Source organism: Saccostrea echinata, unplaced genomic scaffold, assembly GCF_033153115.1.
Source record: "Saccostrea echinata isolate AGI-Se365-2 ecotype Australia unplaced genomic scaffold, CSIRO_AGI_Sech_v1 ptg000003l, whole genome shotgun sequence".
Taxonomy (NCBI): Eukaryota; Metazoa; Mollusca; class Bivalvia; order Ostreida; family Ostreidae; genus Saccostrea; species Saccostrea echinata.
Window position 1 is genome coordinate 2554242 of NW_026889752.1, and position 56808 is coordinate 2611049.

The window sequence follows — 56808 nt, forward strand, 5'->3', positions numbered from 1 at the left end:
ACGCAGAATTTTTCTTTTCTTTTTGATATTTCTCCCTCTCCCCTACATGGAAAAACATTGCTACAGGCCTTTATCAAAATATATTTGGTTTGCTGTCTATCAAATTCTTTTGCGAACCTTGATGCACAAAACTAATGCCGGTAAATATGGTAAAGACCATCCTTTAAAACCTAGTATTTTTAATTCAACATGTTTAAGCTGTTAAGCTATCTCTATAAGTTCTTCCTACTTATTTAAAATGCTTGTACCATAGAATGTAATTTGTATATAAGGATATGTGTATTAAAGAGAAATGCAGGTCTTGGTACCGCCAAAGAATACATAAATACTATGCGCAGATTTTAGAGCGAGGTTTCCCAATGATTGGCATTCGAAAAGGGCGAAGTTGTCTTAGAGGCGAACTCTCGCGCATGCGTAGCCTGACGTAATCCCATGGCATCCGGTTTAACCCCACTTATATATTTTCTGCGTGGACCTCAGGGTCCACGCAATTAGTGCGTTGAAAAGAGCGTGATGAGCGAGGGAGATTTAACATAGTTCAACTCCCAAAAAACATTGTATTTCACCTAGATAATGCCCCAAGCTTTCGATCGGAACGTATGGAATTTGAGCTGGACATGTTAATTTTTCAAAGAGTAGCGCATCCTCCATACTCACCGGTTCTGGCCCCTTTGGAATTCGCATGCTTTCAAAGCTTAAGGACCATTTGAGATGTCATCGATGTGAAAGTCATGATGAATTATAATATGAAAACAAAGAAAAAATGACGGTTTATTATTTAGATTTATATTTGTTTTTAATATGAAGGATTCAAGTATATGAAAAATGTATAATCTATTTCTTATGTTGTAAGTTTCAAGGATTTCTTCTCTCAATGCTCCAGTCTAATTAAAGGACAAGATATTTTATAAATGGTGCCTGTTTTGGAGGGTAACAGTCGAAATTGACACCCCAAGGAAAACCATTGTCAACTGACGAATCAGCGGAGGTTGACAATGGTTTTTCGAGGGATGTCAATTTCGACTGTTACCATCCAAAACAGGCACCATTTATTTTATCATACTGAATGTCTTATTGATTTAGGATGTAAGCAAAAAATCTGTTGATCGTCGTTAAGTTCACATTTAGAAAGCTTTCAAACTCCTCGCTTCTGTTTTTCTCAATAAGAAAGCTTCAAAAAATATTTTCCGACCTCTTTATTGTTTGTTTGATACTCAAAGAGTCCTTTATCATCTAAAGTTTCGTTATTTCTGCACACTCCAATCATTATTAGTCTGTCGTTTGTTGTTTACAATTAAGTCAAATCGGACGCAAGTTTGATTGACGTCAAGTTAATTCGGCTTCTTTCAAACGCACAACTGACGTTTTGAGATTCTACGGCGAACCGTACGCGCATGATTTACACGCATGTGACAGTTTTCGTTGTGTTACCCGTTGTCAGGTGTGTTGCTAACGCTGAGGGTAACAGAACGGCTTGTTAAATGCGTCTTGACCAATCAGATTTTAGTATTTAACATGAACGTAGAATAAACTATAATGTATCGATAAGTATTACTTTTAATTCTATACAATAACCTATATTCTTGACAGATACATTTACATAATATATTCATTTCACACGTGAATGCTATTATGGTATATTGGTGAACACATTCTTTTATAAAGAGGCGAGGAACAAGTTCAATCCCAGTTGTTGGCATTTTTTAAAAATAATTAGAAAGGAATAGTAATGACAGCTTTCCATATAATTTTAGGCTATGCCTTATTTCTCTTATTTTATGATACACATTTTTAAGAGTTAACAATTTTTTATGCCCCCGTATCGAAGATTCGGGGGTATATAGTTTTTGCCCGGTCCGTCCGTCTGTCGTTTGTCCGCAAAAACTTTAACATTGCTCATAACTTTTGATTGGTTGAAGCGATGGCTTTCATATTTCACATGTGTATTCCTTGTGACAAGACCTTTCTTTGGGTACCATCATATTTGACCTTTTGACCTTGACCTTGGAGTCTGACCCAGTTTTACAAAATTTTTTCCCAACTTTAACCTTGGCCATAACTTTTGAAGGGTTGATGCTAGGGCTCTCAAATTTCACATGTGTAATTCTTAGGACAAGACCTTCCATGGGATACCAACAACTTTGATTTTGACCTTGATATTGGAGTTTGACCTACTTTTGAAAAAACTTTAACATTGGCTATATCTTTTGAATGGTTGGTGCTAGGGCTCTCATATTTCACATGTGTAATCCTCGTGACAAGACCTTCCTCTGGATACCAACAACTTTGACCCTTTGACCTTGACCTTGGAGTTTGACCTACTTTTGAAAAACTTTAACATTGGCCATTTCTTTTGAACAGTTGGTGCTAAGGCTTTCATTCTTCACAAATGTTATCCTTGTTACAAGATCTTCCTTTTGATACCAACAATTATAGCCCATTGACCTTGACCTTGGAGTTTGACCTACTTTTGAAAAACTTGAACCTTGGCCATATCTTTTAAATGGTTGGTGCTAGGGTCTTCACATATCACATAAGTATTTCTTGTGAAAAGGCCTTTCCTTGGACACCATTAATTTTGACCTTGACCTTGATGTTTGACTTACTTTTGAAAAATTTTAACCTTTTCCATATCTTTCCAATGGTTGCTGCTAGGGCTTTCATATTTTACAAGTGTATTCCTCGGTACAAGACCTTACTTTGGGTATCAGCATATTTGATTTGCATTTGAGAAAGTTTAACCTTCGCTATAAGTTGCTATACGGGGGCATCAGTGTTTCACAAACACTTCTTGTTTTAAATTAATATTGTAGTTAGCAGTATATATCTTATCATTTACCTTGAAACATTTTACACACCGACTGGTGTTTTTGAAAGGGAATTCAGGTGTCTCGGGATTAGGAAGGTCAGGGAAAGCAGGTATAGAAAGGTTTTCTGGCATATGTTTAAGTTTACTACTACCGAATACATCTAGATGTTCAAATTCGATTGTCTTTAAATCGAAATTGTCTTCATCCTTAAAAAGGAAATCATCAAACTCCATTTCTAATATTAAATCAAAGTGACCAGACTGATGCTGGCTCTGGCTCTGAGGACTTGCCATTGTATTGAAATACTTAGTATACATCACATTTTTAGACGATTGTGTATATGGTTATGCTAGAAACAAAAAAAATGAACATATAGTTTTCATCATTCATTAAGATTTCTAATTACATGTCAATAAGCACTGTTAAAACAAGTTTGTTTACATTTATAATATATTTAAGAAGTAGTTCAAGGAATATGTATGTTCATACGCGAGCAGATGGCTTTGAGAAAAGCCCGGATGTAAGTAGTTCAGAAATAAACAGGTTAATATAATTTTTAAGAGCAGTGGTTTTTATAATAAAGGAAGAAATCTTCGGTGGAGTAAATATTGTGTTATGAAAAGTAAATATAGTTAAAAAATAGAAATCAATGAACCACTGACATGTCAAATGAAAAAAAAAAAAGAGAGTTTACTACCCCCCCTTTTTTTTTTGTTTATCTCAACCCCTCTTAAGGTATGTAACTCCTTACATGAGTTATAGCAAAGATTTTTTGAGGAGTTTATTTTAGACAAATATACTTATATAGCAGCATAAAATCGCAAAAATAACTGGGGGTCAGTGTGTATCTAACTGAGCATAGGTACAATTAACTTGACCTTTTTGCACTTAAATTGTTTTTTCAAGGTTAATCATTATTATAATAACTTTCATCATATTTTACCAGATGTAATCATGGTAATAAATACAATCTTATTTTAAGTAAAATAGTTTGAATAATATTTATTACTGAAGAAATCTTGCAAATTCAACTATTGTGTGACCTTTATTGCTTTTGTCCTTTTCCCTTTTTTTCTTTTTACACTCAAATATCATATTTGGGGTATTAAAAATCTAATCAGCAGTAAAACATTTTCTTGTATCAAGCTTTTTTAGAATAAAGTGCTAATCGGTTGAGATTATCATTTTAAAAAACGAAAGAAAAAGTTGGGTTCAGTGATTTTGAGATCAAAATATGCAATTTCCAAGCAAAAACAATGTTAATTTTATCTTGACTTCTTCAATATATCTTCTTTTTTGGAAATGTCTGTTGATTGAATGTGTAACTTTTGTTCTAAAAATATTACATGTAAGGTATATTAGTATTCCTAGCATATAATAACGAAAACTATTCTCTGAGGAAAAATTTGTAGGGCTAAAGTTCCAACAAATTAAATGAAACCAATGTGTTGATTTGAAGATGTTTCTTCTAGATATCCTTCCACCACAAGAAATGTTCCCTCATAAATCCTGTTTCTTTACAATTTTATCAGCAGTTCTTAAATAATATTGTATAATTTAAATATTTTAATTCAAGTATGTTATAAACACTGAACTGTAATAAATAATTTTAAAGTTAAAGGTTCTGACCAATTTTTTTTTCAAAAGCTGTCGAGTGACATACTTTAAAAAATAAGAAACACTAATTTGCAGTAACAGTTTTTCTGGAATAACTTTAATGTTACACATTCATACACTCATTAAAAGGAATGCTGTTGGAACAGATTCTGAAAACAAACAACTACATGTATATACAATAATTCGTGCACCTTACTTTCTTGAAATTGATAACATGTTTCTTTTTGCAAACGTACTGATCCCAAAATTGTAAACAGCAAAAAAAATTTTTTTTGCTCTACCATCTTCAGTAGAAAATCAGAACAATATAAGACGAACAGTGACTATATTGTTATGAATCATTCTCTGTAAGCATCAAAGAATTTAGAAAAAAGTTGGAAATGGTACATCACAGATTTGGCTGATATTTTGCATGTAATGTAGAAACACATATATAAGGCATATTTGGGATCAATCGACAAATTTGAGTACCGGTACCACCATTTTCAGACCAAAAAATATGGAGCGGTCTACTGAAATTATACCAATTTCATCTTAAATTTCTATTTTCTACACATATTTCACAGGATTGATTGTTTCCTACTCCGACGGATTATTTGTTGGAGTAACTACCAAAACTAGTGAATTGATTTGGACAGTAGTAGGTTATGAAAGAGTGATCTTTCAATGAAAAGTGTAAAGAACAAGGTACGGTTTCAATACAAATCTTGCCCTATGTTTTTCTAAAAATGAAAGTGATGTAAGAAATTAAAACTCATGCTTTCTGAATCATTGAAATTCCATGTGGAAAGATCATACAAATCATTTTTCTCACATGTCCTTCTAAATGCTAATTGTGACGTCATAAACTTGTGCATTTTCCCGTATTTTCTTAAAAAGTTGCAGAAGACACCAATATTCAATGAAATTTTCTTTCAGATTATATTGTCCACAGGCATCGCCCACAAAGATTTTGAAGTATGTGATTTTTCAAAGAATTTTACACAACATATCCGAAAATGAAAGTGGGCGACGGCTGTGGACATCATTTTCTTAAGGAAAATAACCCTTGAAATGGGTCATTTTGAGGCTTTTTCTATTTAAAATAGAGAAATGCATCAAATTTATGACGTCATATTTCCAAAATGGTACTCCTTCATGCCATATTCTTTCTTGATATATCACAGTAATATACTCAACTAATATTTAAGCCTGTTTCAAAACTTTTTGAAAACATTAAATTTTTAGGGCACAATAAAGCTAAAACCGTACCTTCTTCTTTTCAAAAATTTAACAAATTTGAAAAAAAATGCAAATTTTGGGCATTTTGTAAACATAATAGCAAGAAAATGCAGGCAATCCATAACAAACAACTGTGAGTATATAATTTAAAAGTTCATTTTAAACTCAACAAAATATAAAATTTCTAGAGTGGTAATATTTCTTAAAGTGAAAGAAAACGAAAACAAAAATGATTGCTATGGAGAATTTGGATTTATTTGTAGATTCAACATTTGACTCATTTTTTGTACATTATTGCTTTTAAAAAAAAGTAATAAGCAAACTAAAATCACACTAATAAACCTTGACATATAACTTTCATTATAAAAAAAAATACAAATTCATAAATTTAAAAAAATGTGTTGCTATGGCAACCAAATAGTTCAGGAACAATCACTATAATTATTGATGTTATCTGTAGGTAAAAATTATGGCTTCAGTACATTATTAAATTTCTACTTCCATAAAATAGATCACATTTATTACATCTGTCATTTCATTTGCATCCAAAAAAAAAAAAAAAAAAAAATCATTACTTAAAAATAAAAATGTTGCTACAGCAACCAATAAGTTCTGAAGCAATCCTTAAAGGGGCTTGGACACAGTTTTGAAGTTAATATTTTCTAAAGTTTTCAGTATTATATCCCGACTTATATGATGCAAGAGCATTTCACGCCGAAATATAATAAAACGTGTTTAGAATGGAAATTATTAAAACTACGAATTTCGGGACGTGTTTGATTGAAACATATCCTCGCACTGTCACGAAGTAAACTTTATCCTTAATACTTAAGAAAAGTAGAGATTTTGTTGTGTATTAATGACAAATATCAAAACTATAATCCAGAAAATTCAGAGTACGTATGTGAGAAAGCAAAATCAACTCACCAGTATTGTCAGTCCGTGCTCAGTGATGTGTGCAGAGTAACGAAATTGAACACACCTGGTAAAGCGTTAACATTTACAATAACAGAGCTCGTGCCCTGTTTACCAACACAGATGTTTGAAATGACGTAAAGAAGAATGTCGTTGTCAATGAATTCTAAAAATAGTCATGTAAGTTCAATTCATTAAACTGAAGTTATATTTTGAATAAACACAGAAATTTAAAATGTAAACAGTGCAACTGTGTTCCGCCCCTTTGAAACTGTAAATATAATCAATATACAACAACTCTTGTAATAGTTCAAGCATAATTATTTTTCTTTTTCAATAAAATAAATCACATTAATTTAATTTGTCTTTTGACTTAGACTTAAATAGAAATTCATAATTTAAATAAAAGTTGCTATGGCAACCAAATAGTTCAGGAACAATTCCTATAATTATTGATCTATCAATATACAAAAAACTTTAGCCTAAATGCATGATTATACTTCTAATTCATATACTTACCTGCACATAAACAGATGAATACTTAAATTGATTAAATTTTGGAATTACTGCAGCATAGGTTTTCTGGTACTGTGCTGTTTCCATGGAAACAAGCAATAAATAGATGTATAAGCAATAACTATCTATATAAAATCATAAATAATTTGCTTATTGAAGCAACACGCTTTTATCATTGAACCATAGATACACGTTTATACATGTACTTCTAATAGTACAGCACAAAGTCATAAGTGGTATCCCCCCTACATCCACTTCTTTTTTTGAAAAATAATCTTGTTGTTCATGTAGTATGGGAATTTTTTTTATTAAATGGCTGGTTGTAGGGGGCAAATGGCCTTTCGATGACCAACCTCCCTCCTGCTTCCTTTATGTTGCGGTAGCATATATATGCTGTAGAACTCTGCCACATGTATCCAAAAATGTTTTTGTTGAGAAGATGAAGTTGGAACCACCCCCCACTCCCCAACAATTATACCCCCCTGAAAGACAATACTATGTCCCTCAAATTTTGCCATAAACAGTACACTAGGGGAATATATTACTTGTCATGTGCATCTTTCTTTATACCAATCTCCTTTCTGCATGCCTTCCATCGATCAGTTTCCATTTCAGCTCAAGTACAAAGAAAATGTTGAATATACATTTTGAATTCAGGGAATAATTTTCTCTTTTTTATCATAATTATAAACTGGTAGAGCTACAGTCTTCTTATATATGTACATCTTGTATTTTGACTTAAGTTAAAATCATAACTAAAGTTATATTAATGAATACTGAAAAAATCTTGCAGCCATGCAATGAAACAAGAAACCCAATGAACCATTTGAAATTCTGACTATTGAAAAATTACTGTCATGAACAAGAGGGTACTCTACCTACCCATACTTTCTGCTTATGAATTTCTTAAACTTGTCAGCTAGGCTAAATAAGATTTAAAAAAGTGCATTAACATTGAATAAATCTGACAAACTTATAAATTCATCTTGCTTTTGGTAACAAATTATGAAATTTTAATGAGTAAAGGTTTTGTTTAGTTGTCCACATGAAGTATCAACATATATTTACTTATACAACTATATCATCCATCACTTCTATCAAGCAGCATCCCTTATTACATGTATGCTTACAGGTTGTATTTAGGGATGTCAATTTTGTCAATAATTCCTATTCGAATATTCAATGAAAGTATTCGAATATATTAGAATATTCGAAAAAATAAATAAAATCTGGTTTATTTTAAATGTGCATTCATCATTCATTAGACTCTCCTAACAGGTTTTGCGTCGGTATTTGAAAGTAAAATTACATGTAGATGTAGACTTTTAATGGTGTACAATAAGGATTTCTACGTTTGATATTTATCAATGTTTGAAATAAATAATTGATTTCAGTGTATACAACCGAAATAGACACATGTAACAAATGGTGTCTATACAAGCTCAAACTGACGAACCAGCCGTCTAACCGGGGACATGATTATCGTTTACTCTTCAGATTCAAATACAGGTGATTAATTACAATTATTTGCCTAATAAGAAATTTAATTACAATCTTTGATATAATGTTTTAAAAATATAAATAATCACTTCCATAGACAATTTTCCTAGATCAATAATACCCAGATAATGATTTTAAAATTTAGGAATATATTCTTCCGAGATAATCAAGTAAGTGCTGTATTATTCTGAAATTGAGTCCTTTACAATATTACAGGCTGCTTCTACCAAAGATTAACTCAATGAATAATAAAGTTTTTCAAAAGTACACTCCTCACGTCTCTAAGACATTCAAAGAACGTTGTCTTCGATTCTAGATCCGATCATATTAAACCATTGAAAGTACTTTTTTTTATTATACATTAATAATTCTTGTTTATTTCTTTTATACCTTATTCAAAGCGAAATAATTTAGAAGATCTATAAGAAAAGAAAAAAGTGAAAGAAATCAGGTGATCAAAATTGATCGCTAGTAAATAAAATGGGGATAATTCCAGCAGTGTTCTAATTAAAATTTATTATCTCTTTTTTGTGAAATCTGAAAAAACACCAAATATTCGAATCTTAAATTTATATTCGAATATTAACTCATCGAATGACTATTCGAATGTTTGAATATTCGTTGACATCCCTAGTTGTATTACATCAGTAAGAGGAAGCTTTCCTTTTTCAAATCTTTGATATCAGACAAAATCTGTTCCCGCCCTGATTCAACATTTTTCAAGGGTTTCACTTGTGCCATCATCACATCAGGATACCAGTGCAAATTTATCTGGGTTTGAATATTTCTTTGTAAAATCACCATAAGCATATTTCTCTCACTTCCAAACAGTATTCCAGCAACCTTGTTCACTAGTGCCTACGATCAAAACATATAGATTAATTATTATTCACCCCCTCCCCCCCCCCCCCAAAAAAAAAGGCCATATGGCCATAATGCTCGCATAAAATTTAATGTAATTCCACATCATATAAAAGTCACATGCAGTGAGATCCCTTATGTGTTATCCCCAAATCATAAAAAACAAATTCATCTGATATGAAAAACCAAGTTTCATTCAGAGGGGAGTTTTAAAATTGAGAAAAATGAGACCCCCTCCAAAATATTAAAATACATGTAAATAAGTAAATAATAAATTTTAAAAAAAGGTAATTGTTGATATTGTTTCAGTAAGGTATATAGATTTTAATTTGGATTAAATTCAAACATCCCCAAATTAGTAATATATTAGAAATACTTCTTTATAATAACAAATTTCTTAATGTATAAAATATATATATATATATATTTTTTTTTTTTTTACTTTTTTGCAATTAAATAATGTAATAAGAGATTATAAAACAAATTTCAAAGTTCTTACAATTTAATGTAAATATATATGAGTTCCTAAATAAAAGGACATATGACCCCCCCCCCCTTTAAAAAAAAATAAGCCCTGAGCGAACTGAAATCAATATACAGTATACATGTACACATGGCAGTCAAAGTTTTCAAAAATTTACGGTACAGAAAAAAAATTATCCAAAAAAAAAAAAAAAAAAAAAAAAAAATTCCACTGTCTCTTTTTATCTTTACAAAACTTTTTAAATCTTTATACTGTTTACTGAGGTTAACATGCATGTGAATCCAAAAAAAAAATAATAATAATAATAAATAAATGAAATGCCTCGCATTAGCTTGTTACCCACCACCACTCCCCGAAGCACACACACACAAAGCTAATACTATGCTTTAAAATCATTGTAGTTTTTGTCATCTACACTGGTAGTTTAACATAATTTTCATCAACAGATAGTTTTTACTTTTAAAATATGCCTGTAGACACATTAAATTATTTAAATAATTGCATGGATTCATGTCATTAATATGTTTTGGATACTTTAATGTTTCTTTCTTATCAATATTCATACCCTGTTATAATTTTACTTACTACATTATGTGCGTGTGTTTGGGCCCATAGTAACAAAAGTAAACAATTTCAACACACAGAATTCACTGGTACTTGCCTAGTGATCTTGTTATTGCCAGGTATATCTTTCTATACATCACACCCTTATCATTCCACTCAACTTGTAGCTCTGAAGTCCATGTCACTGACGTTGCTTTCTTTTTAAAAAAGTTTTTTGTAATGATATTGATGCAGTATGTGTCACATTGTTTGGAATTTCAATAGAAGCAATCCATTTTCAGGCTTATCACATTCACACACATATGTAAATATGTTTATATCTATTTCTCAGGCACAGCAGGCATTTAACTATGGATAATACAAAATACTATACAAAGGGGGTTTAAAATAACTGAAAATATCCAAAACAGATAGAATTATCTCATCTGAGTCAGGTTTTACACTCTACTTTCACTTTCATTTTCTTGTTTTTGGCTGAAGATTTCCGAAAGGGGGAAATAACTCTTGAAAAAAAAGTGTGTAAATTTAGAGATTTTTCCAAACTTTACAATCAATTTATTTTCTTAAATTAAATATTACTATTCCATTTTTTTTTAATTTGTTCTTAATAATTGTTTAGGGTAGAATTTAAAACATCAAAATATTTAACCAGTTCCTGCATTTTTGTGCACACTGTTATGTTTTCCCGCCTTTTTAAAAGCAGTTTTTGATATTATTTGACCATTTATTGGCAGGTATAGGATTTTGTTTTCAGTTTTCTTGTATAGAAAATACAATTTACAAATTATTTTAAAGGAAACAAGATGTGTTCGTGAAACACTGATGCCCCCGTATGGCAGCTTATGGTGAAGGTTAAAGTTTCTCAAATGCAAGTCAAAATCCAGGCCAAAAGATAAAAAAATGTTAAATTTGAAAGCCCTAGCTGCAACTGTTCAGAAGTTATGGCCAAGGTTAATGTTTTTTAAAAGTAAGTAAAACATCAAGGTCAAGGTCAAAGTTGTTGGTATCCAAAGGAAGGTCTTGTCACAAGAATTACATATGTGAAGTATGAGAGCCCTAGCACCAACCATTCAAAAGTTATGGCCAAGGTTAAAGTTTTTCGAAAGTAGGTCAAACTCCTATGTCAATCTCAAAGGTCCAAAGTGGTTGGTATCCAAAAGAAGGTCTTGTCACAAGGATTACATATGTGAAGTATGAAAGCCCTAGCACCAACCATTCAAAATTTATGGCCAAGGTTAAAGTTTTTCAGAAGTAGGTCAAACTCCTAGGTCAAGGTCAAAGGGTCAAAGAGGTTGATATCCAGAGGAAGGTCTTGTCACAAGGAATACACATGTGAAGTTTGAAACCCCAATCACCAACTGTTCAAACGTTATGGCCAAGGTTAAAGTTTTTCAGAAGTAGGTCAAACTCCAAGGTCAAGGTCAAAAGGTCAAAGTTGTTGGTATCCAAAGGAAGGCCTTGTCACAGAGAATACACAAGTGAAGTTTGTAACCCCAAGCACCAACTGTTCAGAAGTTATGGCCAAGGTTAAAGTCTCATAAAATTTTGCAAAAGTGGGTCAAACTCCAAGGTCAAGGTCAAAAGGTCAAATACGATGGTACCCAAAGAAAGGTCTTGTCACAAGAAATACACATGTGAAATATGAAAGTCATAGCTCCAACCAATCAAAAGTTATGGGCAAGGTTAAAGTTGACAACAGACAGACAGACAAACAGATAAACAGACAAACAGATAAACAGACAAACAGATAAACAGATAAACAGACAGACAGGACAAAAACAATATACCCCCCGGGATCTTTCGATCCGGGGGCATAAAAATTCATAATAGTATTCTATATCAATTATATATATATTAATGGGGTGAAATGAGTGGTATTTTCCACCAATGTATGAGAAAAGGTGACCTGTTGTCATGGAAGCAAGACCAATTGATCATTTCCAACAATATTTTTGTAAAATGGGCTTATAATGTAATTTTTTCACCACGTTTCAACAAAATTGTTGAGGGTCAATTTCCAACCCATTTTGATGCCTACAGAGAATGACTTTTATAATACTTATGATACTGTTAACAACCAACTAGAATAGTCAAACAGTGACTGCAGTATAAAATACTTATAATACTGTAAACAACCGTTTATAGAAGTCTAACAATGACTACGGTAGAAAAACAGTGAATAAAGTAGACAACAGTGTATTCCATAGACAATCAGTGACAGCAATAGAGAAACAGTAACTACAATAGACAAACATTGACTTAAATAGACAAACATAGTGAATACACCAGACAAACAGTGACTATATTAAACAAACAGTGACAACAGTAGACAAACAATGACAATAGTTAACAAACTATGAATACAAACTCTGAAGACAAATAGTGACTACAATTGATAAACAGTAAGAGCAATGGAAAAAAGTGGCAACAATAGACAAACAGTGACTACAATACACAAACAGTAACAACAATAGAAAGTAACTATAGCAGAGAAACGGTGACAACGGTAAACAAACATTACTAAAGAAAACAGACAGAGACTAAAGAAGACAGTGACTACAGTGTTGCCGTTCAGGAGTTTTCTCCCTTATGCAACTTGTGGGTCTCCCAAGTCTGTATATTGGACAAAAGAACTCGAAGACAGGATTAAAGAGTATAAAAATTTATTATTGCTTGTTGTAATTAATTGGCCTAATCTCTTTGATTATCCCTATTTCTTGCTCCCGTAGAAATATTATTTCTCTTCCAATTAGAAATGGGAATAAAATATTCTCAAATGGGAGAATTAAGTTTTAGGGAATTATAAATAAATTTACAAAAGTATAAAAGTATTTCCTCAAAATACTGGGAGTCCCTTCACAATACAATCGATAGTTATGGGAGAGTTATTGCACCTCCCACTAATTTTCTCCCACAGAACAATTCAATATAATTATTAAAAGTAAAAATAAAATATTATCCCATAATTCATCAGCTCCCACTAATTAATTAATGTTCAATAGTAATTACCCAGCGGCTCTCGCTCCCAGACATGCTGGCGATACGAGTTGTAACAGCCGAAGTGACAAACTTACAAACTGACTAGTCGATCGATCTGCGCTGGCTTATATAGATATCGGGTTCGATTGTCGTGACGTCACGACAAAGTGAAAATACCCACCATCTTTGTCATATCAAAGAAGGTTTGATATGCTGCCATGCCGATCGAATCGACGAATGGAAACACGCACCCTAGGGCGCGGATAATTACTGTTTGGTACATTTGGGACTTGTGCTGATGTTTATGTTCGTAAACATAAACAAAAGCAATCGTAAACAGTTAAAGGGTGACTTGGGAATGTAAGATGTTGAGGAATTTCGGGGTAACGCTAATTACCGACCTCGTCCCAATAGGGTCTGTAAGTCTCGTCACGTGACTCGCGAGATTTTTCGATAATATTAACTTCCGGGTACCTCACACATGGAGATGTGTATTGGGTTACACATGTTTATGGTTTACACAAAGCGTACAAGGAAAGATTAAGCAGTTGTACAAAGCCGAAGGGTTCTCCGACGTACGATGGATGAATTGAGTGTCATAAAAGCTTGGATGCGAGCATCCAAGAGGAGAATTTCGATCGAAGTACAGGTAAACAAGTCGGAGAATGTCACCTGTTTCTTGTGTATTCTTGGGGGGAATCGAAGTGTCTTGAATCATACCTGGATGGAATAGTTTTGTAATCACAATTCCAATTAATTTATCAACAGATTTTTCTTGAATTCGAGAACAATGATGTTAATACCAGCTGATAAAAGAGGAATAGTGTAAGTGCCCGATGGGTACGAACGTCATCATCTTTGTTTGGGTAAATAATTTGTTCAGAATACGCTTCATTTATCAACAGAATTTTAGCTGTTGCGTGCCAGTGAGTCTAGTCTTAAACATTCAATGTTTGATAGAACATATTTCCCAAGGATAGATTTTCTTTATAAATTCTGCCAATTCTCTCTGTATTTATCATTGAACAAAATTCACATGACTGCAACAATATGACCATATTCTTCAGTTTAGAGAGCATGTTGCAGAGGAGATTTTGGTTAAAGTTTCAGTCTGTTAAGGTTTCAGTCTGTTTCAGTGTTTGAAATATTCTTTCATCTTACACAATTGTATACATTAAGATTCATTTTATAGCTAAAGTACAAGAGAACTGCAGCACCGAAGACTACATGTACATCGATTTGAATAATCTGTATCGTTAAAAGGCAAATCAAATACAGGTATGAAATAATGTCACAAAATAAGTTCTTGGACTTACATTTACTCTGATAATACACATAAAGCATATCAAAAATTGTAAAGAATTATAGGTACATCAGGTGACAACTCAATCAAGTAGGGAATATTATTAACGCTGAGTTTCCAATTGTCAAAAGGGTATTCAATATATTCAATACAAGTTGTCAATCATTTATAAGTGATTTGTCCAGTGGTGCTTAACTTTTCTCCCACAGGTTTTTACACATTCAACCATCATTTATCTATACTGTATTTCTGGACTTTTTTTGTTGGAAGATGTAAGATTTTTGAAGTTCTTTATGATTTGGACACTTTTTCTTGATCCAGTAGATGCTTTTTTTTTCTTAATTAACATGACACTGACAAATATTGGACCCCCATAACTTGAATGAATTGTCATTTCTTGTGAGGGTGATGTAGTTGTAATTAGTATAGATCTATGCTGAGAAGAAAGAAATCTATGAAACCATGCAGTTTTTTGTACTTGTTTGTACTTGTTTTTTTTTATAACTTGTATTTTTTCAAGTAAAAAAAAGGCACAGTAGCATAGTGGTTTTCTACTGAGAAACCAAGGTTCATTACACAGTATTGGTGTAATGTTGTTACACCTGAATATGTTATAACCTGATGCATTTGGCTCAGGCAAAAGGGTACTTGTGCATCTAAGGAGTTGATCAATGATGGGTCTAATCAATATTCACAAATGTCACATATGCATATAACCAACATGTCAGCGATGTATATGATATATCTCTCAAGAAACATCAAAGTGTAAAAAAAAACACCATTGGACAAATTTTTCTATGCATCTGAATCATTTACAGTGTATAACACTAAAATTGAATTTAAAAATTAGGCTAACAATAATGTCAAAGAACAATATAGTCTTTAACACATAAGTACAATTTTGCATTCATTCGTCTATTCACTCTATTGTATTAAATGAGGTTCATTAACATATAAATGCTGTTTACATTGTTTTACTGTCTTTAATAACTTGTAATACTAAATTTTATAACTTGACAAATTCTTCTTTTTAGAAAATGCATATAATTTGGAAAAGAGACCACCAATCCACTGGGGGGTATCGGATGAAAGCATTTGTATTACAGAATATTGTAAAGCTGGACGAGTTATAGTGAAACAGGTAGGCAAGTACTTTGTTCTTGGAATTTTTCGCCCCAGTTAAGTTTTATTTTTCTCATTCGGCCCTCATTACAAGTAGGTGAATTTAAAGTGGGGCAAATTCAAAGAAGGCAGCATATATCTTTTAAACACAAATGTACTTCGTCAAATTTTAAAAGGGCAAAATTGTTTTCAAGAGTGAAAGAGTGAATATATTAAAAATTAAAATGGGGTGAAAATACCCAATAATACAGGTTATATGTATTTATGTATTAACACAGTATATTCTTTATAATGAAAATAATTTGTTCTGTAAAAGGACAAATTTTGTTCTGATTTGTATTTAATAAAAAAATAAATGCCAGATTTATAACATATTTTGCAGGCACCTAAATTACCCTCAGTTGTGTGTCAAGCTGTGCAAAAATTCTATGTCATATTACAGAATCTTTTAAATACAGGTATATGTCTGCTCATCTGGCAATCTTTGGACATCACTGGATGGTACTTCCAGCATGAAGACCAGCTAGTTGCCTCACCTGTCTTGACATTGTTAAAGGTAAGTGACCCTTTCAGAAAAGGATCTGACAATGCAAAGGCTTGCTCATCAATTAAAGATTTCTATTTACCAATAGCTAATTAATTTGAATTTCTGTAGCTTAAAAATTTAATGATATGAATTAAAAAAAAATATTTTAATCAAAATTATTTTTATTTCAGTACTTTGAGACAGTGAAAAGACATGGCTCTAAATTACTGCATCAGAGATCTATCCAGTTAGTAAATCTGAGGAAAACAATAAAGCATCATTTGGAGCTACTTATATCACTGTCTTAACGAGTTGTCTGCAGACGGGGCATCCTTAAAAACTTCAGTCGCACTCGTCACTTAGAATAGAAAACTTCATAATTTTATTACTTTTGTATCAATCCTTTTGCACTTCATCTGACTTGGAATTTCAGTAGCCTTTACATGTAACATCCTTCAAGCATTTCATGAAGTACCAATTTGTAGGTGTAAAATGTTTGTCCCAAATGAAACAAAAAAAAAATTCTCTGGCAGTTAGCAGTGTCATGAGCAGTTGATTGATGTCACAGTTCCACTGGCATAGTATTTGTAGTTGAATGGTGCCATTTTTAAGAAAACTTTTCACAAAAACCTGGAAAACATCAGATGGAAAGGAGCATCTACAAGAAAACAGTGAACACTTTCTTGAATATTAACAATGATATATCATGCCCCATATACATCCTTTATATAAACTAATTAACCAAATCATCGAGAATTATATACAAATTTGTCCTTTTGTGTATTTATAGTGTATTAAATTGATTTTACTAATTTATAAATATTTATGTTTTTCGCAGTCATTAATATTTACAAATTGAAGTACATATAACATAAAAATATTACATGTTTATTAGGATAACATGAAATTGTTATTCCTCAAAAACCATCGCTGACCGAGGCGAACAATGGTTTTCAAGGGGTAACAATTTCACATTACCCAAAATAAACAAATAATATTTTTCTTGTTTTAGAATGCATTTGAAAGAAAACATCAAGGTGAAACGAATGTGCAAACATTCTGCACAGCCAACAATCTTTATTACTATATATTTACATTTCCAATATCTTTGTCCGAGATAAAATTTCAAAGAGTAAAAATACTTTATTTCTACATCAATCTACTGGTTCATCCATAGGCGTGGTGAAAAAAAAAATATCACGTGCGGAGCGGGACAAATAGAGACAGAAGCGGGGCTTGAAGCACGTGAATTTGCAGGATCAAGAGCATGTATATATATGGAATAACTGTCAGATTTTTTGGTTTCATGACGATGATCAATCAATTGGCTTGCGTCATAATTTTATGTATAAACGCCTTCGGCGTTTATGAAAATTATCACGCAAGCCACTCGATTGATCACATCATGATACCAAAAAATTAGACAGTTATTCCTTAAATATACTGTTACCCTTAGTCATGCATTTTCAACCATTGGGATGTAATGTTTGGCATGCAGTAGGGTAATAGTACTTGTTAACAAATGTTTTTAAACCAAATTTGACTATTTAACAGGAAAGTATATGAAAAATTTAACTAGCATTATGGTGATGAGAATAACCATGGTATGTGAGCTTGTGTGAACTTGATCCTGAATTATTATGTTTTGAATATTGTAAAAGAAATGTGCAGCCAAAACTTTGACCTGTACCTGATTTAGATGGAGCCTTCTTGGAAGTTGTCACACTGTTTACGAGTGTAATAACTGGGATCTGCTTCATTTGCAGATACATGGATAACACATTCACTCAAAGCACTGTCCCTTTTTCAGTACCTTGTGCAGCCCTGTAATATATAATGACATATGGAGAAAAATTCTATTTCAAGAAAAATATCTGTCATAATTGTAGGAGTATTGGAAAGGGGGGAAGGGTGTCATGAAGCTTGGCAGTTAATATGTGTACATGAAAAAAATACCTTCATTTTTGTAGAATAAAAAAAGATATTTTTTTTAGTGTGTGTGACTATTTTTATTTCTGGATAGACCATGTAGAAAGGGTAGACTACAGAATGAGCTGTCCATTTTTATTCATTGTAGTAATCAAATTAAAAAAAAATAGAATGTGTTCTCTACAAGAATCATGTGTTATCGACGTGGTAATCAACTTTGTATTCCCATGGTCGATGCATTCCCGATCCATCTCATGCACACCTATCCAATACTCCAAAATAGACCCTTGTAAGCTAAATCAATGCAGTAAATTTCTGAAACCAATCTGTAGATAAGCTTACCTTTTGAATACAGACTATTTTAGCATTAAAACGATTTAATTTTCCCTTTATGCTTAAGTATGTTGGCTAATCTTGGTCCGCTCAGAATGGCTTGTGTTTACGTCATGTAATGAAAAAATAAAGCAATTAAACGCTATTTACCTGCATCTATCAATCCATTTTCTCCTCTTCTTTGCAACAATCGGGAACCAAAACAAACTACAAGTTTTATAATTCCACTGCGATGCTTACAACTTAAAGCGAAACAGTAATCCATTGTCTCCAAGAACGCTCAGGTACCCGGAAGTTTAAAAACGAAAGTGAAAGTAAACGAGACTTACAGGCCCTATGATGAACATGGTAAATATACAATCGATGAAAAAATAAAACATACAATTAATAAAACATCATTTGTCGTTTTATAGTCCAATATGTTACAGGGAGTATTGTTCAACTTGTACTGTGTTTTTTGTAAGCCAATGAAACCAAAATGTTTGCAAAGAGTTTATTTACTGAAAGTTGTGATTCGTACAGATGATCGTATAGTGGCTCTCCCGAAGAGCGCCGTAGATCGTATTTTATAATGTACAATACATAATACTCATTTACGTATGAAATAGACAAATCAGATTCAAGTAAACAAGTTATTCAATAAATTTGTACAAAATCCTGGAATTTTATAAAATAAATTGTAATTGAAACATAAACTTTAATAAGCTTCAGTCCAACGTCCTAGTATTGTGCAAAAGTTAATATAATGTTAATATAATTTTTAGCAATTTTCCGTTACTGTTCTTGCATCGTCGTCCCAAGATAGATAAACATCCTGGTAGATTACATTGTCCTTAATCCGATTACCAGGTTTGTTTATTCTTACGGAAAAGTCTTACACTTTCATATCCCGATTGAATTATAGGTCAATGCACTCTATCCTAAGTACATTGTAAATAGTTTAATATGTTTATTTTCTGATTAAAATAATTGTCTCAAACCCTATAGGTTTACATTTTCCACAGTAAGTGTTTCCCATAGTAGTGGGAATAAATAGGGAACCGTAACACGGCCCCCTCCCATGTGAAGAACATTCGTCCTCGAATGGTTTTATACTTCAGTTCAGGGAGTTAAAAGGTGGTTACAAGTTGTCTATTGATCCCTTGGTTTTTGGCACAAAACGACTTGCATTAAAAGTGCATACTTTATAAATGGACAATAAATTGATATGTACATCATTTATAACATTCAATAGTTAACAAAGATATATGATCAAACAAATAAGTTGTCGATATATGAAACATGCAAAACAACATTCACTATATATATATATATATATATATATATATATATATATATATATATATATATATATATATATATATATATATATATATATATATATATATATATATATATAATGCGTAATCTTTCCCCAGGTAATGCTTATCAAATGCTTTTGCTTTAATCAACATGGAAGGTAAATGCACTGGATGATTAACGTGGAAAAGCTGTAAAAATGGTGGACATAGGAGTCTCAAAAATTGTGGATGGTGCAAATGCCCCGATGGCTGGATTGGGCGGTATTGCCAGAATCCAAAAAACCCTAGTAAGACTGAATTGCCACTTCTGGCAAAACCTAGTCAATGAAAATAGTATTTTTAAAATAAAAAAAAGTCTTTTATATTAATTTACTTTCTCTTTACTAAAACAATTTTTGACACAAATGGAACAAAAAAAAATGTACGCAAAGTAAATGTTTTGTCGAAACAATAAGGATGATAACAATTTTATTCGACAATCTTTTCTCACGAAAAAATAAGTTTTGGAAATAAACTCTCACTTCTCTAATACTACCCAACATATAGGATGAAGTCCGTAAACTATTTTTTGATTTCATTCGGGTAGTAATTATCCTTAATTTAATTAAAAGTCTATTTTCGTTTGCTATAAACAGCCGTGAAAAAGCGAAAGAAGATTGTACGGTGCTGGTAAGGGTTGCAAGATTTTTAGTTACGGGCAATCTTTAATGAAGCTGAAAACAAGTATTCTTTTAAGTAATTGATTAAACGTCATTGCTGATTTTTTCAATCAAATTTTGATTTAAGTGATATAGAAGAAATAAGCTGTGATAACTGATGAAAAAAAGCAGAATATACCAATCGTTCTCGTCAGCCCACGATCTCAGTTTTGATGAAGATTTCTGGAATGTCATATGACATCAAACCTGTGTTTTAAGAGATACATGAATATAGAAAACAGTTTTATGTGAATAGGCATGGAAATAATGGTGAAGCAATTGTCAACGCTATAAAAAGTGAATATATATTTTTTTTTTATGTAGAATTACTATCAGTAAATTCTGCTAATAAATTATCAGAAAAATGTGCATATTTGGCACTGAGAGCATCATGGCAACAAACCCAAAGTACAGTGTTTATACTAAATTTGCTTACATGTAAAGAAAAAATGTTAATTAATGAATGTGATATTGTTCAAATAAATGAAGTAAAAGTGGTGAATTGAAAGATTTCAAAGTTTCTTAATGCATTAGGGCGCAAAAGCTTAAGAATCCAGTATAGGTAGGGTAGATCGAACTCACCTTGCTTGACAAGAATGTTAAAAGTGTTAAACACTGATATGTGAAAGTGAACTCTAGGTACAAGTTTAATTTATCTACATGTAACGAGATGAGGTCAATTGATGAAATTGGTATTTTTCAATTTTTTTAAACAAAAAAGGGGGTGATGGTGTTTGTCAGGGGCGGGGGGTTGGGGTTGGGTTGTACGAGTATATATGTACTCCTCTTCCTTTAATTGACTACGGAATTTTTAATAAAATTCTTCCTTCTATAAGACTATTTTTAGCTGTCGGTAGAAAGATATGTTAAGATATATTATTGGAATTGTTCCGTTAGCAGTGGTAAATTCAATTCCACGCTCTTGCGCTGGATTTCATCAAGTGGTTTAAAAATGTACAATGAATGATTTTAAATATGTTATCTAAATATTGACACAATTTCCAGTCAACACTTTCAAAGAAATCAGTATTATGACAAACATGCTCTATTCAAACTTTGTCTAAGTTAAGTCAATTCAATTTTAACATTTCCTCCCAACAATAATAGTATACAACCAATGCAGAATGTACCTGGAGGATTACGGTAAGTTGTCCTCACTTGCTGAAAGAAAACGTCATTCCGTTTATTGTGATTCGATATGGTTACATTTTAAATTCATTTTTAAGTCAACATTAGTGAAATACAGAAAATAAAATACCTGTTGCGAAATTATGGTCCATTTTCTACAGTTATTCATATAAATGAGAGTATTTTTAGGCCCTTTCCTAATTCTATATGCCATATTGAATTGATATATATATATATATATATATATATATATATATATATATATATATATATATATATATATATATATTCACAGCTTATTAAAACATATTTGCATGGGTTTTTTGATTTATGAAAATTATATGCTTCATCTCAATATTATCACACAACGCTTGGGCCAAACAAAAAAATATGTGTGGTTCCGGTTACACATCCAAAACAATTAGGGTAGGTAGGTAGGGAACTTTTTTTTTTTTTTTTTTTTTTTTTTTTTTTTTTTTTTTAGCAAAATGATTTTCTTAATTTTTTCTTTAGAAATAATACCTATCACTGCTTTGCAAATGGCATTTAGATGTGGTGTGATAATATACTAGTCAATATTGGTAGGGGACACCTACATGCTAGTTTGCTTTGGATTTAACACATTAAACTATGTTTTGCAAGGAGGCCGTCATTGCTGAAACTAAAACTTAAACTGGAGTCACTGATGGAAATCGGGGAAAATTCTGGAAAAAATATGAAAATTGCCCAAAAAAAAAGTTTAGGGTCGGAGGTATAAAATAGGGAAGGTCGGGTAACCGGAACCACACATATTTTTTTATTTGGCCTTAATTAAATGGTAGTTAATTAGATATAGTCCATGGGTGTCATTGTAAACAAGGACAATGTAAGAATATATTAAAAATATGAAATGATGTATTCAAAAATGAACATTAATACTTTCCAGGCACCACCGGGAAAACGCCTTCCGAAGACTAGAATTCGTTGGATCCTTTAATATTGCTTGCAACAGTAGGTGTTTGTTTTTCGTAGAGGTTCGCTTCAGAAGTCTCTCAAACACAGGACAAAGGTATATGCATCTCTAATTCCTACATACTTCAATTGCTTCTGTTTAAAATCTAGAATAGCATCATAATAATTTTACAATTCCCCTTCAATTACCTTCCGTTGTTTCAATATGTTGGTTGATTACCCAATATCAACAAATTCTGCACATTGTCATCTTGCGTTGTCTTCGCTTTCTCAGGTACTGTTACTCCTGAAGGAAGGTTATACAGTTTTGAAAGAGTTTGACGTGAAATGTCAACATGGAAAACATCTTGAATCAAGAATAAAAGTCGGTATAAATTATAGTTTAGTTTATTTTTCTAATATATTCATCAAAGTTAAAAATTACTTACTGGTACTGCTGTAACACAAGACCCACAAGAATATTCAGGTTCAGTGGCCAAGTAATGTTAGTCTTATTTAGGACATACTCCAATCGAATAGCGAAAGGCCTCAGAGCAAGATATAGATATGTCTAAGCAAAATGTAAGGGGAAAAGATTTTTATATTCATGATTGATTATCAAGATTCATGGTTACAAATTAGACATTCCATTTTACCTAGAAATAAGTTTTTAAATCTATTTTGGTTCAAATTTACTTGGAAATATATATAAGGCGAACCGATTCTTGATGTAATCACCAAGTATTTCAACTTGTATGCACTTTGCGCCCCCCCCCCCATCCCCCTCCCGAAAAAGACTGTAATGCAGTGTAAATCCCTTAATACCAAAGTCACATGCAATCGAAACATTCTGATTTTTACCGTACCATATTTAACAGTTTCATTATCTATTGTGTCTGTTAAGTCACTTTGTCTAGAAGAAGAAGAATTATTTTAATACTGTGTTATGTTATTAAGAGAAATTCCTCTTTGTTACTCATGTAGTTTCTATTTTTTTTTTTTTTTCAGGACTTTGAATCCGTAGGAACAAAGCAATGTTTCAGTAGATCTCTCTCTCAAAAAAAAATGTTCTTTAAAATCCATAATGTATGAAAACTTTTATTTGCTTTTCTATATTCTAAATAAAGTCAAATATTCACCTCTGATTTCGTATGTTGATTGTATTTGAGATACCTGTATTAAGGATTGGAACAACTTAAAATGGAAGAGGCAAAATGTTACCATGTATTTAACAATGAAAAAGGTGAAGATTACGAACAGTGATCGATCTATAAAAAAAATCATACAAACAATATAAATCTGTAAACAGGGCATTAAAATTTTTAAACAAAATAATTTTGCGTATAACCAATCACAGGATATAAAATTTACACATAAAAGTTCCATTTTCATTGAAGAGCCAATTGTCTATGATATCAAAAAGTATAGTTTTTAATTTATTATCGGGAATGGTACATTAAGTGTAAAATCCGTTTCATTTTCATATGTTAAAGTATATATATAAGGTCATGGAAAGTCATTTAGTACATGTATATGAGTTTTTAAAAGTGAAAAAATAAGACCGTTTATATATATATATATAAAAAGAAGGTTTTTTAGAAACGAAAGGAATAAATGAGGTTTCATAAAAATACTGTCATTAGATTATAAGGGCTCAGTCACACCTTACTGGATTTCACTACAATAAGGGATGTCAAATGGATGAAGAAACGGGGACAAAACGCACTTCGTTGGTGAAATACTGCTTAAAAATTGCCTATTGAAATGTTTGCGATCGACGCATGAAACATTTAAAACAAACAAAAATCTTTCGAATGTCGGACATATACCTTACAAGCAACAGTCAACTAACGGACTTCACGTTTTCCCGTAACGATTAAGTAACGAACGCGCAACGCATGAAAACGGTCAACGAACGCACGGTCGGTGTCAGGAGCACGTCCAGTTCATCAATATTGGTAATTAGGTCCAACGGAAATCAACGTAAGCAGACTGTACAAGTGCAGGAAAAGAAGGGCAGGAATTCCATACAAAACGCAAGCAAACCGATACCTATTTTCAACTGGCATACCGTACTTGAAGCGGACGCACTTGTCTGATGGTGCTGGTTCCAAGTTTTGAACATGCTCAAACCAGCAAACTTTTCCGGACATGACGTATTCACTGAATAAGAAACGTGCGGACAGAGACGAACGGATTGAAAATTTTGCCATCCGTTCGACGTCCATTATGGCTATCCCGTAAGGTGTGATTGTGCCCGAAATGTGATAAAAGCATTGAAGAATTGAATAAAGATAATCTTAGAATTAGAGATATCATGTTTCGTATCCCGATTTGAAAAGAACTTGAGTTTTTCTTTTTTATCTTAACAATGTATCTTATTAGACAACTTGAAAATGATTTTTTTTTCTACATATGGACACACTTTCTCTGGGTGGAATCTATAAACATGCCGTTCTTTAAATCAACAATAAATGGATATCTGATGGTTTTACACTACGCTATGACAGAAGCAAGAAATTTATTGTCATCTCTCTCGAGAGATGACACATTAAGTTTATAACCCCGGATATGAAGCCCCAGTGTAAGCTGCCATTGATAAGCTGGTGGTCTGGGAAATGATACGATTTCTAAATATAGAATGTAAACAAAACTGCTCAATGACAAAGGATGGGCGATCTGTCAAACAGGCCATCTTAAAAAAGAAAAACTACGCATAAATTATAGAGTCACAGAGACAATATCGCTTGGGTAGTGGTGGGTCTTCAAAATACATGCAGTTATCTAATCATGGTCAGCGCGTGTGTATCAGAATGCACTAAACATGGCATCAATTAGAACGGCCAAGGCGTGGATCAAAGTATTTACAGAAAAACAAAGTGGAGGGTATTCAAATAACATGCAATTATCTATGCTGTCACGTAAATGATGGCCAGCGCGTGTGTATCTAAGTACACTTTACATGGCATCGATTAGATCAGCCAAGGCGTGGATCCAAGAATTTACAGAAAAACAAAATCAAAGTAAATACTCGCATTAAAAGTTTACTGATATACGACTGAGGTGAAGTGATGTCGAAAATTTTACCTTTATGTGTATCTTAGTCATTCAATAACCTGATGCCATTTTTTTAAAATAATTTTTTTTAAAACAATTAGTTAATGTTAAAACTACAGGCATTGGAAGAAAGATTATATAATCATTGTGAGTTGTTACGCATGTCTGCACTATTCTTTGTTTTTTGTTCGATAAAAAATAAATGTCAGAAATACAATATTGTTACCTTTGTATAAAAGACGCAATTTCTTTACCCGACTCGTATTTTGAGAATTTATAATTAAAACACCTGCAATCATTTTCTTTGTGTAATTTTAAATTGCATCATTAGCAAAAAAGCTATCAAATCACTTCTCTTATTCTTGAAATATTATTATATAAAATGATTGTTTCTTTGAACAGCCTAAATATCAGGGTTGGTAAATTGGTACTCTTTCAGTAAATTTGTAAATGCCTAATTTTAGCTTATAACGTGTAAATTTTTTTACTGACCTATATTTAAATGCATGTGAGGGTTATTTCTTTGGATAAACCACATATTTAAAAGTGGAAAATCTTTCGAAATCAATTGAGGGTCAGTGTCGTATAGTGAGACTTCCCCATAGTGAGACTTCCCCCGGAAGGCTGGCTATATAGTGAGATATCCCCCGGGAAGACTGGCTATTTAGTGAGACTTCCCCCCGGAAGATCGACTGGCAATAGAGTGAGACTTCTCCCGGGGAGGTCTCACTATATAGCCAGTCTCTCTCCCCTTTCATAGTGAGACTTCCCCTCAAATGTAGTTTCCGGAATATTTTATTTCATTGTAAAAAATTTTTTTCAGTATATGAATAAAAGTTCTCCGTTAATTAATAATTAAAACATCTTAATAGCCTTTTAACAGTTTGTTAGCCAAAAATAATTATGGGATGACATGTACATGTATATTGATGTGAGATAACTGAATGAAAAATGTACGTATGTACGTTATTGTTACAAGTATACATCTTTCTTTACTATATTGTATTTATTGCATTCCCCATGAAGGTTAACATAAGCAAATTCCAAGAGTCCACGAGTAATGATCTCTTAAATGTTAAATGTATTTCTTTTGATAAGAATAATTTTGGAACAATTCAATTATTTACTGTGCATGATACATTTTTAATGCGCACTTCTATATTTATTCATACATGTATCTATTTTATAAGATCATTATCAAAATGCAAATATATATACATCGTCGATGTAAATAAAATACTACTGAACATGGAAGGGGGAAGCCTCACTATGGTCGTTTAGGGGGGAAGACTCACGATATAGTAATTCTCCCCCCTCAGGGGAGTCTTATCGCTATATATAGCCAGATTTACGGGGGGGGGGGGGTCTCACTATGGGGGGTGGGAGTCTCACTATATGACACCGGACTAATTCAAGTTAGCGCTTTAAACTTCTTGGCTGCATGTTGTCCGAGTAAGCTGCTGTGATGTAAAGTCAATAGGAACGCTAAGGTTTTAACCATCCTCTTGTATAACAATTGTTTACAAATTTTACGAATACTGCTTAGTGGTTACTTTTTTTAAACACAAATACAAAAGAATATTTGAAATTACTGTTGCAAATGTTCACTGAAAGGCAGCTTGCCTCTACCTTCCCCACATTTTTTTTTATTGCAGCATATTCATTCCCCCCCCCCCCCCCCAATGTGTTTTCGAGAGAGTCAAAAAGTTTAAATCTTTCCTCCCATCCACGAAATAATAAAATCATGTTTGAACACCCCCTTTTTTTCCTAGTGAAAGATTATTCAGGTAAGTTGTTTTTTTTTTTCTGACTCCCCCCCCCCTTTTTTTGTTGGAAAAACTTCTTCTGCTTGTAATCGCTGAAGAAAAATGTTAGATTCCACTATTTATTCTGTGACATTAATGAAGCCAAAGAGATGACATTTCAGGCTTTCTGGAAAGCCAAACTTGTTTCTCTTAGTTTTATTTTATTTTTGAAGATACATGTAATCCCCCCCCCCCCCCCCACTTACACACACAACAAAAAATTATCCTTTAATCGCATTCAGACTTATTTTTATTGATTTCGCCGCAAAATAAAGTTTTGAAACTTTAAATTTACACTTAATTATGAGTTTTATAGTGATATTCTAATATGAGATTATATGTGTGAATTGACATTTAGGAGAGAAGAAGATGCTAGTGGAAATGAGAACAATTTGTTTAAAATCATACGAACCTTTGCGCTTCAAATGTGGTTGTAGTCATTTAATCAAAGTACTGAAAGTACTGGGAAGCGCTAAGCAATGTTTGAAATTCATCAGAATTATTTTGAATTTAAATTGCCTGTTGTATTGGAAGAAGTATTATGTTGACAGTGCGACCGCGCTGGGGCGAGCACAGTTCTTCGATACGTACATATTCACTTTAAAATAAAACTTATGTCCGCCTTTTCAAACCGCAAGGGGAAACATTTGAAGGTTCAAGATTCTCCGTTTCTTTAAAAAAAAAAAAAAAAACAATATATAAAAATTAAATAACAGATGTTTAGTCCAAACAGTAAGATATTTCTCAAACCTAATAAAAAAAAAAAAAAAAAAAAAAAGAAACGAAAAAAAAAAAGAACATGTAAAAATACTTTCGTTCTCCATCGCCTTATAGGAGACTATAAGAGGTAGGTTTGCTTTTTTTGTTTGTTTGTTTGTTTGTTTGTATGTTGTTTAACGTCCTTCTCGAGAATTTTTCACTCACATGGAGAGCTGCAAATTTTGTTCTATACTCGGCTCTTACGGCCATTGAGCAGTGAGGGGTCTTTTTCGTGCCAGCACCTACTGCGACACGGGACCTCGGTTTATAATAGCTGCAATAATGTAGTCCTCTCCGATTTTTTTTTAATCTGATATTTTCAGGAGAGGGCTACAATTCCACTGCATCGTTATGGTGCAAATATATTTTTTAGATACGGGCGACTGCAGGCAAAATAAATTATTTTTGCATTCAACTTACTTCCAACAAGACGGAAATTTTATTCATTATCAACATCATAGCCCTTTATACGCGAAAACCAAGTAAAATAAATCTGCGTGTTTACCAGTCGTTCTCTTCAGCAGCCATGACAGTTCTCGCGTGATGTACAGAGACTTGCGCTTGAAATTTAGAATCACTTGATGAAGTAAATGTCGGTGTTGATAAATGTTTGTGTTGTATGATATCACTAAATATCGATAAATAAAAGCATTCCATGGGATATTTTTTTCATTAACAGTGATATTTTTGCTTAAAATAAGGGAAATCCTATACGATCCGCTCCCCTAGATCCCGAATTCTCATTGGTTGTCCCAAAATAAAATCGATCAAGGTCAGTAAACATGGCGGATTAATATAAGTTGTGATGTTGACATACACGAAAAATAACCGATATACCGATTGTTCTGTATATTTTTGGATCAATTCATGTCTTGCATAACTACATTTTATGAGTTCAGGTAAGATATGTCAATAAAATACCCATTTACCGATAATTTGAGCCGAAATCTGTGCGGTAGTGAATCACTCCCGCACTTGCACCATTACGGAGATCCTAAGGAGTTGTAGCCCTCCCCCCCAAAAAAAAAAAAATCGGAGAGGGCTACATTATTGCAGCTAGTTTATAAGGTCTCATTCGAAGAACCGGTCTCCATGTCCCACAGTGGGATTCGAACCCGCGACGTAAGGATCAACTCCTTACTCCGCGACTCTAGAGCAGACGCTCTAACCACTGCGCCCACGCGGGCGACGAGGTAGGTTTGCGTATAAATCGCAATTTATTGGAGAGGGGGGGGGGGTTGACTATATATGTAGCTATACATTTGCTAAAAAATGTATATTTTTAAATAATTTTGAACACTTGAAAATGTCGCTGATATTCCTCTCATTAATGTGCAACACTGATAGCTAAAATGTTCTGGTGATAATTTTTAATAATTCATTCCGTGCTTATGAGTGTTTCAAATTGAAGATTGGCTGATTGTGATTGTGAATTAATTTTAGAAAGTGCTCCTAAAAAACAAAAATGTTAATTTTTATTGCGTCGATAAAATATTTCCTTATTGATAACATATTTATTAAAGTTATGAATTAAAGATCTCAAAAATATCGAATACTAGTATTCTCACTTAATTGTTTTAGTATACCTCTTTTTTTCATATTCATGAGCGATTTTTAAACTTACGAATCAATAGAAAGGATTTTGCAAGAAATACATTAATGGAGTGTGTAAGATATTTACACAATCGCTACGAGCGTCCGGTATTTATTAGTGATAAATAAGACTTAGACTATATATTTCATTTTGTTTTGAATATGCTGCAGCTGTGCATTATACATTTTTAACACTTCACATTCATCGCGCTGTGCAGCATATCGGCATCGTCATGTGAAAAAAATCTATTCAATGAGCACCCGTAGAGTCATTTTGTCAGAGATGATTGGTAAATATACATTTTGATTATAAGGATATTATATTTGTCTTCTTCGTTTGATGATAACACATTCAGAGCTATCCTTTACATCTGATTTTCATATACATGTACATGATTTATGTATTTGCATCAAAAATAAGTCTTTTCTGTTGATCTACAATATATGTATCTGATTTGTAAATTTTATTTTTTAAAATAAAAAAAAAATATTCTTTTCTTCTTCGGAATAAAAATATGTCATTAAAACCCCAAAAGTAATTTAATTTTGGACTCTTGTTGAAATACTTATGTTGCTTCAGTATTTTTTTTTTACGGATATTTGATACTTTACACCAATCTTTACTTGTTTATGTATGAAATTAATTACCACGCAAAACATGTTGAGAGGGAAAAAATATCCACAGCACTGGTGTGTTAGATAAAAAGGAATATTGGTACTGAAAATAATTGACCCGTAATTTTCTGCTATTTCCATGATAAATAATTCAACAGCCAAAGAAAAAAAAAGACATTATATTAATCTCAAGTATGAATAAATCTTTATGAAGGTATGCAACATTGTTTTATTCTGTTTATATGTAGTCCTCATTAAGTAGCTTAGCAGTCAATTCGGCAACACACGCACATCTTTACCTAAACTATTTCTTTCTAGGTTCCTAACACAAGTATGCTTAACATTTCATCAGCGCTATTCCTGTCCATTGCTAAGAACGTTTAATTAAGGTTTTTGCATTTTCCGCCAGATCTTGCGCACTGCACACACACAATTTTAAAGCACAATATTTGTCATCAATATTTCCGAGAAATTAGTTTTCCTATCTAAGTGGATTCGTTGAAAACACAGCCACCACGTTCCCTACATGTACGTACAGCCGCAAACTGCCTTTCTTTGCGAATTATTTACATCATATTTTTTACCCATATTACAAGTATAGAATACAACACAAGTAAAAACAGTTCATGAATGCATTCCAGTCTGTTACTAATTGATACCGAGATGAGAAAATCAACTTCATTGATAGCTCTCTGCATGGTGCAAGGGTGATAATAGGAAGACTTGTTTTTAGTTATATTGTCTGAAATAAGGATCTAGAAGAAGAAATAGTAGTTAATATGGATATAAATTATATAGAACGTACATATGTAGGTACATTGTAAATCAATTTTACGCGAAATTTTCTACTAAATAACTTAATTCCAGTTTGAGTTTTAAATACTTATTAAAATCCCATTTGAGTTTTAAAAATATGTACTTATTCAATCTTTACATTATATGTACATGACATATAATTAACCGTTTTTAGGTATTTGCGCCATAGATGCAGCAGTTGTTAGCTACATGGTACACAAGATTTTAAATGAACTACAATGTATAGAGATAAGAACCGCCCCTGTCTACTAACAGTGGATTTTCGTACAATGTACATTCATACTCTTTACCTTACTAATTGACTCCTATTATTAGAACTGCACGTAACGCATTATTACACTAAAATAGCCGAAAGAGCGTCGGGGATTTCCAGTTGCATATTTTTAGAAAACCCAGTGGAGTTATCCAACTTGCTTAGTGGCGCTGGATCGCGAACGGAAGTAGATTTAAGATGACAGAAAGCGCTTTGCGCTGCGCTTAGCGCTTAAAAAAGGAAATAATGGTATCAAATTCGTTCGTTTTCTTTTTTTTTTTTTTTTCATTTTAAAACTTCTGTGGTTACATTCTGAGCAAAGAGCTATAACTCTTAAGATTTTTTGGGAGAAAAATCAAAATGATGATCTTGTTTCAATTGTGGAATAAAGGTTATTATCTTTATTTTCTCTATATTTGAAATAATTTCCTGCAAAAAAATTCGACAACAAAAACTAACCCAAAATTAATGATGGTATCTACGTGATAATAAGACATTAATATCTATTCTAAAGATTGTTTTATTGCAAAAAAAAAAGTGGCTCCCATCACCCACGTACCTCAAATTATTTGACTCGACACTAATTTAGTGTTTTGACGGTGTGATACGAGGTTTATTATTTTAATATTTTATTAATTAACTGCGAATCATTAGGAGTCTATTTGCATATCTGTTGTACAGATTATTTAATTAGCTAGGAGGAAAGACTATCACGCAGATTCTTATTGGTTTAAAAACACGATAGGTAATTATAAGATTGTAATGCAGTCTTTTCATTTTTTTTAATGTAGCATCTCGTTTTTTTTCTTCTTTGTATCGTTTTTCATAGACGGAACTGTGTCGCTATAATAATTATCGGGCACATTTTTTATATTTTGATTTATTTCATTTTCACTATAGCCTCTTTTTAAGAGAATTAAATAAATTCACTCACAATTTTATTACGTAAAGTAGAGTCACTTGTGTTTTTTATATGCATTTTTTCGCCTTTGATTAAATGTTTTGAAAATTGAAGGAATGTTAGCATTATTGCTCTCTCTCTCTCTCTCTCTCTCTCTCTCTCTCTCTCTCTCTATATATATATATATATATATATATATAAAAATAATTAAAATAATTAAAATGAAAATACGAAGAAATTAATACTGTAAAGCATTAGCGCTTCCATTTACAATCTTCAGATGCTTTACAAACAAGTTTACTAACTGTTACATAGTGACTATGTGACAGTTAGTAAACTTGTTTGTAAAGCAATATATATATATATATATATATATATATATATATATATATATATATATATATATATATATATATATATATATATATATATATATATATATATATACGCTAAAAACTTTTTAAAATTCTAAATGAAAAAAAATGTACATGTGTATTTCTGGCACCCCTAGGAAAACGTGTTCAATTTTCAACAGAGACCAAACTGAATGTAATTAAGCTAAAAATTGCTTTATAGAAATTTAGAGTGATGACAATTTTCAGATTAAAATCAACAATATCACCTTGAAGCAAAATGGCAACTGTTTAAATCAAAAGTACATTTGATAAACGGTTCACAAATACTTATTTAGAAAGACATAGAAAGTTTGAGTGTTAAGGAAACAAAATAAAACCAGTAAGATTGAAAGCTGCAAAATTGCTACTAGACCACAGGCTTGGTAAAATGAAAAAGGCGAAGATAACGAATAGTGAACAAAAAAACCTACAAATAATAACAAACTAAACTATGTTCATGGCCTAAAACATGGACCCAGGAAATTCCAGAGGAGGGATCAGGTGCCTAGGAGTAGTAAGTAAAGATTCTATGGTCGTTAATATGAACTTGTTTGCAAATACAAACCTTCATGTATCGTTGGGATGTGTTAGACATTTATTTTTATACTAAATTTAATTATGGATTACTCCATTAGCATCTACTTGGGCAACAAAGGCTCACGGCTGATGCGACAGATCGACAAAGATGATACAGAAGATAAACTATATATAAGGCTAAATTTACATGCTTACTCAAACGTAAAGATTTCCAATTGTTAACAAATATATCTATAAAAGTTACGGCAAAACAGAATTATGTGTTTATGCATTTCTGTAATAAATATATCAATTGGTTGTTTATTTTGCTTACAGGTAAATAGGCTGAATCCGTGCTACGCAAGGTAAATTTTCTGGTGTGTTGAGTTAGTTGAAATTCGCTGCTACATTGCAACAGACTACCCCCCCCCCCCCCCGGAATTGTTATCTCGTTCATGTGTACTTTTTAATAGTGTTGCTTTACATACGCCTTTTTGTAGAATGGTATAGATACTTGAATGACAGGTCGAACTAAAGATTTGCTTTGTATATATGAAATTTATTAAAGTCTGTTTCACTGCGAGCTCATCATACATATGTATAATATATCCTTTCGACGGCAATAGCATAATTGACCGTATTTAAAAAAACGGGTCTATATAGCAAGGGTGAATTCCTGGAAAACAACATCAACGTAATAAAAAGGATATAAAATTCCAGATTCATATAGCCAAGGATGTTCCACAGTAAAACGGCCATAGATTTCTCACAAAATCTTAATATTCAATACCGTCTTATGCATTTTACAATTATTTGAAATAATTTTTCTCGCAAATACATCCAGTGGAGGTCATGCTTATTAGAAAAAAGTGCAGACATAATCATTGTTTAATTGTTCTTTTAAAAAGCATAGATTAAAAATTGCATAATTGATATTTTTCAAATATTTAGAAAACCTACGAAAACGTAATGATAACAAGTATGTTTATCTTATTTAAACTCTCGATCTTCTTGTAGCACACTTAACTACAGTGTACGCTTAACAAATACAGTCTATTTAAACATGATATTGTATATATGTATATATATAGAGAGAGAAAATAACGCAAGAATACGATGTTGTTTTTCTTACAACAACCATAAACTTACGCTTAAATACGTTACAGCTGTTTTTACAACTTGGCATAAGCGTACTGAAACATAGAATAAACAATAATTGGCATATAATTAATACGTTAGAATACGTTACAACCATTTTCATGACCTCACATATCTATACCGTAGCGTACTTAAACGTGCTCATTTAGAAAAAAAAATCTATCGACTGTAGAACAACTCTGCCGTCTTAATGAGTAAAAGTATGAAAAGTTTATATGGAATATATAGTGAAATGAAAAAGTAAAATATTCTTTGTTTTTACGCTATGGATATTAAAAGGGTTCACTACGTTGCGGTTTTCCTCCAGGAAAGCACCATTGGGAATTTATATACGTTTTACTACGCTACGACCGCATCGGCTCTAGAAGTTCCTGAACGTCCAAAGGATATGTGTCCAGGGTTCTTCATCATTAAAGATTAAATAACTGTGTCGCAAACTTTGCAAGATGCACAAATATTTGCGGTATTCGCAGCGATCAAATTCGCACAACAGTTTTGTATATTAATTAGTTTGATAAAAAAAATGCTATGATTGTGCATATTTATCAAGAAAACTTAACTAATGGATATTTAAAACAATTAGAATTTTTTTCCAATATAACTTTTGAACATACATGAACAATCTGACCTGCAAACCCCCTCCCATCACACACGTAACTTAAATAGAAACAAACAAAGCTACGATTTTTTCTTTTTTTAAAAAAAAGGCAAAGTATATAGGATATTTGAATCAGTATCTACATGATGTAATTGCTAAAACCTTATATTTTTCAGTATAATTTTTATATTTTACACGTGCATTGAAGAGCACAGGAAATTCTGGTTTGCCATACTATCGGACTATTAGCCATCATTACAAATAAATTTGACATTATTCTTGACATTTGATTGTTTTTGAATTTAAAAAAAAAAAAAAGAAACTTCATAATGATAAAATACTTTTACTGAAATCCTTTAATTTTTCACATTACTCATACATAATTATTGAATACGATACGATGTTTGACTCCCCGTGCTAACACGGTTTTATAGACATTGCTCTAAAGTAAAGATATAATTTATCAGTGTTAAAAATTCAACTAGCTATCTACAGTTGCATTAAACGTGAAAACACTTGGGTTGTCTTGTTCATTATATTCATGCGTCATGTCAGCGATTGTCTAGAAGATAATTGACAACAAAGAGAAGCTATACAATGGGCCCTATTATAATTATGAGTAAATTAAGTGTTCTGCATTGAAAATTGTAAAACGATAGATTTGATTAATTAAAGTTTCTTTTAGAGGGAATTTATGTTTCTGATTTTCTGATCTCTCGCAGATCTTACTGTGGCGCAATTTTTTTAATTTGTTGAACTCATAAAATTTGAATCGTTACTCTGGTTGGGAAAATATTTCTGGAGAACCCTGTGAGTCTGAGTTTTATTCTATAAAGTATTTATCTTTGGAAGTGGTGTATTAGAACATAACACTTTTGTAAATGATGTGCTATTGTTGACGCATCATTAATTTCATTTTTTATCTATTTGCAGGTTCTGTTTCAGCACAAGACCTACTGACTTACTGATTTCCAGTAGCCATGGAGAAGAGATGCTCCAATTCCCTAGCGAAGGGACTCTTATAATTCATATTCAAATGTGTGAAATTTACTTGTGATAAGAGTAAACAATAATTATTCATAGAACCAGGCATTTTCATTTATTTACTAAACTAAGTTTAGCAGATAATGTAAATCCACATTTCTTTAGATAATGGATTGATTGTCCTGACTATTCACTAATATTAATAAATTTACAATAGATAAATTATAAATAATTATTTGTAGTTTTTCTTTGATCAGGCAGATTTTATTTTTAGTTTTGCAATAGCTTTGCTTTAATTGGGTAATGTTATTGGACTCAGTTTTTGTTGTTTTTGTGTTAATTTGACATTAATGGATCTCTCAGAAAATAGAAATGTCATTTTGTATTGTCTAAATTTAAAGCTCCTTCACGGTTATTTGGTGACGTCTTTTTATGTGTGAAAAATTCCCAAATGGGACTTTTTAATAAATCTGAACCAAAGAAAAATATATCCCTCCTTAAAATGTCTTATCGTATTGAAATGTGGATAAAATTATTTGATACTTTTAGTCTTAAGTAGATATATTCATCCATTTACTCAGATTACATTGCAGATAAATCAAATAATGAAAGCATGGATTTTCGACCGAAATCTAGAATATCCCTATATATTTGTACACGTAAGTATCACATTTCCTACAGTCAATCTACGTGTTTAAAATGTACTCGAAATGATACGTTTTTGGTTGCGATCTTATCCCTCTGTCATTGATACCTCCTGCATCAGATAAAATGAGTCGATAGAAAAAAAAATTGTATAATATATGTATAACATATCCTCAAAGTATACTCTGTATAAGTTATGATTAGTGCATTGTAATGAAAATTTCAGGAAGAAAATCCTTTCCGAAAGATACTTAAATCTTTAGATCTTGACTTTTAATTATTTCCACATATAGAACTGAGTGACATACATGTATAATGGTTGATTACAAGGCATAGATGGGATACTTACGTTCACTAATATTATTGTTATTATGTTGAGACTGTACCAGAAATATTCAAAATTGAATGAAAATATCGCAAAAATGTTCAATAATAATGATTATTTTCCCTTTCCTGGCGAATATAATTCCGGCCTTCCTACTTGAAAGACAGCTGGATGAAATGGTCGCTTTAGATAAAGAGTAAAAATAGATATCGTACATTTAATTAAATCATGTTTTTTTAAAACATAAACGTATTTCATAAACACTTTTTAAGATTTCTGTATAGATTTCTGTAAGATGTTTAAGATATAAATATATATATATATATATATATATATATATATATATATATATATATATATATATATATATATATATATATATATATATATATATATATATATATATATATATATATATAAATGCTAGTAAATTGACAGGTATCGGGAGAAATACATTAAGTAGCTCGACCATTATGAAGGCACAGCGGCCAAACAAATGCCAGACCAAGATTCTATAACATGCCAGAGACAAAAAAAAAACTTTGCGGGAGTGTATAGCGGTGAAATGTGGGGAAAAAAATAACAATTTGAATTTCCTTTTGTAAAAAATACGTTAATTTACTGTAACAAAAGCTAACACTTCGATTCGGTATAGTAAGACTCTTTAACTTTGAAGTATAAATTTAAACTTTGATATTTTAAATTACTTTAGTGATTCCTTTGTTAAAAGTAAACTATTTGCATCTATAATAAACTATATTTTGTGGTAGTATTAAGATTTCTTGTGAGGGTACAAGGAAATGACATAAAAACTTAATAGAGAAAGGAAGTCTATTAGGAAATACAAGGGAACAAAATTGTTCAAAAGTTAAAAATAGAGATAAAATATCCGTACTGCATTATCCTAGATAATTTCCTTCCTCTTCAAAAATGGCTGATCTGTGGTGGACGTGGCTTATTTTGATAATCGGATTTATCGATTGTTACGGTATGCCCTTCTTATTTTAACTTCACACTCTGTATAGATTATGCAAGTTTCTTACAATCTTGTGTTTAGATAATTTTTTCCCGCATGTTACTTTTATCAATTCTGAAATAGGTTACATGTGTTTCCCAGATTTTAAGTTTTGTCTTTCGGCTGGAAAGATGACAAATATTGATGAATTTAAGTTTTAATTTTTTTTTTTTAAAAAAGTTCGATTAATTTAGGAATGTTTCCCTTGTAACATGCAATATAAATTTTAGCAAGGACATAAAAAACACCAAGCATAAAACATAGCTCAATCTCAGAATTATTAAAAAGATACGAAGGTCATTGAAAAAGCTTTGTTCTTGGTGCAAGAAAAAAAAGCAGGTAATAATTTGCATTTCTTTATTAAACCCCTTCAAAGTACTACAAAGTACAAGATTGTCAGCGTGTAAGTTGGTGTCTCATTTAGCATGCGGTTTTTTTCTGTCGTCAGAAAATATAGTTTCCTCAACATATTATTTAATGACTTTAAATTTAGCAACGACACTTTGTGTTTTCATCATAATAGAAGGAAAACTGTTTAGAATTTTAAAAAAAATAATGGGCAATAAAAGAAAAAAATTCAAAGAGGAATCGCATTTCTGTTCTTATGTACATGAGTAAGAGTATATATGTAGTAAAACAAATTGAGTGAACAATCTTGTCTTTTATTTTAACAGATAGCGTTTTATCATATTTTTCAAAGGAAATGATTATCGACCAATTAAACTAACTGTACACGAAAAAGAAATAAAGCACTGACTTAATAATGTTTTGTAGAACACAAACTTGATTGTCGCTGAACCAGTGTACTACATGTACATTGGTAGAAAATCTTAAGGTCTTTTTAATGATCTGAAAATATCTATCTCGTCCACAGAAAACCTTAGTAAAAAATCCACAACAATTCTATCACAGAGTTCCACGTATGCTCTGAGAAATGCTTCATACGCCAATGACGGTAACCTAAACACAAAAGAATTTTCTTGCGCTCATACTGCTACATGTAGCAACCAGTCTAAGGCTTGGTTCCAAGTTGACCTAGGAAGGCCTCACAGAATACAGCACGTTAAAATCTATTATCGAAGAGAAGGTATGATAAAAACAAAAACTTGAAATGGTGTAGATGAAAAAATATTCTGATAATTATGTATTTGTTTTATAAGAAAACAGACATAGAATTAGTCAAGTATATTAGTTTAATAACAAGATCATCAATATCAAATGAGTAGCGATCATATATTTATATTTCAAAAAAGGGGAATCTATAATGTGCATGTATGAACATAAGAGCATCAAATATACAAAATTACATTCATTTACTTGGTAGCATTTTACTTTATAAAGATCTTTTAATTCCAGTTATATATAAATCGGTCTATGCTTGCTGGATTCTAAATCTCCAGATATAAAATAACCTAAAATCTTTGCAAATAATAACGTATGCTAACCCGAGCTGAAATTCCCGTTTCCTTTTCAACTGCAGTCATCTTGCTTGCACAATAACACTTACTGAATACTGTGAATTTTCATTAAGACGGTCCTAGCCATCTGCGAGAAATCCCGAGGACAAATTATGTGAAAAAAAAATAATATGCCCCCAAACTAACTTCTTTTGCGGTTACAGTTATTGAATTTACAATGTAATTGAACATTCAGATTGACATCTGGGTCTGTATGATTGATTTAATGTATAAGATTGTTAACTATTATTAAGAGAATAATTTCATATTTTAGGAAATGAGCCTGACGATTGGAAGCAATATAGGTTTAGAAAGTTTTATTTGGATGTTTCTGACTATTCAGCTACGGAGAGTATGACGTCACAGAGGACTCGCTGTTATACAGACAATACCACAGAACCAAACTTACCTCCTAATATCATTGACATTCCATGTAAACAGTTGGCAAGATACATCATCGTTGAATCCACATACAAAGCCCCTGAAGATTACCGTTCCACAGGGCCAATTCTAGAAATTTGTGAGATAGAAGTTTATGGTAAATAATAATTTAATGGGTTTTGGGGGGGAATTAGTGGACATTTCTGCCTTAATGATGTGAGCATAGTAAAATTTGTAAAATTTTAAGTTAAATTTGTTAATCATCTGCTTTGGGGTTGTATGTTTTTTACACTAAACTTTAAATACACCAAATCATATTCTTAAAGATGATAGTCAAGCTTGGTTTGGGTGTCCTCTTAAATGATCTTGAAACAAAACTTTAATAAATAATTACTAGTTCTAACCTACGTTATATTTATACGTTATACAAATGATAAGTATAATTTTATCTTTAATTTACAGGATGTAATGCAAGACATTATGGATCTAATTGCTCCAAAAAGTGTAGTGTGAATTGTGTCCAGGAGATATGTAACATAATAAATGGTTCTTGTATATTTGGTTGTAAAAGCGGATATTATGGACACATGTGTAATGAATCCTGTAGTTTATCATGTCCATCTGCATGCGATAGGTACACAGGGTATTGTGATGGGATATGCCCAGTAGACTACTTTGGACATTTTTGTAAAAAACTTTGCAACTCAAACTGTGCAGGGGGATGCAACAGGGAAACAGGCCTTTGTGAATACGGTTGTATTGAAGGAAAATTTGGTGAAGCATGTGAAGAAACGTGCAGTATAGGATGCAATTCTAGCTGTGAACAGGACAATGGAAATTGTTCATGTAAAGGAGATTGGAAGGGAGATAAATGTGATGGTAAGGAACTGCGATTGAGGTCGTTAAAACATACGATACTTTCATATTTCAATTTAGATGGAATTTAAATGCAGTATTATTTGAAAAACATCAAAAAGTAAACTCAAAATACTTACAAAATTTGTTCAACGTTATTAGAGTAGGATCAAACCAAAAAAGAGAAACAAATTTTTTACTGGGAAGTCGAGGTAAATGCTAGAAACGTTTATACCATAGTGAAAACATAATACTTGAATGCCTGATATCTTTTTTTCGCTTCAGAAATAAGTCGGAATTTCTTAAACAGATATCTTGAGAAGTTCATGGGTGCAGGATTCGGAGCATTGTCACTAGTATTTTTAGTAGTTGGCATGGTTATATATTTTCTGAAGTAAGAAACTATTTCTTTTATACCTTTGTAATATTTTAATTAAAGAGATTTTTTTTATCCTACGTATGAATATCTGAAGTCTATCTGGAGTTGTAGCATTTTCTTGCGCTTGAGAAAATTGGAGTCAAATAAAAAAAATACTTGTTCTGTATTCAGTTTATATCCTATGTCCATTGATACCCATTTAAAAAAAAAGATTTTGTCGTCACAGGATGAGAGGACGTATTTTTCGATGCTCTAAACAACGAAGTATCCAAACAAATAAAGATGATATGATAATTTACGGTGAGCTTTGCATTTTGTTTTCCTTTCACAAGAAATTAATTTAAAAAAAAAAAAATATGAAGTCAAACAATGCAATGAATCAAAAAAAAAAGGGGGAAGAAGAAGACGAGGCCTGTGGTCATGAAAGAATGCTTTATTCGTCATCTTAGAAGACTCTTTCAAGTGTTTGTCTATACATAAGAAACCAACAATATCTCAACTAAACTTGTACCTCTCAAATGTATTATTTTCTCCTCTTTTGTTACAGAAAATGAATCAATTGTCTTCAACCGAGAGGAAGGCATCCACGACTCCGTTTCACAAATTTATTTGAATCAATTGTTGCCTAATATAAGTACACAAGGTAACGAAGAAACAACGATTCAGAAAAATACCTATGTTGAAAATAATGAAATATATGTAAACGATACATTTGAAACTTCAAAAAGTCAAATGGACACCAGAATATATGCAGAAGGAAGCTATAACAACACACATTTCGTAGAGGACGAAGATGTTTACATGGCAATTCATGGTCTAGATCCAGATGAATCCATATACGAACATCTCCAAGTAATGTAATTTGGACCGAATTAATTTCAATTTTTTTCCTTAATTGTCTCAATCGTGATAGAAATTTTCCAATTCATGTAAAAAATCCTGTAATGAATGCAAAACATAATGACTAAATAAATAATAGCTGGATTTATTTTGGCCAAAACCGATGTCACTCCTTTTCCCCAGTTTACCCTCTGGTCTTTATGACATTGAATTATGACATTTGAGACATAACCTGAAAAATAAATTATGAAGAAAAGCTTGAAACCTTTAGGTCAAACTTCCGAAATATAAACCGGACTGGATTTAATAATATTCTTGTGCGTTGATGTTGAATTTAAGTTATGACTTCAGATCGGAAATACCTAAAGTTAATTATATTCAAGGCCTTTAAAACTGCTGTACATGAAATAACACTGTAATCATTTTTCTCCCTTTTTTAATATTTAGATCATATAATTATTGTTTGTTCTTCTTTGTTCATGACAACAGTTAATCTAAATCAAAATATTTACATTTGCTGTGTTTTTCTACTAAACCAACTGTGAAATTTATTTGAATGCCATTTTTGTGTATTCTCAACGTAGGAATATGCACGGAGAAACTCTCGCTAAAGTGACGTCACAATGAGGCTACTGGGACGTTAATAAAAATGTAACGATATAGATTCAAATATTGAATATATTTTTGGTGTTTTTAAACATGCAAAATGTATGTATAAGGAATGTTTTTAGCTTAGTGTGAATTAATTGGTGTGTAAATCACACAGACTTGCACGTTGGCATATTTTTCATTTGCCTACGTGACAAGTCTATGTGATTTACACACCAACAATTCACACAAAACTTAAAAACTTAAATATTAAGTTCCTGAATTTAAAGGATTCCAAACCCGATGTAGGAAAAAGAGAAAATTGAAGTTGGTGATTGTTGTGATCTTATTGATAAGATGTGTTTCCTTTAGTTTATTAAAAAAATCACGTATTAATATTGAAGAATTAGAACCATTTTTAATTCAAAATAAAAGAAATTTCACTACAGGTAACAAGGTACGAAAAATAATTTCGTGTATCCTGTTTATCGCAAGAATCTAAAATAAGATCAAAATGATAATAATGATAATAATAAAGACAAACAAAGTAGGAAAAAGTCTTTGAAAATATTTTAAAATGATAGCATGAAAAAATATATTCTTTGAACAAATCCTATCCAAATTTTTATTTTTATTTTATCTACATTTGAATCGGATACGTTTTCTATCAATATTTTATATAAGATGAAAAGATGGTTTAATGAATCGATTTGGTAATTCTTTTAGTTTTAATTTGAATATATTCTGTATAATATTATTTTGTATTATCTAAATGAAATAGACTGTCCCCGTAGCTCAGTCGGGAGAGCGATCCCTCCGTGATGGGAAGGTCGCTGGTCGCGACTGACCTAAGTCAACAAAAATAGGTAGCAACTGTTCCTTCGCCAAGCGATCGGCACACTTTGAAGTGAAAATTGTCTTTTGGACGAGATCTTAAAAACCGTGGCTCTCTGACACGACAGGCGTTGGCACGATAAAGAACCCCAACTGCTCAATGGCCCTGAGTGCCGAGTAATGGTTTAAATTTAAAGCCCCTTCACTGTTATTTGGTGACATCTCTATATTAGAGAAAAATTCTCCTGTGAGACATTAAACAATCAATGAACCACTCAATCAGTTTGAAACAAAGCGATATCTTTTATGAAAAGTCTGGATAAAATTTATTGTTGCTTAGTCTTAAGCCATTCTTTTACTCAGACTACATTTTGTATTAATGGTTTAGTAAAAGCAAGTTATAGCCCTATAAATATGTACATGGAAGTATCAAATTTTCTACAATCAATCTGCATATTTAAAATGTTCTCAAAACGATACGTTTTTGGTAGCGATCTTAACCATCTGTCAGCGATACTTCTGTAGAATTAACAGAAAACAAGTGTGTATTTTTTAATGAATAACATCTGCTTGAAGTATACTCTGGATATACTCTTATAATTACTTTATCGAAATGAAAACTGCAGGAAGAAAATTTTTTTGAAAGATACTTACTAGATCTTGACATTTAATTGCTTCCACATAGAGAACTGAATGATCCATCAAATGATTGATTACATGGTGATATACACGTTGATATTTTGAATTACCTGATGCATTGAATCCTTTGTTAAAAGTAAACTATGTTCTAAAACTAGATGCTGTCATAAAACAAGAATTCAATAATTTGCACATGTATTTGTCAAATTAAGCATAAAATGCTCAGGTGAAACTGCTGTGCAATGGCGTCATACGTAAGTATTTCTATTCTCAATTCATGAGCAGTCTGAAATTACAGAATTTAATGATGTAAATTATGTTTAAAAGAGATTTTTTAAACTACATCCTTCTAAAAAAAAAAAAAAAAAAAAAAAAGGAGGGGAAGTTAAATTTTTCGCCAATAATTTGAATTGACAACAAATTTCTATTTTCTTAGTGTATAGCGTTTTTGTTGAACTTACAAAAATAGATGTCAAAATGACAATTTTGATCGAGTTGATCGAATTGTACAATTTCTTATCAGTATTTGGGTAGGCAAAAACCCTTTCCAAATCCACACCCGATCAATTTTGGCAGAACAAACCCCAATCTACAGTTTGTCTGTATTTCTGCCATATTTGGAATAGAAAACACAAAGTTACGTTTAAGAAAAAAAAAAAAAAAAAAAAACATCGTGTGTAATTAAAATATAAATTCTATACATGTACAATTTCTTGAAAATTTCTACACCCGTCCCTGACATTGGTCTTTTGTCACCGTACGATTACTTGATTTACTGTTATCATTATTGGATTGCACGTGGTGTACACATCATTTTGTCAATAGGAATGAATTCATTATGTGTTTTAATTGGATTATATTTTATGAAGAAGCAGTACCTATAACAGGCGATATGTACAACTTTAGGTATAGAACGGGGTCAAATAAAATGAAAACTTGAGGCTAAGTAACAATTAATTTTATCTGTCGCTCGGGTCACCCCTTGTTCCTGGAATGAAAAATGGTCATGTATCTCGAAAATGGTTGAAAACTTTTCTCCTTAACCATACATAATTTTGTTCCTTGTGTCATTATGCATTTAATTGACAATGTATAAAAGTTATGACCCCCTGGAGGACACTCCCACCCCCTTGAACTGGAAAAAAATCACAATATGACATGCATCAAAAGTCAATCAAGTGATAAGATTGCTCGACATTTCATTCCTGATTAAGGGTCAACAAACCCTTCTAGAATTACAAATGACTGATTGGTTGTATGTTTTACGTCCCGTTCGAGAATTTTTCACTCATACAGAGACGTTACCATACACCGATGGAGGGCTTGAAATCCACACCTTTACTCGGCACAAGGACCATTGAGCAGTAAGGAATCTTTATCGTGCAAACGCCCGCCGCAATAAGAGGTCTCGATTTTTAAGGTCTCATCCGAAGGACCAGCAACTTTCACTTCAAAGTGCCGAGCACTTGGTGAGGGAATACATGCTTCCTATTTTTATCAACTTAGGTCAGTCGCGACCGGGGCTAGAATCCACGACTTCACGATCAAGGAGCGAGCGAGAATTACAAATAAAAATCATTCCGAAAGATGCATCATTAAATTTTGTGCACATTTTTGAATATAATATATACATTTTTTAGGTCAAAACAAAGTATTGGTTTGCATGCATGAACAAACCTGGGGGGGGGGGGGGGTGTAGGAAGGGGGGATGTAGGGATTTACCTCCTTTAATAAGCCTTGATGTTCAAATAGACTATACCAAGATACATATTCTTTTTACATTTTGGTTAATGATTTCCCAAAAATATGTTGCCATGGTTACAAAAATAGAAATTTCTTTTAAAATTCTAAAAAAAAAAAACCCACTAATCCCACAAAGATACATTTTATTATAAGTATATGTACACACCAGTAGAGTAGGGCTGGGGCGGTTCAACTCGTATATTGATACGCAGGTATGTTAAGGCAGTACCCATATAATATTTCGGCGAATTTAAGACTACGTAAAATGTAACATTGATAAATCGGAAATGCCATAGATAAAACATTTACTATTATTATCCATTGTATAGATGTCACCGAGTCTAAGGCTAAAAAAGTACTCCACTATGACATCATCATGTGACGTCTATTAATAGCTAAATTGCCTAAATGAAAAAGTGAAAAGTTCAACACTACCACGGGGATAATTCATTTCTTTTTGTAAAAATAATTATGTAAAAACATCACTAGGCCATGAAATGTGCTGCTAGAATCCTACTCTCCCTACACAGAAAAAATAATTCCAAAGTTTCGCATGAAACCTTACTTAAATTTTTACATTTTTTACATACGATTAAGGACTTGTCATCTTTTCATGTTAACCACACGATCGATTCTAGCAGAACTTACCAAGTACTATAGAATACAAGCTTTCGACAAAAACAAAAATTATATTTCAAAGTATGCGGCGTATGTTGAACTTTTGCATCTTTGTTTTTAGAACGACGGAGGAAAGGCTGATCGGGATTTCAAAAAAACTGCCTGTGTTCATTTTAACAAAATATGACAAAAATAAATCAGCGTACCTGAATTTTAATCTTAAATTCCTTTTGAATCACACATAACATGAATCACACATAACATTACATAACTCGTCACGTTTAATTTTCACTCGGCATATATTTGATCAATAGTTATGACGTCATGGGTTTGGTATTTAACCCCTGTGATAAATACTTAGCTTTTTATACTACCCCAAAACGACAAAATGTAGATTATGTTGTTTTTGAATGATTCCATTCATTTCTTGGACCTCAAATTAAACTTTATGTATAGATATTAAAATTTATTTCCTTTACGAAATAAATCCAATTATTATAGCGATGGTTACTGCTGTGCATGAGATCCGCGCCTTAGATTTGTGCGCGTAATGCCCTGCTGTAGATGACGATATCGCTGTTTATGTTTGACGTCACAATATTTGTTACAGTTGGATTGAGAGGTGGGTGTTGTTTGTCTCGTAGCTTTAAAATCCCACCCTCCCGATCCCCTTCATTACAATATTAAGTAATGTAGTTATCAAATTAATCTATCTTGCCAATGCAATTTTCTGCCGTAGTTTTCCTAAATATTTTCAGACAACAATGAAATGTGTCATATGAAATGTGAGAGACATTGGTTTAGACAGTCATACTTGAGTGATAGAAGCTCCATTCGTCACGACCTACACATAAAGAAAATTGAGGGAGAGTCACTGCGGTTATTCGAGACGCCTTCTATGATACAAGTATTTTTTCACAACTTCTGCTGAGTATCTGCTCACCCAGTACCAGTATGAATGTTGTCACTATTCACATTTTAAGGAATGTATAAGGATATGGATTATAAGGTCTATAAGGATAAGGATTCTAAGGTTTATAAGGATAAGGATTATAAGGTTTATAAGGATAAGGATTATAAAGTTCATAAGGATTAATGTTATATACGATTAAATAAAGTATATATTGTATTATGTAGGTCGTGGCCACAAACGCCAACTCAAAAATAAATAATTATAAGAAGTTATGCTTGTCTTCGTCGTCTTTAATAATAAGAAATCATTATCTTTAAAGTGCACGTCATACAGCTTACTAAGACGTCATATTGTATAGGCATGTAGGATATCCATGGGTGTAGCCTTAACATACCTGCGTAGGTTTCATGATATTTGTGTCATGATATATATACAAGACATATAAGGATATTTTGAATTAGTTATAAAATCCTCATTTTGTATTGAAATGAACAACATAGTTCAATTCTCTTTTCTGCTTGAACTTTCAGTAAGGCGTGACATTCTTGGCGATACATAATTAGCGTCTCTCAAATCGTGACCTTCATTCTCATTGGTTAAGAAATTAATAACATTAGCAACTTAAGATTGTTGTTAACAAACGATGAGATGACAAAAGCCACACCTCTTTAATGTCAGAAACGATGTAATTGGTTCCTTGCGTCACTCGTTGATGTCTGACCCATTTTTATCCTATGTGTATTTCACCCGCGAATGAAAGCTGTGTACATTTCAGTATTGATGAGCTAATCTGGCAACCAATGAGAATCTAGGTCAATATTTGAGAAACGCTAATTATGTATAGCCGAGAATGTCAGAAAAGCAGAAAAGAAAATTGTACTATTTCTTCACAAATATTATTTGTTTATTTATTTATATAAAGCATTTATAGGATGTAAAACAATTTTTTGTAACAAAAGTGATTTTTTCATTATGTATTTCATATTTATAGTTACATGTATATTTAGCAAATCCATTTTACGTATTAAATTCAAAATGTTAAGTAAACAAAGGAAAAACAAATCTGAAAATTGGTTTTCGATTTTTCCACATTTTTTTAAAAATGCATACTGTATACAGGGAAATTTTCGCCCCCGTTTTATTTTCGCCCCTTTCGCCCTTCTCATAGGAGGGCGAATTTAAAACGCTGTGAGTTCAAAGAACACAGTATATTTTCTTAAACAGAACTGTGATTGGGCGAATTCAAAACGGGGCAAAATTGTCTGTATGTGTGAAATGGCGAAAATAACACGGTGCGAAAAAAAACCTGTATACAGTATTGATATGTGTATCGAAATCACACGGACACAATGTATTGATATATTGTCCCAGCTCTAGATCTACGGTAATGTTACAGTCTCTTCTTAGAATTCGTTGGGTCATATAACTATCTCAGTAAATATTTGTTCAAATATGGTGTTTCTTAAAAATGTTTCAGATTCCAACCCTTAATGTAAATATATTCTTGTTGCATATGACAAAATGCACTGTGCATTAAACAGTTGTTCGCATTTTCATCCTCAAATTGGTCCAAAGGGTGAAAATAAAAATTCTGAAACCTTAATGCATCTATGCATTCTTCTAGACACCTGCAATCATGCCCAGGTTGAAAAAAGAAATTTCTGAAACCTCTTGCACACACCTAGATTATACTACCAAAAGAGTATCTAAAGTATCTTCCAAAAGATGACTTGGCTACTGCTTTAAATGTAAAAAGAATTCAGAAAACCAGGAGTTTCTTTAAATAAAGCATGTCTTGTTTCGATACCCCCATTGGCCCCTAAGGTGAAAATGAAAATTCCGAACTATTACACATCTTCAGGACACCAAAGATTGTCTTTCTAAAGATAATTTGGCTTTTGCATTAAATATAAGAGGTTTTGTGAAAGGGGGGTTATAGAAAAAGACCCCTGTTTGGCCCTTAGGGTGAAAAGGAAAATTCCGAAACCTTATTTCACATGTACAGGATAGCACCAATCATCTTCCAAAAGACGATTAGGATATTGTGTAAAATGATAGAGGAGTTCTAGGAACCAAAGATTTGTTTTGTATAAAAAACGTCTTTTTTCGACACCTACATGTATTTGACCCCCAGGGTGAAAATGATTAGGCTACTGCATAAAATGTAAGAGAAGTTTAAGGAACATTTTTTTTACTGAAAAACGTCATTTTTTACCCCTGTTTTGCCCCAAAGATACAATTGAAAATTCTAAAATCTTATTGTACGCTTGCGAGTTAAGACTAGGTTTAGGCGTTTCTATGCAAATGAGCCAAAAATGAGTTATAATTAATTATTTACAGGAAGTTGTGATTTTTTTTATACAAAGGGTGAATTCACCATGCATCGGACACCCTCGTACTTCCAGAAGTCCTAGCGATATCGCTACCGACCGAATATTATCAAAATACAGCAAAACATGTTTATTAAGAAAATTTCATTAAAAACGATTTTTTAAAATGAGCCAGAATTCACCATGGGTCGGACAATACTCACCATGCGTCGGAAAAACGGAATTTTGAACCGAAAAAAATGGTCATACCTTTATCTCCATGTTTTTAAAATTAGGTGATATGGAAACATTTTTATGTTTTATTTAAAAATCAACTTTTTAGTTTAATTTGATTGACTTTATCGATCCACAAAGGTGGAGAGTTTCTAGCTGCATCCCATCGCCTTAGAAAGCCTTTATAATGCTAGTCATATGGCAACTCGCGCCTTTTTTCTCGTGGGCTATCATCTTCTACTTTGTAGAAATAAACTGAGTCCACTTCTAGCCGTCATATGTTAATAAATTATATTTTGACTTAATATTTAGAGTTTTTTTTCTGTTTCCCCCCCCCCCCCCAAAAAAAAAAAACAAAAAAAACAAAAAAAAACTGGGTTCTTTACGAAAAGGGAAGTGATTAACCATGCATCGGAAAGTGTCCGAGGCATGATTAATTTGTGTCCGATGCACGGTGAAAGGAACGTACTAGTTAAAAGCAACATTGAGAATATTTATACAAACAATAAAGCAAAACTTCCGGAAAATTTCTGTAAAATTATCCATCATTGACACATTTCACCCAAGACCGACTTGTTCCCTCTAATAAAAGAAAGACAACTCTAGAAATTTGCAAATTCATAAAATTCTGGTTACTCCCCTTTGATGATGTCAAATATGACGTAACTTCAAGGCCATTCTCGTGGCATTTTTGCACAACATGATAATAAAAATCGGCATCATTAAAAAGTTTAATTCTTCAGCTTTAAGACAGAAACAAGTAAAAACACGGAGACATTCAGGAATGATGCACTTTTATTGCTTAAAGATGTCCAAAACAAGGTATGTTAACTCACCCTACTTACACTACTGTAATGATTTCCCTCTTATATTCCAAAAAAAATCCTGACGTTCCCCTGTCAGTACCCGACATTTTCCTGTCTCCCCCTGACTTTCTCCTATGATTCCCTGTCGTTGTCCCTGACTACCCTGTCTACTCCCTGACGTCCCCTGACTTTGCCCCTGTTACCACTGTCTAACCCCTGATGTCCCCTGACATTCACCGAGTCCCTGTCAACTCCCTGATGTCCCCTGACTAAGTCCCTGACCACCCTGTCAACTCCCTGTCGTCCCCTGACATTCATTTTGACCCAGAAAAAGGGTTAAAATATGTTTTTATTGCTATTTACTTGTGATAAATACGTCACTCTTGGCAATTCTGAAGTTTTTTGAAAAAAATATATTTAGTCAATTGTTATTTGTTTTAATATCTTTAGTAATTTATTTCTTAATATGATTGTTGTATTTTAGTACATGTAGCTTTTTTGATAAATCTAAAGGAGAATAAATGCGAGTTACTTTGAAAAGAATGAAATATCAATTTATTGCGTCTTGTCATGAATGGCATGTAAATGTATCTATATTTATTTATTATTTAGTGAGGGACAACGAAAGGGGATCATAGGAGAAAGTCAGGAGGAGACAGAAAAATGTCATGGACTGACAGGGGGACGTCAGGGTTTTTTTTTTTTTTTAATCTTAGGGGAAAATCAGTACAGTAGTGTTAGTATTCACGATATGTTATTGTCCGTACACATAATGACGTCATATTATGACATCTTTGTTCGTACCTAATGGAAGTAATAAAATACATCAACAAAGCAGCTTCGGCGCAAGGGTTTACCCTATTTAATTTCACATAAAAAGTATATTATGCTAAGAAGAATATTCTATAGATGAATAAAACTGCTGCAAAAATCCTAGGCATTTTCTCATTTGATCAAAATTTGAGGTAATTTATAGCGGATTGTACATTTTTACCCTGATTCAACTTAAAACTTTACAAATAGTAATTAAACAACTGGGCTGATGATATTTGTGCAGCAATACCATCAATCTTTGGAATATTTTGCCTCTAAGTATGCCTTGTTTCAGTTAAATGAAATAGAGCATGAAATTGGGCCGAGGTATTTTTGTTGATGTCCTTTATAATCTTGTGTAGTAAAGAACAATGACGTTATAATATGACGTCATAATTGTGTACTAGCTATCTCACGTCGTGAGCACCAAGTGTGTATTAGACAAGAAGTTTTAACTTTCTCTGTATAATAGATATATTCCTTAGGCATTTTAATTAGTTTTTTACATAGAAATGTCTATTACTAGCCTTAACTCACTTGCGTACATCTAAAGGTCACCACCTATTATATTCCAAAAGATTAATTAGTTACTGCTTAAAATAAAAGAGGAGTTTGAGGAAGAAGAAATTGTGACAGACGGACGGACCAGGGTAACCACAATATACCCGCACTTTCTTAAGAACGTGCGGGTACAATAAAGAATATTTTGCGGTAGCATTAAGATTTAGGGTAAAAAGAAATGACATGAAAACTTACTGAAAAGGGAAGTTTAATAGGCAATGCAAGGAGGGGGGACCAAAAATTAAAAATAAAGATAACATATCAGTACTGCATTTTGCTTGATATTTACTTCCTCTTTAAAAATGGCTGATCTGTGGTGGATTTGGCTCATTTTGATCAACGGATTTATCAATTGTTACGGTATGCCCCTCTTACTTTAACTTCACTCTGTATAGAATATGCAAGTTTCTTGCAACCTTGTTTTTTATTCAAATTTTTCTCACATATTACTTTTAGTTATTGTGAAATAGGTTACATGTGTATCCCAGATTTTTAGTTTTGTCTTTTGGCTAGACAGATGACAAATATTAAAGAATTTGAGTTTATCTTTTTTTTAATTTAAAACGTCTACTTACGACTAACTGATGAACTTTCTATTGTAACGTTCACTATAAATTTTTGCAAAGACATAAAAAAACGAGAATAAAACATAGCTCTATCACATAATTATGAAAAAGAGACTAAGTTATTCCAAAAGTTTTGTCCTTAGTGCAATAAAAATGCACAGTAAAACTTTTCTTAGCTGGCCACCTGCCGAACTGAATGAAATGGCCGGACTAGAGGGGTGGCCCGTTTACCGATAATTCAGCATACTGAAGAATTTCAGATTTGCAGTACTTGCAGAATTACAGTTTAAATATAGTGTTCATGGCTAATGTTGTAATATACGATTCAAACAACTTTTCAAGCTAAGTATTTGTGAGTATGTTTTACTAAAGAAAAATGCACGAGGTGTATCATTACATGTAGAATTAACTGCCAGATGCTAGGAAAGATTGATTCATTGATTGTATGTTGTTAAAGTCCCATTCGAGAATTTTTTCACTCATATAGAGACATCATCGTATGACGGTGAAGGGCTTCAAATTTAGAACTATACTTGGCACACAGGGTCATTGAGCAGTGAGGATTCTGCATCATGCCAACGCCTACTGTGACACTGGACCTCGGTTTGTAAGGTCTCATCCGAAAGACCCCTGACTTTCACTTCTAATGCCGGGCGCTTGGCGAAGGAACAGTCACTACCTATGTTTACGTCTTAGGTTTGATGTGGCGCGGCGAACAAGAATCGAACCCGGGCCTCCCCATCACGAAGCGAGCGCCCAACCACTAGGCTACTGAGACCAGTGCTAGGAAAGATATAATTTTGGCATCAGATATGATTATCGGTCAACATGTGATTAATTATCGGCAGGTACCCTATGTATGCGAAAGGTCTCAAAATTATGTATTCTGTTTGTAAGAAGTTTTAGCATATCTGTTGATTAAGGATTTATTCTGAAATAAAACAGAAAAACCTATTGAAAGGTACCTTTATTAATCATTTTGAGGAAAAAAATCTCCTTACCTAAGCTGGCCATTTGCCTTCCGCCTACAATATCAATCTGTTTTTCGGTAGTGAAAAGTAATTAGAATATTTTTAATCACAATTTATATTTTTTTTTTCAGTGCCCAATTCCAAGGCCACTTACCGGTATCTCTATTTAAAAGTATGATGCAACATGGCCTACTATATATTTTTATTCATTATGCGTTTATTATTTAATTAATTTTATAGTTGATTCATATTTTATTTATTCATTAAGCTTACTCATGTGTACACAACTAAGACCAGCCACTTAAGTAATCTGGCTTGATGACTTGTACCCCTTCACAACACATCTAAAGAATAGAAACATACGAGGCCGTTTTAATTTTTTCACACATCTGACCTTCACACCTCTGCCCGGTCGTTCTTACCCCTCGAGCCAATGGCTGTTACATGTATTGTGTTCAAACAGTGACCGGTATAATAAGAGAAATTATGTTTCTTATACTTCATTGTAGGAAAAGTGAATGGTGACCGGTTTTCAGGGTGCCCGGTTTTATGAAAATTTATGTGTAAAGAAATGTTGAAAATTTTGCCGGAACTTATAAACTCGGACGATGTTATGGAGAACCTGTTTTCATGGGGACCGGTGATGGGAGAAGTTTCATTGTTATAATTTGTATTTCTTTATCAAATTCTCTCAAGGTACTCTCTATTAACAAGTTAGCACTTTTTTCCAGACGAAAACCCATCTCAGAATGCTTTTCTGTTTACTCCTCTTTGGGTAGATCTCTCAGAAATTGATGAATTGAGGATTCAAGTGATGAACTATGGTTTTATCGTCGTTCGAATAAATGCCTTTTAACTTAATAGAACAGGAAAGTCACAATCGGAAATATCTGGAGAGTACGTAGAGTGAGGGATGACAATAACAATTTGCGGAGAAAATCGGATACTAATTTGAAGTATGAGTTCTTATTACACAACAGAAAGAGAATGAGACCTTGACAGTTTTGGACGTTTGTTTTTGCATTGCTGTGTAAGGTTCTGCACAAAAGTAATTTTGTGCATCTTTCCCGAAATACAATATTCTTTTTCTAGGGAATCGGAAATTGCACAACACAACAACCTACTTTTTAACGAAAATTGAATAGAGTCTTTGTGCTTTAACAGCGTCTTTTATCGCAAAGTCTTTTTTCCCCTTTTTTCAAATAGTTCAATAATTTATCTGCACAACAAACACTGTTAGCTTTCTGTTTCGCATTCAGTATATGTTGTATCTATCGTGCAGGGCTCTTCCTCTATCCTAGGTCTATGCTTAAAAAATATTAACTGCACTCATTGATATCCCTATTATACGAGCTAAGTCATTAACAATGTACATTCTCTCCTTCTCTATCAAATTCTTTATTTTCAAGAAATCTCTTCAATAGCTAACCATTTTTGATCTCCCAGATTGTGCATGTGTGGTAGTTATTGGTGTACTTCAAAGTCAGTGTGTGTAAAATAAATTTTACTTTCAAGTGAATTAATAATGAAAAACTGGGAAGCATACTTTCACTATTAACCTATGGCAAAGTAATACGTGATTTACGGATGTAAGTTTTGTATGCTCTTGAACTTCAGAGCCCTAATGCCTGAGTGATATCATATGACATGCCCTGTTCAGCTTTTGTTGTTGCTGCACCATTTCTTAAGAAATGCGATTTAAAGTTCTTAAACATGAATTCCCAAAACATTCAAAGTTTTTGCTAATAGTGATGAAAATTGATAACGGGTTAAAGGTTTGCTAGAATATATAGTGGCAAAAAAAGAAGGCCCGATTTTGCATGTCTAACTTTCAGGTAATCTTGCATAGCTCTTACGGAACCCCATCGATGCCTGTAACAGAAACCTAGTTCCTCTCCTAACTAGTCTATTTTGGAGTGTTTTTGAAACAGGACATTTTTTTATACTCCATTGAAATGTCCACAACTTGGGTAAGCTTATTAGCATTTCCTTTAGACAAAGAAATTTCACCCACCCTTAGCAACCCAAGAAATACCAAGGTAAAAGCTGCCTTAAATAGGCAGGTCTCATAAGTGTTTGTCACACTGCATTTAGTTAAGCAACAATTTTATCTAATATGTCTAGAGTGATTGGTGGCCTAGAATCCCCACTAACACTTGTTCGCTTCATACCCTCTAATATTTTTTTGTACCACAAAAGATTTTGTAGGGTCTGTTCCAGCATAAATTTTACACAGAAAACTGATTTCAGAAATAAAAGACTTTAAGTTAATTGTCTGTACCCATGAAATGACAGATGTGTTATAAACAGAAGAAAATGTGCGAGTTTGTAGATGGTCAAGTCGAATCCAAGCCCTGTTAAATCCTAAATTCATTGAATGCTTGCAAGCAGACTATGTATAACTGCTGGGTGTTAATCGATATCTCGTCTGTGAGAGTAGCGTCAGGAATGCTGTCGGAATTACTTGAGGTTCTGAATCCGCCCGAGGTGCTGGTTTCCTAAAGAGTCCCCAGTGTGTGCGAGAAATAGCATCAGAAATTATGTTTTTCTTTTCAAGAATATGCTCCACCTTGAACTGAATGTTAGTTGTAGTAAAAAAGTGACTCCCATCAAGCCACGAACCCCGTTTTCACTTAGATCCGACACTAATTTAGTGTTTCGGCGGTGTGATAACAGGCCAAGCAATAAATAGATATTCTATACTAATTATAATTAGTTATATAAGTCCGCCATCATCAGGAATCCACTTATATATATCAATATTGTATATTCATTTTATTTGTTTTATTATATACCGGTATGTTCTTTTTAAATAGTAGAACCGGTAAGGGAATTTCCCAAGGTCACGTAATGTTTAAATAATAAACACAGATGAAAGTTGTTTGTGTAAATAAATATGCAAGAAAGCGATAATTTGTTAACTGTCTCTGACTGAGATATGTCAGTAAATGATATGGTTGATTACATTGTAATTGACCAGCAAGTGAGGCTTTACTAACTTTTATTAAAGTTTAGAACTTGTTAGGAGATCTCCTAAACTCCTGTGTTTTTTATATGCAATAATTGGTTTGTCTTTGAATATATCTTTGAGTTCGGGCTCTCTTGATAGAGTGTGCCAGTATTTTAGCA

The 56808-nt window shown here is 32.4% G+C and overlaps 1 protein-coding gene and 1 long non-coding RNA gene across 2 annotated transcripts; both read left to right on the forward strand.

The window, feature by feature from the left end:
* The first annotated feature begins 15873 nt into the window (after positions 1–15873).
* Positions 15874–16807, forward strand: LOC133178517 (uncharacterized). The gene is made up of 3 exons (XR_009719986.1): positions 15874–15911; positions 16351–16448; positions 16610–16807. It is a non-coding gene; the product is annotated as an uncharacterized LOC133178517 (long non-coding RNA).
* A 3371-nt stretch (positions 16808–20178) lies between these two features.
* LOC133178662 (uncharacterized) lies at positions 20179–42105 on the forward strand. The gene is made up of 5 exons (XM_061313383.1): positions 20179–20242; positions 39008–39259; positions 39904–40167; positions 40473–40889; positions 41792–42105. Exons 1-5 carry the CDS (start codon positions 20179–20181, stop codon positions 42103–42105), a joined length of 1311 nt encoding a protein of 436 aa, XP_061169367.1.
* The last annotated feature ends 14703 nt before the right edge of the window (positions 42106–56808 follow it).

Bases quoted from the DNA above. Each gene is read 5' to 3' on its own strand.
- LOC133178662 (XM_061313383.1), top strand. From the start codon at position 20,179: ATGGTGGACATAGGAGTCTCAAAAATTGTGGATGGTGCAAATGCCCCG. The intron at 20,243-39,007 runs GTATTGCCAGAA...GAAAATCTTAAG, and splicing joins CCCGATGGCTGGATTGGGCG to GTCTTTTTAATGATCTGAAA. The intron at 40,890-41,791 runs GTAAGGAACTGC...CTTTTGTTACAG, and splicing joins GAAGGGAGATAAATGTGATG to AAAATGAATCAATTGTCTTC.